Source organism: Halichoeres trimaculatus, unplaced genomic scaffold (assembly GCF_033239565.1).
Source record: "Halichoeres trimaculatus isolate MK-OKI-2021-1 unplaced genomic scaffold, fHalTri1.1 fHalTri1_scaffold_11, whole genome shotgun sequence".
In the NCBI taxonomy this organism is placed as follows: Eukaryota; Metazoa; Chordata; class Actinopteri; order Labriformes; family Labridae; genus Halichoeres; species Halichoeres trimaculatus.
In genome coordinates, this window is record NW_027437189.1 from 19701391 (window position 1) to 19754661 (window position 53271).

The 53271-nt window shown below is 39.8% G+C and overlaps 1 protein-coding gene across 2 annotated transcripts; it reads left to right on the forward strand.

Annotated features, from left to right (window-relative positions):
• Window positions 1-3104: 3104 nt before the first annotated feature.
• On the forward strand, window positions 3105-49852 carry cntn3a.2 (contactin 3a, tandem duplicate 2). 2 transcript variants are annotated; one of them, XM_074680981.1, is made up of 23 exons: window positions 3105-3635; window positions 6775-6912; window positions 7660-7795; window positions 11658-11833; window positions 14956-15051; window positions 15215-15418; window positions 16283-16385; window positions 16743-16927; window positions 20873-21009; window positions 22189-22318; window positions 23785-23935; window positions 24237-24364; window positions 26769-26938; window positions 28321-28438; window positions 36990-37148; window positions 39808-39957; window positions 40047-40168; window positions 40812-41046; window positions 41571-41680; window positions 43417-43603; window positions 44487-44599; window positions 44763-44931; window positions 48263-49852. In XM_074680981.1, the coding sequence occupies exons 2-23, from the start codon at window positions 6858-6860 to the stop codon at window positions 48358-48360; spliced, it is 3132 nt and encodes a 1043-aa protein (XP_074537082.1). In that variant the 5' UTR covers window positions 3105-3635; window positions 6775-6857; the 3' UTR covers window positions 48361-49852. The 2 variants fall into 2 exon arrangements, with proteins under 2 accessions (XP_074537082.1, XP_074537083.1); XM_074680982.1 differs by having other exon boundaries at window positions 3106-3635; window positions 40098-40168.
• Window positions 49853-53271: the final 3419 nt, after the last annotated feature.

Here is a 53271-nt window from a genome sequence, read left to right on the forward strand (position 1 = left end):
CATCTATCAACAACAGCAACCTCACCAAGCAAAACAAACATTTCAGTCTTAGCCCAAGTGCTGTCACTCTCAAAGAAGTTGCTTTAGGCCATAAAAAGCCATATCTTGCTTTTCACTTGGTCAACTCCCTTCTCTTCGCTAAACTTTACGAGCAGGCAAACTGATTTGAGCTCTTTGAAAATCTGACACGACCACGGACAGTGAGAAACAGCATTTAGAAATAACCAGTTTTGGTGCTGATAATCTCATTTTAAATTGCGTGTCATGAACAGGTAAATATCTGAGTGAGACCATTTCAAGATCACTTATAAAGTCCTCAGGCTGCCTTTAAACCTATTAACTTTAACAGACTCTAAAAACTAAAACTGCTAGCACACTTTTGGAATGTGTTGCAAAAAGATTTAGTGGTATTTAAATTTCCTTCAATTATTGCCACTTTAAACTTTGACTTTGCAGATGCATCGTCTTTCTGAGCCTTTAATCTGTAAATGGACTGCATTTCCACAACACCAGTCTGGTCTTTTGACCACTCAAACCACTTTAGACTGAGGTACACTAAAAGGCCGCCAGCCAAAAGTCCATAGTGTTTATTCATCCGTCATCTGCTGTGACTCTTCCCCAGATTTCCAGAAAATGACCATTCTAAGCTTTTTGTAATTATTTAAGAAAATTTAAATGTAGTTTGGCTGCCCTAGAAGCACAGGCTCTACCTGAGCTATGAAAAATGAATGAACACTGACCCTGAGCCCGTGTTTTGCTTTTAACTCTACAGAGCATTTTGAATTGCTCTTTGTGTATATGATGCTTTATGAATTAACTTGTCTTGACTTGCTGAGATGAGGATGCAAAGGCAGAGGAATGTTGCCAATGAATGCAAAATTCCATATGTAAACTCTGCAGTGAAATAGAAGCAGATATGTCATAAAGGCTCCAAAATACCTCGACTTTCTTTGAGTGAGCTGGATTAGCAAAGTCTAGAGTTCTAGGTAGAGAAATCTGGTTTGCTGATATTAATTTTCTATTTAAAAAAACAATTCTGCCTCAGTTTGCGTAAACATGAAGGGGACCTTCAGCGCGTCATTTGATGCTTCTTCTACACTGAAAGGAACAATGGCTGGCTGTCTGCTTCAGTCAGACTGGCATAATGAGAAATGATGATAATCATTAAAATTAAAAAAAAAAAAAAAAAAAAAAAAAAAAAACAGAAAAAGAGAAGGAGACCATGCTGATAATGTACTGCTTAAGAACAAGTTATTGCATACAAACTGGCTCTGTTTCTGCATTCAAGGAAAAAAAAAAGAGAGCCATGGTACATCTCTGTACTTGAACAATGATACACATGATTTAATGGTGCCACCAGAAACTGCAATTACATCAGAAACCTCTTCTTAGTAGAAACGCAGAATTAAACTAAGATTGTAGCCACATACAAGTCCAATTAGATCACTGATTTGATGTCATATGCAATAAATATAGACCAATCAGTTTTATTATCTGTGTTTTTACTGGAAATATAATCTTGTGCAATAATGTCATTTTTCACTGTACACATGATGGATTGAGCTGAAAGGGTTAACTTTAAATGAAGCCTACAGGAGGAAATGAGAGGAGGGAGACCACAGGGGTTAGATATTATTATTACATTATTAAGTGCTAACTAAATTAGATTCAGACTAAATTTACAGATGGGAACCCATGATGTAATAGCATACACTGTGTGCATGGCATGTCTTTGTCATGTGACATTGATTAGGTGACATCATGGTTCCAGGTACTGTCTTACTGCACCAGCTTTATAGAAGTATCAGGCGAGCCACACAGAGGACCAATATGATTTAGGGCCTGATTTGTTGACCACAGTGATCTACAGGGAGTGTTGCCTGAACCTAAGTGTTTAATAACCAATTATTGGCTTTGATAATCCTTTAGGCTCAACACACCCTCTAATCTCGCCTCATGGTGCATCCCTCAGGAGAGCTCACATCCACCAGGAGACGGTATTATGATAAGCTCACCTTTGACAATCACACATACAGAGAGAGAGAGAGAGAGAGAGAGAGAGAGAGAGTATGGATTTATATATTTTTGTCCAATTAATGACTCTTAATCATGGAAAGAGTATTTATTTTCTAATTTTCCCATTTAAGATGACAATTTCTCGTGACGACAGTCATACTCTGAAAGATGTTGTATAATTAAAACCTTAGTTAACCATCAAACAGCCCTTTTATAGAATTATAAAATGACTGGGCAGCATGGAAAAGAAGACACCTCTTCCATTTTGAGTCAGACTTTTATCACAAAAAGACAAAGAGGGATGAGGACGAATGTTCAGACTGAGAAGAAAACAAACCTCCCAGGAAGTGTTAACCTGGAGCCAGATATCATAATTTTAAACAATGCTGTGAACTGACAAGATCAGACGTAACTTTATCAAAGACTGGAGACTAAAATTTAAATTCTGTTTCTCTTCTTCTTCTTCTTCTTCTTCTTCTCCGTTTGGCCCAACCAGCCGCGGCAGATGGCTGTTCATCAATTAGTCTGTTTCTGCTCAAGGTTTCTGCAGAGGAAAGTTGTGCATCACCAGTGTTGCCAAGAGCTATCACTTTGAGGAACAGTTTTGTGTCGCTTGGAGGAAGAAAAAAAATACAAAAAAACAGTGCAGACTTGCTATGTAGGTGTTTTTTTTCATATCTATTGCAAAGGGGTGCTGGGTAGCTGGCTGCTCATAGGTTCATCCCATTTCTGTGTTCTCCCATGTTTGTTTTCTTATATCTTGAAAGGGATGTAACTGAAATGTTGTTTTGTTTTACGTATTTTACCTTTTATTTCCCAAAATGTAATAATATAAAAATAGATTTGAAGTCTGCTTTCAGTCAACATTAAGGGAATCAGTTCCTTTATGATGGTGCCCCACTGAATGCTTGTCCTGGGTCCCCTTAAAGTCTTGGATCGCCTCTGGGTTGAGGCTCACACTTTAGTTGTAATACTATCGCCTGGCGCGGGGAGGCGCGGTTCTCCGCCAGGTGCGTTTTCCCTCCCTCCCGCACCTTCCCATCCCAGCGCTGCCACTGCTGCTGCTGCTGATTCTGGCTGCTCTGACGCCTCCTCCACCGCCGTACAGCCCTCCTCCTCCCCTTCTTCTCTTTCTTCGTCTTCTTCTTCTTCTTCGCAGGAAGAGCTGACTTGGTGCGCATATTAAATCATCGCTGCATGATTCCTTCTCGAGCCAAATTTCAGCCTCGCGCGTGTTGGATTAGTGAGCGTAAACACGGGCGATAGTCGAGCGTCTGAACTGGGGAGGTTTCAAATGTGATTCAGCGCAGCAAACAACGTGGGTGTTGTGTGTGTGTGTGTGCGTGTGTGTATGTGTGTGTGTGTATGTTTTTTTTTCTTTTTTTGTCGGTGGGGAGTGGAGAAAGGGGAGAGCAGCGATATGAGACGCGTGTGTTTATGCCTCCTGCGTTTCCTGCTATATCTTAATGACCACCGGCTCATTTTTTCACCTGTATGAACGACCTTGCGATTGTGACCGAAATTTTCCTAACGAGGTTTCCATGGAGGATCAATCTGTCGCTTTTTCTGCGAGGGCTGAATTTGGTTGCTGCTGGTCTCAAGATATTTCAAGATAAGAGGTAAGACAATCAAATAATTAAAAGAAAAAATATTCAACCCACGAGCGCGCTCGGCATTTGTGAACGTGCACCCATACAGAAATCTTAATTATTTAAACATTGTTATTTATATGCTGAATTATTAACCAGGCTCACATGTCGGCCCTGTCTAGCGTACTATCAACGAATAGGCACATCCGAATGCAATATTCGATAATTATTTGTTCAATGCTGGAGCAACGTGACGTGCCCTCCCAACTGCAGCCAATTCCTCCACACCGAGTAGTCTCATTTTGGAGGGGCATGCACTCAGACACAGGCACTCTGATATTTTTTCTTTTCTTTCTTTTTTTGAACAAGAGCTTGTTTGTGGCTCAGCCTCCCCTTTCTTTGTCAAACTGCTGCAGACCTGCTGTTACATTACTCACATGGTGGTATTATAGCCCCTAATAGCTCCTATGGTTCATCCCAGGTGTGATGCACACACACTGCAGCCTGGATTCACTTCACCTCACCCTTTTAAATGTGTTGCTACAGACACACACCAGCACACAGCAGAGACAAATCAACCTGGGGTGGAGTATGCACTTGCTGATCAGATTCAAAAAAATGTGTCTTCAAGTGTTCTTCAGGATCCGAGGAGTGTTCTGGCAGTGATGGCTTTATGCCCACTGAGATACAGTAAGTGTAGGGTGCACTCACACATACACACGCGCACAATGCACACCTTTTCTACCCTGCAACATTCACCAGGTAATTGCATACAGCTATGCCACGATGTCAGCTGGAATATCTGTGATGAATGCAGCTCAGGCCTTCAAAGTAAGTACACTCCCACTCTGCCAGCTGGGCTATTTGTTCAACCAGCATGTTACTTGGATGCAGGCAGGGTGTGATGAAGGTGGGAGATATCGTGTTTATACATTACTTTTTTTTTTTTGCATGCCAGTTAAGCCAGTGGTGTGTTGTTACTGGCAGGGACCATCTTTGACTGGGAACGATTCACCCTGCAAAGCTTCCTCACCACCTTTTATCGCCATCGTCGTTAGCACCATTATCCATGGGAGAGTGTGTGTGACTCTGTGCGTGAGTGTGTGTGTGAGTGAGTGTGCATGTGGGTGGGTGCCTATGTGCTCGTACATGTGTGTGTGCTTACATGTGAGCAACTGAGTGATCTGCTCCCCGTAATATCACGGACAGATTTGTGTAACCCACTATTTTGCATTTGTAAATTATTTATTAAGTGTGCCCACAAAAAGAGGGCCATATTGCATCAGCTGTTACAATTTCCCATCCCTGACACACAAAAAGCCTCCATTACAAATGCAAACCATAACATGCAAAGTCGACAGTAGTGTAATACCCTCTGTACCTTCCCAACACCAATCCTCTGTCCTGAGGTGCCAGCAGTTTGCAACACCAGGGGCCTATCACTGAGGTATGGCATGCAGGACTCTTCCAGAGAGGAAGCATACCAATCCAATTTTGTCGACTTTAGGGAAAGAAAAAGGACCGAGGGAACATGAAAGCCAAGGGAGAAAAATCCTGGCAGAGACCCCACGTGTGTGATTTGACATCCAGGCAGCTGACAAACAATTAGACCCTCCATAAGTAGCGCTCTGAACCTGGCTCGCCCCGGGATTAGGCCACAAATGAGCTGCTCGTTGTGGCTTATGTCTTCAAAATGGAAAATGAGTGTACGTGTGTGCTTTGTGTGTAAGCATGTGGAGGCAGGGTGTTATATGTGTTGTACATGGTGCGAAAGTGAGTTTGGTGTGTAGGTGTGTGTGGGTTGTGTGACATTTAGCAGATTGGCGTTATTATCTGTCTCTGCCCTTACTATATCTTGAACACCTCTTGAAGAAATTTGTAGGGGTTTGACTGTGCAGATCTCCTTTTTTCATGCATGCAGGTTCACACTGATCAGCACAATCACGCACACACATTTGTACGTGTGTGCAGCTGCTCACTTGACTGCTGTTATTGCCAGTTCTCCGTTGTGTGTATGTTTGACATTTCGTAATTTCATCATTACTCGCTCAGGATCCTCCTGCAAGAAGTGGGTGCATGGCAATTTGCAACACATGCTAGGAGCAGACAGACACTTGCCCTTGATTATGGACCTGGGTGGAATGGCTGCCTCATCAGGCTGTCTTGATTCACCCCAGCATGTGGGGAGACACATGCTGCTGTGGGTGAATCTAATTGATTGGATGGCACCCAATTCCCAGGTCCAAGTCTCTCCTCAGGCAGCCAGAGTGAATCCGTCCAAGTGAAGGATGAGCTTAGGCGTTGGTTGCTCCCTTAATAGATTGGCATGGGCTTCCTCCCATATGCCTCTGGTATCACCCTCAGACATCTCAGAGTGCAAGTTGGCCAAACAATAGGGCACAAAGTGACACTGTCTGGATCCTCTGATTGGATTTGTGATAATGGACAGAAGGAATGAGACTTTATATTCAATTTCGTAATCAAACTACCACAGCTTGGCTCTAGCTGATAGATAATTAAAAGCATAATGTATGAGACTGTATGTAAAGATGGATGGCATGTCTACGCCTCCTCCTGTTGTACAAAAGTGAAGTTGTGAAGAAGCCTGCGCAGTGGGAATTGGCAGGTGGATTTGTGGTAATTTGTGGCTGAAACAGCAAAAAGTTGGTACAGTCCTCAAAATAACAGATTGGTTTGAAGTGGACTCTTAGAGCTCATGGAAACTGCTTTTGTTCATTTTTGTCATTATTCATCTTCAACTCTGATGAGTCAGTAAACACATCACCAGAAGAGCTTCAGTTGTCAACAGAAATGCCAGTCATGTTATCACAACCCATTTAACAGCATCAAAACAAGTGACAGAAACCAAACCTGTCAGTAATGTGTACATCTGGATATGAATCAGCATGTCAAGAGCTGGCAACAGAGACTGATTGAGGAAAAAAAAAATCTGATTTATTATTTGTTTTTTAGATTTGATCAGTGTTAAATGCAGACTTTGTGGGATACACTGCAGAGGGGAGCCCGTGTGTTGAGCTTTTGATTTTGGGGAGCTGTCATGTTGTCCATTGTTACAGCAGATGATTAAAAAGCCTAATGTGGAAGCTGGGATAAAAATGTTGGAGCTTGCTGAGTTTGGTGTTTCACAACAAAAGTCTCATCCCAACAGGTCAAGCTCCCCTCTCTCGGAGAACGCCGGTGCCATTTTAAAGCTTATTGGATGAAACTCTCATTTGCCCTTGGCTGCCAAAGATGACGTTGCCATGGAAACAGCTTCTACTGTTATCAATCATCGACTGTCTGGCAGGTAAACCACCTTTTTATATGAGTAATGATTCTTTCACGTTTGGACATTTACAGTTGCAGGGATGATGGCTGAAGAGAAGAAAATCCTGTCAGTGTCAGAGATGATAGGATGGCCCCGGTTTAAAGAAACACTCCTCAGTATTGACTTCCATTCACAACACAGAAACTATACTTTAAATCTTCCTCCTCACTGCTCTGTGACTGGACCCTGATGGAGAGACATCGGCTTTTGTTTTCTTGCCGTCTACACTATTTCCCTTGGCGCAAAATTAACATAAAATGCAAACCAAATAGTTTTAGCTTTCCAGTTTGGACAAATGTGTTTTTTTTTTTATCAGAGTAAATATGTTCACCACAGACATCAAATCTTAAACAATATACCAATGAATGATCCAGAAAGCTCCAACTATTCTCTTTTGTATCATACTCTTATTTGTAACTGCTGAAATTTCTCCTCTCGCTGTGCCAAAAAAGTCCTCCTGGCACATTCTCAGCTGTTCATTTTATCCACTTTATTCTTCCAGAGGAATCAGCACTTCTCATCACCTCCACATAAAATGAACCATATCGAGTCCTTTCCCATGTTTAGTAATGTCCCACCTCCCATTTTTGAAAGAGCCTTCCCTATTAGGCCCAAATATCCCATTTCCTCCAGAAGAATGTGAAATTATGGAGGCCAGACTCTATCAAAAAATGGCACTTTTTTCCCTGTTACTACGCTCAGGCTGTTACTGTTTTTCTCCGACAGATTGTCTGGACAGTGGATCGTACCATGGTCCAAGATGGAGGATGGAGCCAGGTGACTTGTTCATTCCTGTTGACTCTATAGAAGAAGAAGCTACTTTGACTTGTGATGCTAAGGGAATACCACCTCCTCAGTACAGGTAAGCTCACACTCAGTTTTTAGGAGCATGCTAAAATATGTGTGGAAAATGTCTGCTGGAAAACATCAACTGCTGTAAAATCAAAATGTAGCTTGACAGTTTGTATTAACGAGCATTTATCTCTTGTTTGGTTTGTTTTGTTGTCTCTTTTCAAAATATCTAGCAGCTAGTTTGTGCTTTCTCCTAACACTTGCCAGATTTGAACCACTGAAAGTCTTTTCTGGGTTGCCTGTGTCAATCTGTGATCGCAGTGTTGTGCCTTGACTTGTGTTCACACCAGAGGCTGTCCTGTTTTTCTGTTTATAAAGTGCCAACGTAGGAAGATAGAAATACTCTTCTTTCCTGGACACCTCTAGCTGGTCTGCAGTGCACAGTGTATAGCAGAAGGGCTTGTTTTAAAGATTTAACAGAAGTGTAGATTTGTCCACTGCAGGGTGAGCGGCAGTTGTTTTATGTAAAGAGGCATATTGTTAGACACTAACATGGTATTAACGTTCAATGGCACAAGTAGGGATGGGTACCTTTCACATTTGAAACGATACGGTACCGATGCCTGGTACCTGGCAATCGATACTGGTACTCAACGGTATCAATTTTCGGTGCTTTTGTGTGTTAATGTGGTAAAAATACCAATTTGTTTAATAATAAAAGATATATTTTTTTCAATTTAACATATTTATTCTTTAATATCTAAACTTGTAATGCTGTGTTCATGTCCAGCATGGAAAATTGTCTACTCTTCCACTCCCTCAAAGTAGGGCTGCACGATTATCGCAATCGCAATTGCAATCGCAATGTCAGCACATGCAATTCAGATTTTTCTCCATGATAACCAAGCAAGTCTGTAGACTCATTATGACACAGCTTTTTTTATTAAATCCCAAGCACAATCGCAATCGCAATATTGTCCACCTGATTGCAAATCGCACCTTTTCCCCAAATCGTGCAGCACTACCTCTAAGTCACAAGGATGCATTTCAGTAACTTAACATGGTACCTTTTGACTTTACATGAATTGGTACCCGGTACTTTTGTCAGAATTTGGTCGGTACCTATAAAAGTACCTGATTGGGTACCCATTCCCAGGTGCAAGTGAGCCATCTTGACTGTAAGGTGCAGAAACAAAAGCTTTGATGCCAAGGGACAAAAAGTATTCTTTTAACACCTAGGTTTTAAATTAAAGCAAAAGCTATATAGAACGACATATAGCTTAAATAGAATTGAATTGTAGGCCTTTATAGTTATTTTAAATTATACAGTATTAGTTGAATATGGATGCTTTTACCCAAAAGTGCATGACATTTAGGCATCCACATTAACAGACAATGCGTTGTCAAGCCAAAAGAAATGTAATGTGCTGTGCACATTTAGAAACTCATTTGCACCTGAAAAACATAGTTATAAGTTATTGCACAGGTAGAGAAAACTACACAATATGCTATGCAGAGACAGTTGGGAATTGTAAGGGATGTTAGTGCATCTCTAGTTCCGGTGGACTTCATTTTACACACATTTACATATATTCTTATTTTAGATTAAAATCAGCCTCAAAGCCTTCATCTATGCAAAGCCCATATGGGCTGTTTCAGTTCTGTAAATAAGGATTTATGATAATTTGAGAATATTGTAGTGCTGGCTCTTGTCTCAGTTTTCTCTGAATCCGGCTAAAATGCCATTAAAAACTTCATGAAGTGGCATCTTTAAGGAGTAGCCTGTCTTTTCTTATTTACGCTGACAAACACACCTGCCAATCTGCCTCCAGCCTCACCAGATAATATCTCATTCACACTCATGTCGCACTAAATAGCTTCTTAAACCTCCTCTTGTAACATGCCATCAGACCAACTCAGGTTCCTAGACTCAAGTTGGCACCAACTAACATTGATTACAAGAGTCTTTGGAGTTCAACAGTGGAATTACTGCAGCGCAGAAGAGCTGAACGATAGCAGTGTGAAATACGTATGCTCATTATTTCAGGCTTTTCACGTTCCCTCCCTGAGACCAGGTATTTCCACGCACTGATTAAAGGTGAGATGAGCATGTTCAACGTGGTGTCTTGTCAAGCAGGGCTGTGCTCAGCTCTGCATGCCCTCAGCACCTCTCTAGCTCCTCTCTTGAAGTGTAAATGGGCTCACACTGCACCCTCCTCCTCCTTTTTTCCCCCCTGCTCCTTTCCCCTGCCAGTCACTCACAAAGAGATGAAACCGTCATTGTATGCACACTATAGCAGCATAAAAAGCCAAGGAAGGAAACCATTTCTCATACGGAAAAGTCTCTCTCCTCCACAGCAGTTATGCGGTGACAAGTTTTTAAAAATCAAAACACAGAGTGACATGGCCAACCTTTACTTGACCTTATGGGTGAAACCTGTGGCTCTCCACCGCAGGATCATCTGACATACTTGAGATTCTCTGTGGTCAGACGGGAAGTCAACATGTGTTCACAAGACAGGACTCAAGCAGAGTAATTCAGTTTCAGAGTTGGGATTCAATCACCCGCACAATGTTCAGAGCACCACTGAACAGCGGAGGCACTTCAGAGCAGGTCAGAAAGAGGTGAAAACTGGTGACTCGGGGATAAAAAGCTGAACACATGCGAGTAGACACACAGGGGCATGTATTTCTGGTAGCAAGGTTGATCTAAATATATATTGGAACACTTGTATTAACTGTAAATGTCTAGAATGTGGCAGCAGAGCTTCAAGCCGGTGGCTCTGATTTATTTTTCAAGAAATTATTTTGAAGGCTTGGCTTGAAAGCTTTTGGAAAGTTGCCCATCATGGCCTTCATGTTTTTTTTATTTCCTCATAAGGGAGCAGAATAGAAAAATGTGGCTAAATGAAAAAATAAAAAAGTTATTTTCCACACTTTGAGAAAAACCATGAAACCTCCCTGAAAAGTGTCCTTGAACCCATCAGCACTCCGCTTTTGAATAGCATTAGAAAACGAGATAGAGAGTTGCAGTAGAATGAAAAAAAAAAAGATTTTTCTCACTTAATAGCAGGACTTGTGTAAATCACTGAATTAACCTTATGTTTTTAGGAGTTCTCTGAGGTGCTGCATTCATCTGATTCTCCATCTGAGCCGTCTGTGAATTTTTATATTATTCCCACGCCTGGTAGGTGTGGGACAGATGAAACAGAAGGTGAAAGGCTGTGAAAAATTCATCATTTGTTGCATCAGCCCACTGTTACTTCTTTAGTGCTAATGTTTTGAGCTAAGAAGTCAAAGGTGGAATAATGTCACATTATGTAAATATAATGAGACAGAGAAGATGTGATTATGGTGAAACAGATGATAATATCGGGGAAGGCTCTAAAAACCCTTCATCTTATTCTTGCTTTAAATTGCACTGGACAGGAGCTGAAGCAGCAGAAAACAGACACAGAAAGCAAGCCTAAGAAATACAATAAAGCAAAGGAAGGAAGCTTGTGTGGATTGTATCAGTAACTCATGATATGCACATTATAAAATAACAGATTAAATAAGATATAAATAAATCTTTGAAATTAGTACAATTCAAATGCAGGAGCCAAATAAATGTTCTGAAAGTTTCTGAAATGTCACACGTCAAGGATTTAGCTGTAAGAGAAAGAAAAAAATCTTAATCCAGAAACTTTGACAGCAGAGTTGAAGCTCTGCAGAAGAGAACTAATGGCAAACTCCCTGCTGTTGGTGCTTCAACCTGCAGGCCTGTGAATTCCGGTACCGCAGCGCAACCACACAGTATATTATTCTTACTCCAAGTTGAGTTACTGCAGTGAGTTGTGTTCTCCGCTCACCTCCTGTCACACCACCTTGGTTGGTAGAAAGAAATGGGTGGTGTTTTTTGCCAGGGACTGATGGTGTCTTTGCCCTCACAGATGGTCATTGAATGGGACTCTCATAAATCTGGGCCTGGATCGCCGGCGGCGTCTGTCTGGGGGCAACCTCATTATAAGCAGTCTGGACCGCTACCAGGATGTAGGGATGTACCAGTGTATGGCGTTCAACACTGTAGGAGCGATCCTCAGCAGGAGAGCCAGTCTGCAGTTTGCCTGTAAGTTGAATCAGTGTTTGTCACTTTTCGTTAACAAATGGAACGGAAGTATGGCTGCACTTAGCAAATACTGCCAACGCACACCAAACTGGGTGGGCATTATTTGCAATATTTATCAGACGCAGTGAAATTGTTTTGAAGCTACATCAAATGTTGAGGTAACACTGGAGCAGCTTGGAGTGGCAGCAGTTCTTTACTTGTGATCACACATGCAAACTAAGAATTACTACTTAGCTTTATTAGATGATCTCAAGGGAGAAGTAGTCAGCCATGCTGCTTAAGGAGCATATTAAAACTATGAATAAGGGCTGATGCCTAAGGAAAATGGTGTTTACTTCATTAAAAGAGAATGTAAGAGTAATGCCAATGAAGAAAAGAATGAGTGAAAACATCGCTTTATATTACATCTGCAGTGAGGTGATGAAAGAACTTTTTCTTTCACTTCACACATTCTTGTTGTGAAACCAGCAAAAATCTCGAGTGAATAAATAAGCCAACACTTTCTATTTATGTGCTTTTTCATTAAGGTTTCTTTTCATGCTCATCACAACAAAACGTCTTTTCACACCTTCTCCTGGTGGCATGTAGCCATGCGCATACCCTAGTTTTGTCTCTTTTTGACAAGCTTCTGAGATATGCAATGCAAGAAAAAGAACAATGACATTTCAAAAGAAAACTAACTGTAAGCTTTTGAAAAAGATAATGTCCCAGCTACATTGTGCAATACCCACACCTTGCTTAAAAGCAATTTGGTAATTTTCACTTCAAATGAAAAAAGTATTGATAAAAAAATGATGATGATGTCTGTGAATCATTTATATATGTAACAGCACAAGGTGACCTTATATTTGGATTTGACATTATAGAATAGTTATTGGCTCTGGTTTAATGTGCTAAAATAAACAAACAACTCCATCTCACTGACATCAGTTTGTCTGCTCTTTCTTTCTTCCACCTATTCCAGAGCAGAATTTTAAACTACGGTTTAAGTTGTAGCCTGTACCATTATGCCATTCTTTCGAGGCCATAGTAAGATTGTTATGACAGTAGCAGTAGAAATAGAGCAATTATACAGTTGGCTAACTAATCATAATCAAATAAAGCAATTGATGACATTGTGTGAAAATCTTCATCAGCTGATATCTACGCTCTGAGAGTCTTCAGACACTGCAGGCAGCCTCAATGTAGGGCCAATAATAACCTCCGCCAAGGAGGTTATGTTTTTAGGAGAGTTTGTCTGTTTCTCTGCAAACAACATAACTCAAAAAGTCACAAATGAATCTGCATGAAATTTTCAGGAAATGTTCAAAATGAGATAAGGAAGAAGTGATTCAATTTTGGAGGTGATCCGGATGACCGTCTGGATCCGGGTTTGTTTTAAAGGATTCTGTGAGACAGGGCCGTTTCACCATATGTGTATATAACTCCACGATAAATGGTTGGATTACTTTGCAAAACAATACAAGACAAGGTCACAATAATTTCTGACAGATGTAAAAATGATCCAGATCATGTCAATATTCTGGATACTAAGATCCTGAGTATGAAATATGAACTGGGTCATCATCATTTTCAACACTGTCAGGTAACAAATTATCGTACAAACCTGCAGCTAACACCCAATTGTAGCAGACAGTCTGCTGAAAGGGAGTATAACATTAAAGTAGGACTAAAGTGTTGTGTGACAATCACAATATGCTTGGGGGAGGTCTGTGTTCTCTGAGTGCTTTTCTAGTTCTAGTCTGTGCTTACTAATCATGAGAAACTCACATGGTTATGGAAGCCCCCCCCCCAAGCAGAATTGGACGCATACATGTTATTCCCTCTATTTTCTTGTGATGAGTTGAGATTTCAATCTGAGCATCAGATGATCATCGCTCACATCTACAGAGCTACAAAAGCACAACACAAACAAAGAAATGGGCTTAACTTACCTCATTAGTGTGGGCAACGGCAGCACGGCATGTCGTGGTCTGGCCTATCACAGTGACAAGCCTTTTGTTCTGCCTGTTGATCGCCAGAAAATTACGTGTCAGAACACAGAAACAAAGGCTTTGTTTTTTTGTTTTTTTTTGTTTTTGTGTTTGAGATAAAAGGATAAATTAATCTGCTTTAATAAAGAAACAATCTTTGTTAACCCTTAGATAGAAATAAGTTAAGATCTTTAGGAGACATCTTAAACTTTTAGGAGAACAGAGTAAATGGAATGTACAGATGCTTCCACTCAGAGCTTGTTTAGCATCAGCTGATCTGTTTTGACGTTAGATGTTAATTATTTCTGGAGTGTATTCACCAGATTTACATTCTGCTGGAAAACTGCACTAGCAGAGCAAGCTATTATAAAGCATGGGCTCGTGGCTTGTAGAACAAACAGTTAGCACCTAAGCTAATGTTGCATCAGTGTGCTAACTGCTTACAGTGCTTTGCTGCCAGGTATTTCAAGGCCAACTGTTTGATGACCTGTTGAAATAATTTAAGGTGTAGTGCATCTGCATCTTACTTTGATTCTTATTCAGATGACATGAGCTCACTGTTTAGGGGCTGCACTCAGTGAGTAAGTTTCACAGGCTGCTATGTCTTTGTGAAAGGAGTGAAGCAGGTTAGCATAAGATGACAAAGGAATGACCAAAACAGCAAAGTTAGCTGTTCAAGAGCTTGATTTTCTTCGGCTTTTTCTTGAGTTATGTTTTTTCTCAGATCTTTATGTGTACTTAAACAAGCCTCTAAACTTTGATATTATTTATTAGTCACATATTTAATCGAAATATTCAAAAGCTTTAAAAGCATCTATCCTCTTGACAATGATGCTCATGCAGATTTCTCAGACATGTACACAACCTTTTAAAACCTCTGTCAACCAGCTAATTTTACCATGTTCTAAAATAATATCATACATTTCATTTAGGTGGTGAATTTACATTTATTCTCTAAGTTTTGACACTCATAAGCTGCTCTCTCAATCTGGCTCTCTGGCTCTCTCAGGCATAGAGGAAGTGCAGTCCTCATGGCGACATGCTGATAGGCCTGTGTCAGTGTCTTGCTCAAAGCTTTTTACTCAGCTCTGCTTCATTCTGATATGTGAGATCCTGAAGTGATCTTTTTTTTTTTTTTTCCCTCGTCAGACTTGGATCATTTCAAAGTCCACACTAGAAGTGCAGTATCAGTGCGGGAAGGACAAGGAGTGGTGTTGCTTTGTGGAACACCCACTTCCTCAGGAGGTAAACTCTCTGGCCTTCATCTTTAGTGTTTCACAGGATTAAAGTATAATCTTGACAAGGATGATTAGCCTTCTTTAATCGCATTTAATTCTCTTAATCACATTAAGTATCTCGTTTTGTGGTATCCAGGCCCGGCTCATGTGCATTCTTGTTTGTCTTCCAGATCTTACTTATGCATGGGTCTTCAATGAATACCCGTACTTTGTTCAACAAGACAATCGTCGCTTCGTCTCCCAGCAGACGGGAAACCTTTATATATCCAAGGTGGAGCCCTCAGATGTCGGAAACTACACCTGTGCGGTGATGAACAGCATCACGAAGGGCAAAGTTCAGAGCTCACCTACGTCTCTGATCCTCCGGACAGATGGTGAGACACAGCCTACAGCCGCAGTGTGACAAGCATGCCTTTCAGATATGTATTAAGGACCTTTCCTTTCAAGGTGGCTTTAATCATCATACTAGCGTGAGAGCTCTTTGTCGTGTCGTGCCTTGCTGTAGTTGAGTCACTGAGTGCTAATGCCTGTAAGTAAATAAATGCTCCTCAATGTAGGCCAGCAAACAAAGCACCCAAATCTCTGCTTTGCTGACTTTGCTTCCCCATAATTCACATTCCCCTTTAAAAGCTCTCCCTGTGCGCCTTACACATGAAGTCTCGGGCTCAGGTCCTCAGCAGTCTGTTGTTCTATTCTCTGTTATGCTTTCATAGAAAGACTGAATAAAGATTGCCTCTGTAATGAATAAAACATAAGCCATACGTCATTGGACCATTACATTGAGTGTTCCGGTGGCTCAACCAGTTAGTTTCCACTCAGTGTACTGTACATGTAGCTGCATAAATTTAAATCCCATCTCATCGCTCTCTGATCCTGGTCTCAACTGTCTCCCATGAATACTGATATTAACAATAAAACAGTGGAGTTTGGGTGCTGCCCGCTCAAGCTTTGAAATAATAGATAAACAACCAGACTAGCTTGAAAAACATGATTTTGAATACACCGTACTCATTCCACCAAGAAGAGGCTTAAATTATTCCTCGTGGGCATGCTACTGCACTCTGGTGACTGCACACTTAACTGATGTACTACCATGAGGGATTGTTTGCTCACGTGTCTTTTATTCCCCCATGTAAGTTTTGCAGTGCCATTATTTGGTCATATGCAAGCCATATTCCCTTCACGTCATGAATAGTTCAAGACTGAGCAAGTTTTTTCCTGTGTCTGCCTCTTCATAGGAGTGATGGGTGAATACGAGCCGAAAATAGAAGTTAATTTCCCAGACAATGTACCCGCCGCCAAAGGATCAACAGTTACGCTGGAGTGTTTCGCCCTTGGGAAGTAAGCTGGATTCTGTCAAGCATGTTTTCAATCTTCTGCTGTCTTTCACTCCAGAAGAACAACCTCTGGATCTGTGTATTAAAGTTAATGGGGCAATTATATTTCTCAAAGTGTAGCATCAAGCTGTGATTGGTTTGAAAACCATCTGTGATTACTTTTTTTTGTAGGATTGAGTTAACTTTAAACCTTTCATCTACAAAAAAAAATAAAAAAAATAACACTACAGTGAAAAGGCTTTAAGCTCCATGGCTCACTTTATTGCAGGATTATTACAGACAACCTGTGTGACAATCTGAAAACTTCAAAGGGACGTGGATGAGAATCTCCTCCGAGGCTTACCTCTCCTTTTTCTTTCAGCCCCGTCCCAGAGATCACCTGGAAGAGAGCTAACGGCGTTCCCTTCCCCAGCAAAGTCAAAATGAAGTACTCTAATGCTGTGCTGGAGATCCCCAGCTTCCAGCAGGATGACACAGGGGGATATGAATGTGTTGCTGAGAACAAGATGGGCAAGAACACAGCCACGGGGAGACTTGCCTTCTATGGTATCAAGACTTTTTATCTGGCTTTATACAACAACACAGAAAAATACCAACAGTGGGATTAAAAGGAACTGCACAAGATCTTTGTTGTGTTGAATCAGGCCTAGTTTACTTTACAGATTTCTGGGATGATTTGTTTTCGCATCTTCAGAGAGCTGGAGGATTAATCTGGTTAAAAAACATTGTCAGTAATGATGTATGGGTTAGTTTATCTTACAAAGGTTGTGTTTAAAACTAAAGCAAAAAGCTTGAAGGCTTATTCTGCCTGTCTGTATCAGTTACTATCACACATTTGTTCTTTTATTTTTATTTTTTAATGAGTTTTTTTGCCTTTATTAGATAAAACAGCTGAAGGCTGACAGGAAATGTGAGGAATAGAGCGTTGAGGAAGACATGCAACTAAGGGTTGTGGTCAGGAGATGAACCTACATAATGAGGAGTGTGGCCTTTTTGATATTTGATATTTTAAATCTGCTAATTATGAGCAAGAATAGGGATGACTATGTTCTTTTCTCCCTCAGTGTGACATTTACTGCTTGCAGTGACAGTTTTTTTGGGCAGTGAGGCTTTTACTTCTATGATTTTGATGACACAATAGATTGTTTGGAGCTATATCATCAACCAATCAATCAATCAGTCAGTTTTTATTCATTCAGCACAAATTCACAACAAACGTTATCTCCCTTTCACAGTTTAACACAGCTTTCGTACGCTGGTTGTCACATGCGCTTTTGTTGTTTGTGGAATGAGTAAGATGTCAGTCAGAGTTTGATTGGCTATGCTCATGCTGTCTAAAGAAGCTGAAACCTTCAAATTAAACATTCTTTTATTGAGTGTTTCTGATTTAAATCTGCTCATTTTTTGATTCAGAAAACTGTCAAAAAACAGCTTTTTCCAGCCTAAACAATATTTTACAATTTGTTTAGTAAAAGCTAATGTATGATAATGAGCAGGTGAACTAGAACCCCATGTATGTTTTTCTTCTGATTCTGATCTATCTATCTATCTATCTATCTATCTATCTATCTATCTATCTATCTATCTATCTATCTATCTATCCATCTATCCATCTATCCATCTATCTATCTATCTATCTATCTATCTATCTATCTATCTATCTATCTATCTATCTATCACTATCACTATAAGCGATTAAGAGGAGCACATGTAGAGAAGAGAAACTGAAACTTAAGTATTAATCTCATCACCCAAGTATTGACCAATACTGATCCCAACCCTAGACTGTAAAACAAAAATGGACGTCTGCTTGCTCGGCTTCAAAGTGAGGTCTCCACAAAAACTGCTCCCCCTGGTGGCTGGCTGCAGTATAGGTTAAAAAATTCGGCGTTCCAGCAATTCCAGATGGGCTGTGGTCAAACTTTAAAAGATTAATACACCTCGTAGAAAAGTCTCTCACGTCCGATTGTTGTGGTGATTTGAAAATATCATTTGGCTGTCTTGTATTCAAGTCCTCTTTTTTCTGAAAAGTTTCATTTTTATTATTTATACGAGGTTAGAAATGAGGTTTAGTAATGTTTAACGATGATTGACAGCTGACGTTCTCAGTATTTTTTTGGAGGATTGTAAAATAAGTTGGGATGTAGAGTCAAGAAGTGATTACACTCTCGAAAGAAAAATATATATATTAATTTTGTCCCCCGGCTCCTCTCAGATTCTTCCAGAATCCCTCACCATCTTTACTGCGCAGACTATGGCTGCACAACTGCTCAATGGCTGCGCCTGTGACGGAGGTATTTTGGCTTCAAAACTGTACAATAGTAAATGGTGGAGCCACGCTGTCCACTCTATATACAGTCTATGATCCCAACGTTGGCATCAATATATCAATATTTTAGATTGATCGTACCCATAAATATATAGTTATATATACTTTTATGAATGGATCAAAGAGCCACACACGGGAAGGCAAAAAGCCACATGCGCCTCGGGAGCCACAGGTTGGCCACCCCTGAGTTATAGAATACAGAGCAGGTTTAATTGTCTATGAAATAATACAAAGTGTTGAGTGGAGATCCAACGTGGAAGTCTCCAAGTGAGAATGCAAATGCATTACTGCTCTTAAAAATAACAATGAATAAATGAGAGTCAACAGAGGAGTAAAGTAGCTTGGTTTTGATTAGGTTTTTACTTAATCTTAATTATACATTATTTATCTATTGCATAAAATTATTGCACAATGAGATGCTTTGCACATATCACAACCAATGAACAAACTGTTGCCTATTAGAGAAGTCAAATAAACAAACAAACAAATGATTATCATCAACTAAAGGTATAAATTTGTGAAGGTGGTACAAAAATATTAATTTATAGGTGATTTTTTTCTGATTTAAAAGAAAAATAATCTTAAGAAATAGTCTCACAAATACCACAGTTGGTAATCTGTACGGCAGTGGATTCTTATCAGCCTGTTGGTGGAATGAATTGACATAAATCTACAATCTTCATTAACTGTCAAACTAAAACTTAACATACTCATTTAATAAGTTATATTAAATAATATAATACATTTGTCATAAATCTTAAGGTTAGATAGGGTGAGCAGGACTTATAAAAGAGTATTTGCAATGACTTGTGTCCTCAGCAAGCTCCCCTTCTTACAAAAGCTTGAAACATCAAAGAGTCAAACATCACAGCTTTGAACTGTTTCCATTAATTTAATTAGCTCATTAAACAAGCTTAGAGCTAACTAAACTAAGAGGTTTTATCACCAGTTCTGCTGCTTTTACCTTGCTTGCAGAACACGATCCAGTTTAAAGATTTCCTCCATGTTGTTTAATTTGAAGATTTAGAAAGCTCGTAGAAATTTAGCCAACATGCTATCATTTTCAACCAATAAACAAACACTAAGTTGAAATTTCACCTTCAGTTCCAGGAGAGGATCGAGCCTCCTGTGTCTACTACATTGCCCCAAACCTTGTCTCAAACAGGCTTCCACCTCCTTTTCTTTTCACAGCAGTGCATCACCACAGTAGGTTTAAACCAGTTTACTCCTTGAGTGATAATCTGAGATCATCTAAGGTGGTAGGTTTTCTGCTCTCAAAAATATCCTGCAGTAAGAGATCTGCCTTTGTTTTCATATACCAGACAGTTTTTATATGCTTGATATTTCAGTGGAGAATATCTATGGAGTTTCTCCTGTGTATGTGGTAACACAGTATTTTAGTGGGTTAAAATTAAAAACTACAGTTGAGGCATTGAACTTAAATTTGATTAGATACTGTTCATATGTGGCATCAATAATTGTAAGCATGAAAAGAAAATTATTCTGCAGTGTGAACGCTGCAATATATGTATTGTCTGACAAAAATTCATTACTTTTTGCTGGGATAATAAGCACTGCTGGTTTTAATCTCACTGCAGTTATTACATTTTTAGGCTCTTGGCTTACCTCAGCTGTGAATGTTTGCGCGAGAGAAGCAAAGTGACACCTGTGAAATCGGAGGTGACAGTATGTACAGTGCCTGCGAAGAGAGCTGTGCTTAGAATAACGCTCTACCCATTGAAATTCCTGAAAAGCTGTAAATATGTAAGAGTTAAGATGCAGGGAATTGTGGGAAACAGACAGGGTGATGTTTTTATACACAGAATTATTGTGACAGGTTTTGGGGGGTGAGTGGTGGAGTCGGGTGCACCCCCCCCTACTCTGTCAGGAGAGCTTCCTGCTTTGTGGTGCAGTGTTTGGTGCTAATCTTGAGTTGCCACAGGGTGCTGACACACATAAGTGATGAAACTGAGTGATACCCTACATCCACTTTCTCTCCTCTCCAAAGACAAACCCATTCTCAAAGTGATCCCACTTATTTGAGCTGTCAATCTCTGCTTTCCTCTTTCCCTTTGAACTATTTCAGATGCAGCATATTTAATGTGATATTTCTGCTCATTCTTCTGCTCAAATTTTATTGGAGTGGGTTTCTGTTCCCTCAGCCAAGCCTCAGTGGATCCAGACCATGAAGGACACAGCTCTGGCCATAGAGGAGAGACTGCACTGGGAGTGCCGGGCCAATGGGAAGCCCAAACCCTCCTACACGTGGCTGAAGAACGGCCAACAGCTACTCTCAGAGGTAAATTACTGCCACCTCCCGATGTTTCATTTTAAAGACTTAATCTTCAGCTACAGCTCCTTTCATTTCAGCTAGCCAGGCGCCAGGCGCCAGGCACTGGGCTGCTTTTTTTTTCCAAGAGCAATTCAGAATGAGATGAGAGGAGAGTGTAAACATCTTACTGAGGTGTGCCAGTGATGAGACATGGATGTAACTGTCTCTACCTTGGCAGATTACACAGTCTTAGAGAGTGGATCAGTGTAGTCCCTGGGAGATTGCTCCATTTCATCTGAATGGAGTCAGTGGTTGTTTTTCATTATTCATGGTGCATGTTTAAGCTCCTCCAGATTTAGGGACAATGGGCTTAATCTCCTGTGAAATATACTGTATATAGCAGCACACCTCACTCTAGACCACCGGAGAATTTTACTTAATCTTGAGCGTTGTGAGATCCGTGGCTTCAAACTGACTTGACTTCAACATGTGGCTGTAGAACTTAATAACACGTAATGTGCAGCTTCTTCTTTTGAATTAGACTGAATTTAATGTTAAAAAGACATTCTGAGGCGTCCATATTTGATTTGACTGATTTATCCCAAACAGTTAATGGTGTGTTTTACCAATGAGGTGGTGTCATTATCTAAGCACGATGGTTTCAGTTTCAGATGCTCAGTGTACAGCTTAAGATAGGCCGAGTGTATGTCAATGAAAGTAAGAACTTAATCCTCTTAAGGCAAAACAGAGACATTGTAAGACTGGACTCTGTGTTATTTAAGGTTACTCAAGAAAACCATGTCATTTAATCCCCAAATCAGATCTGTTCTGTATAAAGTGAAGTTGTGAATGTTTGATGAAGGATCTTTGTGTTGTAAGGACGTTTTTGCCACCCAGACACAAACTGTGTGAGCTGAGTTTCCACTGCTGAATCGAGAGATGTAGATATAACACATACTAAGCTCTCACAACTGTCTTTACACGATGGAGAGGACAAGAATGTATTTAAAACAAACAGGTTGTTTTGCTGCGACTGATTCATCCTCCAAAACATAATCCAGATTTGATCTAAACCCGTTGACAATGCTTCAACTCAATCCAATGCTTATACTGAGCCCTTCCAGAGCGTGCTGCTTCAGCAAAGCAGAAGCAACCTTAAAGTCTTAAAAGATAATTGCTTTTTTTTCACCCTTTTTTTTCTCACAGGACAGAATCCAAGTGGAGGACGGAGTCCTGTCAGTGTCAGTGCTGACACTGTCTGACGCCGGCATGTACCAGTGTGTGGCGGAGAATAAACACGGCATTATATATTTCGCTGCTGAACTAATGGTTTTAGGTAGGCTGGCATTTATCTGTCCCTTAAATCCTCCAATCATCGTAGCCAAAGATTCTTAAAGGTCAACTTACTGTCATTCTTAAAGGTTGTCTGGATTAGCGGATAATGGGGTCAGTGTGGAGGTTTTTGTTGGGTCAAACACATTTAAAAAATATTTTTTCCTTACTGATGTACAGATTCACTTTGAGGCTAGGGTGTGCATGATGTGAATAATGAAAGTATGTCATGTTTCCTTCCTATTTTTTTTTCCATAAATTAGTGCTGTCAGGCGATTAAAAAAAATAATCTAATTAATTACAGGATTTGTAATTAATTAATCGAATTAATCGCATTTTAATCTCATATCTGCTTTAGGTCCCAAAATAAAGAATTTGAATTCCGGGACATCAAAATTACATTAAAGGACATTTGAAAAACATTTATGAATAAGTTGGGAATATATACAACACATTTTTAGGTACCCTGAGGCATAAGGAACACATGAAAAAAGTTTTATGGTTCTATCTTTACAAAATCTACACATTCCTGCATCTAAGATAAGCTGATTTGATTTTTAGGATGGTTTTTGCTTCTGTCACATTTTTACTTGATGTGGACTGAACTGTCACTGCAATATGAACTTCTATACTTCTATGAGGTCAGGAGAACCAGGGCTAAAGGCTAAAAACTGTGAGGAACTATGCACAAAACACTTAATTCAAGTCTTAGATCAAAGAAAAGTGAAGTATTTTCAGTTTTACATGCTCTGAACACACAAACTGTTGCTCATTGGTGCAGAGCAGCCCCAAGCTGAAACATGACACCAGGAAGATGGAAGCAAATTTTCAAAGAATTCTTTAGATTTAAATACAGGATAAATATCGATCATTCAGGGCTTGTTTAATGCAGTAAAGAGTGTAGAATTATCTGGGTTTTTTTTTTAGAATTGAGCTAGAGCAAACGGTTGATTTTCTGTTGATTTTCAAAAAGGACGTGTGAATAAACTAAGGTGTGGACAGCAGTCCTCCCCCCGTTTAAAGCATGTTGCTGACTTCAAATGTGATACAATCAGGGACCGTTGGAAATTTGAAAATCTGACGAGAACACCACTTTCCAAGTGGGTTTGTAACAGTTTGTAAATGCCAGACATTTGAAAATAAGAGCGTCTTTGAACGCCCCGCGGGTTTGGATCCAGATTAATCTGTGTTAATTTTTATAATGCGTTAATTTGCGGTGTAATTAATTAATCTAATTAACGCGTTAAAATGACAGCCCTACCATAAATGTTTCCGCACTGAAAAAAACTAGAAATAATCAAAAGTCTTGATTTTGTATTTATTCAAATTCCCATAACAAATGTTAAACCTGTCTGCCTCAGTTACTTTTCAGTTTCCTGTTTTTGACTGATCAAACTCTAGCAATGTTGCAAATGCCTGGTGAGATTTGCAGCAGTCTTGTACTAAAGTCAGTTTACTGTTTCCCATCAGCCTCTCCTCCAGACTTCACAGGAAACGTCCTCAGAGCTTTGCTCAAAGCCAAGGCAGGAACTACAGTGACTTTAGAGTGTAAACCCCAGGCCTATCCCATCGCCAGCATCTTATGGAAAAAAGGAAACCTGCCAATCCACACCAATGACAGGTGAGCTCTGTGTCTGACACCACCTGGAGGGAGAATATATCTGGGCTGGTGACTGTTCACAGTAGAAATGTATGCACATAATCCAGTCAGTATTTATTCTGTGTCAGAGAGTAGATGCATTTTTCATCATTTAGCACTATTTGGTCTAGACTCTAACTGATCAAAACTCTGCTCACACACTAGCTGCATGATCATGACACCAAAACAAATCTAGAGCTAGAGCTCCTCCAATGATAAATGATCCTTTGTTCTTGGGAAGTACGTTGTAAACCGCTCTCCTCTCTGTTGTTCTCTGCCATAGGATCACGCTTTCTCCAGATGGAACTCTGAGGCTTGCCAACGTGAGCAAGTTGGATGCAGGGAGCTATACATGTTTCGCCAGGAATAGATTTGGCATGTCGAGTACAACTGGAAGGCTCCTTGTAACTGGTGAGCACTGCTGTTAAATTGCAGTATGTTTGTGTCTTCTCACTTAGTAAGCAGAATTTGTTGCTCAGTATGGATTAAAGCAGGAGAGAGGTGCTGTACCGAGAGGCCTTGAGTCAATAACTGGTGGGTAGAAAACACAAACAAACTTTAGGTTTGGCTCAGAGGATGTTGTGAAAACTTGGGGAAGCTGCTCTCCTCCGAGGGCACAAAATCAGGTCTCTGCATAATTAAGTAGCATCAGAATAAGTTGGATTAATTTTTAAATTTCACTTCATCGTGATATATGTTTGACAGATTTGAAAGTTAGCAAAATCTTAACTAGGAAGTCGAATTAATCTTGTCCTCAATCTTATCTCATTGCTTTGTCTGGCTGGCTGCATTTCCCAACAGCTGCAATAATGCACTCAGAAAGTGTTTGAGAAAATACTCCATCATTGTTTTGCTCAAAGCAGTCGAAAACAACCAATTTGGTGCAACAAATGAAAGTGCCCTGAGTGGAAGCAATGAAAGTGTTACTGAGGAGGTGTTACAGATGCTGTTATCCTCAAGTGTGTGTTTTCTAGCGGAGTGATCGTCGCACGTTCTCTTGTTGGTTGGTATTAATCTGCTGACTTCTATTGTCTGTTGCAGTAGATGCAGAGGTCGGTGTTTTTTTTTTTTTAAATGACTGGTGTGTTTTCTAAAGCTGTAATGCAGTCAGCAACACAGTGCAATGAGCCAGACATTGATTATTACAAGCTCAAGAGCTGTGGGACACTATTTTACTCTTTACGTGACTTAGAAGGTAAGATGTTGAAGCAGCCCTCTTCCTTTTTAACCTTTTTGTTGGATTTTACTAATTATTCCTCCTGGCTTTGAAGCTGGGCAGACTCAGGTTAGTCTAGCATTATTATCTTAATATTAGCAAGTTGTCCTTATTCTCCTTTAGCCACACAAAGACTTTTTCACCTTTTTTACCAAATAGGGATAGGAATCGAAAACTGGCTCCTTTTGGGCGTCAATAAGAAATGTCTCAATCCATCAATATCATTAGCCTTTGTGCTCAACGATTCCCTTATCAATTCTTTACATTGTGCCGGAGCTGCCGGGCCTTAAGTCGACTAGTCTTCTGCAGCTATCTTAGCTTAGCAGTTAGATAACGTTTCCCAAGAAAACTCAGATTCAGGATTTTCTGCTTGAAATTTTCCTGAATAACTGACTTCATAAAGAAATGTACATTACTCTCTCTTAGGAGATTCATATTCAGTGCATTCGAAATGTTATAAATTACCTTATTTACCAAAATAACAAAATAGCGCAAGCGTGATGCTAACGTATATGGGAAACTGCATTGATATGCTAGCAGTTAGCATACATCAGCTTAACTTCAGCTTCAGAATAGAATTTCGACTTTCATCTCAGAAACATATCACATCAACTCTTTGTAAAAAATACTGAGAATTTCAAATGTCAAAAGCTAACAGTCAATTGAAAGGCTCATGGCTGACAACATAACTACAGAAAGCTTCCAAACAACTTAAACGATTGCTATAACCATTTTGAGACACTAGATGGCCTACTTGAATAATTAATTTATTACAACACTGTGCAACAACGTCCCATTGTGTGCAATTTTTATCTGTTTCTGTATAATTATGCCCAGAAATATCCAGACTCAGGGACCAATTAGATTTTATTCACTTACAGTATAAACTCAATTAAATGTTGTTGACACAGAAAACCTGTAAAGCTACTTTTTGTACCAAGAAAATTCACAACAGGAATTGATAAGGGAATCAATAAAGAATCAGATCGATAAGTAGAACCAATAAGGTCATGGGTATTGACAAAATCTTATCAATTCCCATCCCTATTACCAATGATCTCTAAATAAAATGTCCACAAGAGAAACCTAGTGGTTGGATATAATCACCTCAGTAAACTCGGTTTAGAGTGAGTTTAACTCACATGTTCAGATGTTTTTGGACTGTTGCATTCGTCTCGTGTCTATGTCCTCATGCATGTCGTAGTGATGTAACAGTCACCATCACTGGAAACTCCTCTTCCCCTTTCTTCATGTGAGCTGCTCTCTTTCCCAAACCAGAGTATTTTGAGCTGTGAGGGGGACATCTGACAGAGAAAATCTCTTGTCTGATTGTGTGTGTGTGAATGCCAAGTCCCTGAATAAAGGCGCCTGGATGTCCCTCAAATTTTTTACAAATGCTTAGAGTTCAGTTGTGATAGGTGCTCTCATAAGACCCTGCGCTCTGCCGATATTTCTTTGATGACTTGGTGTTTTAGTGAGCCGTTATTTTCAAATCAACAAAACATTGCTCACATTTTTTGGACGAGGCATCATATTCTGGGTGAGATTGGCAGCTGTCCCATCAGAAATGACTTCATTTTTTTTTCTGTCCTGGGCTAGATCCAACCAGAATCATTCAGGGGCCAGCGGACATGGAGATCATTGTGGGCGAGAGCATCGTGTTACCCTGTCAGGTCTCCAGTGACCCCGTCCTTGACGTTTCTTTCTCCTGGGCCTTTAACGGACAGCTCATCGCCAAGGGAGACGGTCACTTTGAGCTGGTGGGCGGGGTGAGTGACCTGCAGTCGTACTTCTTCAGAACGTGTGAATGGGCAGTTGGCACCTCTTCCCATCGTGCTTCACTTCATTCTTGCCATTAGTTAAAAGAGACAGCTTGTGGTTTGACATCATGGGATTTCTTGGATAGATTTACTGTAGCGTGTGGCGCTGCGGTGGGTGTGATAGCATTCTGATTTTGCGATCGTAAGAGTCTCCTCAGAGGCATGATAACATTCAGGATGTGAATGTCTCTTGGAGGAAGCGCTATTAGATCATTTTGCTCTTCCAAAAGTGCCAATTGTGCTTCTTTGAATTGAAACATGCCGGCTTGCTATGTCAAAATACACTCCCTACATAAAAATCACCATGTAGGTAATGTGTTAGCTGCTCAGCCATTGTGACAGGTTGTCATCTTCTTGAGCACACTTCTCCTACTCGAGCTCAGCCCTCAGAAGTAATCTATTTTTTAATACTTTGGCTGGTCCTGAATTCTTTTCAAATCCTACTTTGACATAGCCTGCTGCACAGCTCCTTGTAACAGAAAGGGGATACACATCATTAGAGGTGTCTTTTAAAGGAATGAAAGCATGGCAGAGCCCCAGATGACAAAACACTTTGAGAACACCCCTCACCCCTCTTTGGAGATTAACCATTCTTCTTGTGTGTTTGACTGACAATGTTCTTATCTGAAGAGACTCCATCCCCAGAAATCCTCAAATGTCCCCAGTCCAAAGAGATTATCAACTTAACTTTGCTGCTTCAAGGAATTTAATTTCCATAATTAAACCATGTTGGCTCCACTGCCACATTTTCCTGCCAATGCCAAGGGAAGATTTCCCCACTAATTTACCGTTTGCTGCTTACGGGTGTCCTCTCAGATGAGAATCTGAGGCGCCTTTTTTTTTTTTTTTCATCTCCAATAGAGTTAAAACCAGCTGGAGTCAATCGTGATGGCTTATTTGTTAGTTTTTCAAACAGTTCCTGAAGGTCATCATGAGGAGCCTTGCACAAAGCTTGTGAAAAAGCAGAGGCCTTGTTGGACACAAAAACTCAATTTTCTGCGTGTGGTATCTGAAAATTCTGGCCTTGATCCTCGCCATAGACAGAAGGATGTGACTCAGAGGTTCAGTCATTTTCAGATTTTTTTTTTTTTATTATTTGCGCTTTATGGCTTTGACTTCAAAAACTGTCAAAAGATATGTGTAATATCACTTCTTGGAAACAGGCTGGGTTTTCCTCTGCATAGTCCAAGCTAAATAACTGCTGGATCCGCAAACGTGTTTTGGCAGCGCTATTTACTGCACCTTATATATGCTTGACTACATTCTTTAATAAGCTGTCACAAGGTCTGTTATCTTCCATGCTACATAAAGCTTTCTCTCCTCCCTGGTAGAGAACAGCAGGAGATCTGATGATCAGGAACATTCAGCTCTACCATGCGGGCAAATATATCTGTGTGGTGGACACGGATGTGGAGAGCTTGTCAGCCGTGGCTGTATTGATCGTGAAAGGTAAGGAAACCTCACTGCTCTGCAGTCACTAATTAAAACAACCTGATTGTTTTAGGGCCCCTGGTTTTAAAAACAGATAGTCACGTAGAAATGTGGACCACAGGGACAAGAGTGCAGGACTGAGGGGCATTCATTGTCTGAAGTGAAGTGTCATATTCTTAAGTTTGTGTTCAGAAGTGTATAATCACCTTCCTTATAAAGAGCCCTCAGTCGGAGGTCTCCGTCATGAATTTCATGGTGTATGAAATGTTTTTATTGAAAAAAGACCAACCTAGCTTTCTTTAAAGGGCATTTTATTTTAAGTTTCATTACATTAAACTCATAGATTTTCTTCTCATAGAAGAAGTCTGCATCCGTTACATAGCCAGCAGGGAGCAAAGGCACATGTTAGAAACAGAAGCCTATGCTAGACAAGAAAGAGACATTATACCCAGTTGAAACATTTTCCTTTTGGGGTAATTGTCTCAATTTTTAGTTCTGAGTCTCAGTGTTAAAAGGTGGTCTGATTTGAGGTCAAATAGATCATGCAGCAAAACTAGCTTTATAGGGCATGGCAAGGGCATACCCTCAATTAACATGTGTCAAGGTTGTGTACAAACTTTTGACTGGGGTGATCCAGCTGGGGTGAATATTCATGCAGTGGTGGAATGAAGATTGTGCCCATGCATACACACACACACACACACACACACGGGTACATTATTTTTTTACCATTTCCATCTCCACTCATCACTTTTAACTGTTTTTTTAAATTTACTTCCTTGGGCATAAAAGTCTTCTAAGCTTGATCCTTTACAGTACTTGAATTTTGCAAGGGGCACTGTTAGCCCAGCAGTTTTAGCATGCTCCCCATATGCAGAGGCTATACTACACAACGCAGCAATGCCCAGACCATTTGTTGTGTATCTTACCCCATTCTCTACTCCCCCCCTGTCAGGCTTAAAATTACATTACATGTAATTACATTGCAATTACATAAATTACATTTTACAGAAAAGTTTCTCTTAAAAATTTTTGATGGCCTTTGATGGCGTGGCAAGTCATTTTTTAATAATTAGAGTACTAACTAAAAAGCACTCAAAGAGCACAGAGCTCAGCATATTGTGATTGTCCTACTTTAATGTTATACTCCCTTTCAGCAGACTGTTGTTAATTTGGTGTTAGTTGCAAGTTTGTACGATGATTAGTTACCTGACAGTGTTGATAACTATGATGACCCAGTACATATTTCATATTCCAGATCTTAGTATCCAGAATATTGTCAGGATCTGGATCGTACTTTTACATCTGTCAGAATTTATGGTGACCTTGTGTTGTATTGTTTTGCAAAGCAATCCGACTATTTATCGTTGAGTTACATACGCGATGAAACAGGCCCTATATCACAATGATAAAGAAGTTTAAAAAAAAAATCCTAGATCTAGACGGTGATCTGGATCACCTCCAAAATGTAATCACTTTTTCCTTATCGTGTTTTGAACATTTCCTGAAAATTTCATGACAATTGTAACTTTTTGAGTTATGTTGTCCCTGGCAGAGGTAAAGATAAAAGAAGTGCTACAATTAAGCAAAGAAAACCATATCAGGCACTTGCAGCCCATTCTAAATAGTCAGCATAAGCCCCACTTCTTATAGGGCAAATATCCACCCTGGCCTCCTCCTAGACGTACTCAGCAGCTACAGCACCCTTTCATCCAGGAAACAGAGATAGCAATACGAATCCAGCTTTATATCTAGATACAGATGCTACCATGGTTCCAAAAGAATGATGCCCAGCAAAATGCTTCAATACAGTTAAGCCACCAATTTGAAGCCCACAGTGGGTATGTCCACCCTGTTGTACAGTGTATGGTTCTCCTACATTCTTGACGAGGGGAGGTTAAGTAAGTGATTTTCAGTTGTTTTCTTCCTGCAGACTCACCACTTTGTCCCACTCCATCCTACCCTGCAGTTCTTTTTTACTCTTTGAGTGTAAATGGCAAATGGTCTTCACTCACATAGCCCTATTCTATGCAGACCTACAAAGCACTTTACAATTTGCCTCTTATCCTTCCATTCACACAAACACACACACAAACACACACAGCGATGACAGCTGAGCTGCAAGGCCTGCCCATTGGGAGCAACTTGGAGTTCAGTATCTTACTCAAGGACACTTTGACATACAATAGCTTTAAAGTGTGAGATAGATACAGCCACAAAATGACCCACAGTAAAGAAAAATGTCTATTCTCTGTGAGGGTTAGCAAATAAAGCTGTGTAGCAAAACATAAAAAAGTACTTTAAATATAATGAATGCCAAGGCATAATGTTCACTGAGCCTTATATAGTCAGATGGGTTTTGTTTGAGCTGGTGATTGCAGTGCAACAAAAGTGCTCATATCCACATGAAAATCTGGCTGGAAGTCATCAGAAACCAGAAAGTTTTTTATTCTCTGCTTATTTTTAGTCGCAGTCTCTTGATTACATCAAATAAGAGAAGCTGGCTGTTCTTTTAAATTGCATTCAGTGATGTTTCTGGAAGTGGAGGACTTGACACAACAGTGTGAACTACAGGAATATCAGCTATTTTCTCTTTCTTTGTCTTTCTCTTTGTGGTAATGACCAATTTTCCATATTGTGGCAATATACTTGACAGTGGAATGTTTAGATGCCTGTCTGTGCTCACTCATGCAGTATGTATTGCTCCAGAGAGACGCCATTGTCAGGAGCTGCATCAGCTCAGAGCAAAATAGAACAACGTTTGTTGTGTTTCTGTGAGTGGCAGGTTTGTATTGTGCTCAGAGCGAGAGGAGGGATGTCTCTTGCTTTGATCAATATGCCAAATAGCCCAGCAAATTGACACTACGCAAATATGCTAAATGTCAGATGAGGTGACTAATGGTTTCGGTGTCACGATTTGCAACGGTAGGATCCATATCTTTACCTCGTAAGGATACCCATGAGTGATTCAGCTTGGCATGCTGAAAATCTGTTGGGCTAATTTCATTAATAAGCGCTCCTTTCCAAATGACTGAGGACTAAGTAGAAATAAGGCTTTTTTTTCCTGCGGAAGCAATATAAAGGCCTTGGAAATTGATTGGCTCTGTATTGACTAGAGAGAAACTTGTCTATGACTCAGATTGTGCATTATTTACACTTCCTGCTCACGGCAGCTGTCATGGATGTCTCATCGCTTGGATCAAATGGCCTCAAATGTTGGGCGGTAAAGCATGAAGCTGGAAGGAAAACCAGTCAAGGAGGAAAAATAATGTTTTGTCTTCACTGTAGCTACAGATCTCACAGGAAAAAAAAATACCAGTTTTAATATTTTCCAGTCTAGCAGCTGGCCAGTCCAGAGGAGGACATTAACAATGGCTGGTGGCCAAGCAAAGTCACTCCGCTGTAATCAAATATTACTTGTCCACCACACTGTTTTTGTCCTGGGTTACTGTTACTGCAGAATTCCTCCTCTTTTGCACTCACTGCCTGATTCAGACTTCTAAATTGATCTCTTTGGATAGTGGTGCTACAAGCCGCTACTTCTGTCTGATATCATGCTATCAGCCATGCTACAAAATGTTGATGCTCCAGCTCTCAGCATTCTGTCTGCAAAATCGACATCAGCTGTAGCAGACACACTCACGAACCAGTGTATGATTATGATCTGTGCCGGCTTCTGTTGCTTTTAAAATTTTACATCCAAAAAAAAAAGGGAAAAAAAACAGCTGACCCCCCTTCAGTCACAGTAACCACTGAGGAGAGTGAACACTAGCTTTTTACCCTCTTCATATGACAAGCTAAAAGGTATCATTTTTCTTACTTACATGTCATTTACAGGGAAAGCTTGATCACTGTCTGTGATATTGTCTAAACACAGGAGATTATTAAAGGTCCCATGTTATGCAAAAATCACTTTACTTAGTCTTTTTGTGGGTCTTTGGCTTTCCTCCCAGCCCACAAAATGTGATATTTAATGACAAAAACCTGTACTTAGTAGCGCTTGTGAATGTAAAATCCTGACCTAAAATGAGCTGTTTGGATTTGGGGGATTTGCCGACATCAGCGGTTCCCTTTTATGACCAATCGGGAGTGAGTCTGACCCGAATGGTCCACCGGAGCAGATACCCCCGAACCCCCTCCCCGCCCACTCAGAATGCCAAAGTTGAAGAGCCATCACTGCTTTGTTTTTGGCTGTAAACAGCCACATAGTCCCATGCACAAGTTTCCCATCTCAGAAGAAGACAGACTAAGTGGCCAGAGTTCATTTATCAAGGAAATGTGCCAGCTACACTCAGTAAAACTGTGCATGTGTGTGCTAGTCACTTCATGGCCGACTGCTTTTCCAACTTTGGACAGTACAACAGAGGGCTAGTGAATAGACTGGTGATGTGGTCCCACTAAATCAGAGCGTTCTGAACAGAGGGGCTATGAGAGCCTGGAAACAATGCTGCTGTGCTTGATTTATTGGCTTTTTGGACCAAAACATGTTACTACCATTTCATGAAGACATCAATGATCCATATTAAACTGCAGAAAAGGAGCAGAATATGGGACCTTTAATGTTGCACAAGTAACAACAAAAACATGAAAAGTGCAGCTATACAAGTCAAACACAAAGCAAAGTTCAAAGTAGCAAGATAAGAATGCCCTTTTTCTTTCTTACCCGTCATTATGTGAGCAGTCATTCAGGCCCATTCAGAGGAAGTTTTTAAGGCAGAGGTACAGCACTTAGGATGCTTTCACACAGCTTGTTTGCTTTGTTTGATTCAGAGTTATAGATTAATGCATTTGTGCCTTGGTTTCGTTTAGCTTTAATGTATTATCACTCGGCTTTCCTACTCCTCTTCACTCTTTAAGAGTTGCTTTGTGTTAGCTATATTTTAAATATAGATTTGAAGTAATAATGCTGGAAGTCCATAGGAAATGAGATTTCCAAACCACTACATAGCATCTGTCTGTAAATTACTCAAAATGGTCTGTTCTAAAAATAGCACAAGATCCTAACTGAAATGAAACATGTTGGCGAGGTGGACTTCAAACTGCTCATAGCTCTGCCCCTGATTGGACTCTAGAGGGCTAACCAATCAGAGGGAAGAGGGTTTGTGGAGCAAAGAGCCTTAAAAAGACAGCAGCTAAACTGAAGGGATTCAGAAGGAGACTGAAAAGTTTTTTGTTTTTTTTACAAAACACCAGTGTAGGGAAAAAGGGATTGTTCTTCAACTGTAAGTCATGTAAAGCTTCTATGGGGGGTACGAGAGGGACAGTATTAAGTCTGAAGATAGCACAGATAAGGTACTTCCACCTGGATCATTTGGAGGATTTGTTCTGAAACAAGTGGTGTTTCCTTCATTTGTACAGAGTTTTTGGCAAGTAAACACAGCAATCAAACATTAGTACTAAATTAAGTCAGCCAGCTGAGACTGCCTTGAAGAGGTGGTCTCTGCTCACCTCCATTCAAACCATGAAGAAGTTTGTTTGCAGTGAGAACACAACCCAGCTAGCAGGCTAACGCTACTCACTGTCTCCATCAAAATCAGCATCAGCAGAAAAGCTTGTACCTGGTAGGAGAACATTACAAAACTCAAAGCACCTTCTCATATCTGGGTGGTTTCTTGGCCTTTGTGCAACACTGAAGCCTAAATGCTGGTTAGTCTGGTTAGCTAGCAAGCCGCAAAGTTTGGCCTGTGATGAATTGTACTTTGGCCTGCTTTCATGAACAAGTGAAATGAGCTGTAATGCAAACGTACCTTGACATGATCCCAAAATCTCTTAATCAGAGGTCAAAGTTGTGGTTCTGTTGAAAAAATGTGTGTTTATACTTATTTTTAGGTTGTTGTTGTGGAAACATCAACGTGTGAGTAACATGCAGCTGTTATAAAGCTATATGACCTTCCTAAACTCATTCAGCCTCTCTTACCCAGTTCTCTGGGAACTACGGCCACCATTGTCACGTTGCGTCTTTGACCCTTATCTGATCCAGAAAATTTAAAGGGACCATTTAAAACTCAAGTAAAAAAGCACAGAGCAGGACGTTTCTGTATGAGATAAGGATAAGGAAGTTCACTCTGCTTTTTTGGGAGATTTCCATAGTCTCATCCTTAGGGTTACTCCACCCTAGGTTTACATCACAATCCAAAACTTTAACCTTAAAACCTTAAACTGAAGAGTCTTGCATCAAATATACATAAAAAACATTATGAAACATCTGTAATCATCAGTAATTTACAGATAAATATAGTAGAATTTAAAGTGCATCCTCACTCCCTTGGATACAAAGGAGAAAAAGTAAGCAGCAAGAATACGTTTGAAAACACTCCAAGTCCAAGTACATAAAAAATTGTGCTTTAATACAATTCAGTCTAAGTACTCAGTTATTTTTCATTCCGCCATCAACAATAACATTTCTTCTTTGCAAACAAGCCCCATCCTGTCTGAATTATCGACAGCACATCCTGTTTTTATTGGAACTTCTTTCTATCCGAGCAGTTGTCTTGTGGTGTGTGTATTAAACCAAGCAATGGGGAATCTGATTCTGGAAGGAGATGTTGCTTTTGATTGTTATGTTTTTAATGCCATTTTTCAAAGCTGTGACCAAAACAACAATAAGAAAATCAATTCAATTACTGTTCACTTTTGAATAGAAGCAGAAATCTCAGACACAGTGCACACTGCTGTATAAAGCCAGAGGTAGGTGAGAAAACACAATGAAGAATTCATTACTCTGCGGCTGCTGTTACATGTGCTCAGAAATATCAAATTTTAATGCTAAGACAACTATTCCAGTGAAATAGGGATGGTTGAACTGTGAAAATGAGGTGTCAGTGTGCATAAGATGAAGCAGGGTGAGATCACTTAAAGGTATTTAGCTTTTTATTTTCATGCTTGTGCTGATACTGTAATTGCTCTTAACAGCAAGAGACACAGTTCTTCAATCATTTGAAACCAGCTATTTGCAGTTGCTGAGTATTTTTTCTCTGATTCTTTCTCTGTCCACTCCTCTCCCATCTCTGAAGGTGAACAATAATCACTGCTGACACAAAGATCACTTGGGTTGTCCTTTTTTTTACAATGACAATAGAAAATGTTTCAGATGCCACTCCACAGTGCTCCTCAGAAACACTCCACTGGGTGGTAGCAGCGACTGGAGAAGGTCATGTTTTACAGATTACATCATGGTTGTTAGCATTCAAACCACTTGGTTAGCACTTGTGCTTGTTTGACAATTGCATCACTCTGATCATTATCGTCGTCATCCTGGAAGACAGTGTGCAGGGAGACACTCAGGGACCAAAACACTGTACAGTGTGTTCCCAGAGTTTCATAAATGTTTAGTAGTGTAAATTGGAAATTTTTATGATATTGAATTAAAATCAGGATAATTTGTTAGTTAATTACCGTGTCTCCTACTTAAAAGATATCACTTTGCCCTGTGCCAACCTCACAATAAAAGCCCAGGCAGTCTGTCCATATTAATAACAGATTATTTGAGCAGCCTCAAGATACTGACAGCAACGTCCTCCCTGAGCCAATGAAATATAATTAAGAGGATAAGGAATTGATCCTTGATTGTCTGCTCCATTAATATGTATTAATGAGGCCAGTGTATTAAAGGTTTTTTTGATCAAGAGCTGCTAATGAGTTTTACAAAGATCAATACCAGCAAAGCCAGGGCCTTAAGGCCAACTGTATGTGGGCAGCACATTCAAAGCCTCAGTAAACAAGAAAAAATGTAGTTGGGGAGTTATTTATTTAGCATGCATGTGGAGCAGAGTATGATAAATATTTATATGCATGCACTCGCATATATAGCACATACATATGCCGCTTGAACCTTTTTTAAAAAAGAACCATGTTTGTCTTTGCAAAGCGTTGATTATGTATTGAAATAATCATTCAATATTTTAATAATTGGAATATTTTGCCTCAGATGAGGAACCACTTCAGAGGCGGTGAGGAGTGTGAAGCAGAGCTCGGGGCGTCATTATTCTGCGGTGTGTCTCACAGCTCTCCAGTGGTCTATTATTTCTGATGAGCTGACACATTCATTAGGAACAGGAAGCGGCAGATGAGGGTAAAGTAAAACATCACACTGCTTAATTGGTGGGATAATGAAAATAAATGATAAAACTCTGCGTCTTCGGGGCTGTGAGGTTCTTTTTCATCTTTTACCTTTTAATTCAAGCCCCTGCACCTACTTAGGTCTGCTGTTTCCTCGATCAATTACCAGGAGGAGCATGAAAGGGAAGGATTACAGGTTGGGTGAATATTGGAGGATAAATCTTGAATTAACTTTTAATTCCCTGTGAAGAGCATAACTTCTCCTCAAAGCTTAAATGCAAAGCTTTTTAAATATTTTTTTCTTCCTAACACTGATGTCAAATATGGAGGATCTTAAGTAAGCATAATGTCTTGTGGCAGTAAAGAGAAGCCGGATGCATTTTTATGCAAATGTATTTGCTTTTCATGTTTCCTCGCAGTTGCTAAACACATTCATATCCTTATTGTGTGGTTTGTCTGTTGCTCTGCATGCAGGAGTAGCTCACAGTGTCTGTTTCTGTGATTAAACCAGGCCCCCCCAGCCCTCCAGACTCGGTTACAGTGGAGGAGGTGACAGACAGTACAGCTCAGCTCGCCTGGAGCCCGGGCAGAGACAACGGCAGCCCCATCACCAATTACTTCATCCAGACCCGGACTCCTTTTACTGTGGGCTGGCAGAGGGTTAACACAGGTAGGCAGCACTTAGAGATGAATTTCATCTCACACCACATGTGATGTGATTCAGATACTTTGTGGATCCCCTCAGGGAAATTGTCTAACTGCTGGGAGGTCAGCGTGTGGGGTCAGCCACAGCAGAGGCCCTGGAGATGGTTGGGATTCAGGATTTACTCAAGAGAACTTGAGGTCAACGTTCATGCTTTTACATGATCTCATTTAAACCACTTCAGCGACCTTTACACCTGCCTTAACCAGTGAAAAAAAAATCTTTTCTTCAGCTCAAGTCAGTTTGGATGACATTTACTCCCTGCTCCCATGGAGGGTAAATGCATGGATCGTAGGTTGCTTTGAACACCCACAGATTGGGAACATGAAACAAAATGTTTTATCATCAGTATGTCTCACTGAGACTTTGCTTGTTTATAAACAAAGAATCACAAAAATTTTAATGAGTTGGAGTCATAACCCAAAAAGTTACAGTGCCTCTGTTGACCTTTTTTCACCCACTAAACAGAACCAAATTAACGACATGAACTTTTGTTTTCTGTAGACGCATTTTATTCATCCATAACTGTTTAAATTCAGAAAATACCACTTCTTCTTTTCTCATTGAATAGCTGAAGCAAGAATACTGTTAAGATGGCCACTGAGATATTGTGCGGGCATATTTTGTAGCAATGCTCAGAACTAATCCGGCTGGTGGAAATACCGTACAAGCAAGATCGCTAATGAAAGTGTTCGTTTCACTCCCTCAGTACAGTCAGCAGCAAATCTTGATTTTTATGGTTTTAGAGAGCGCTCTGACTCTTGTGTTTGAATTGGTTACCTTTTCTCGCTGTTCCTTCTCTATCTGCCAATCAAGTTAAAAATGCTGCAGGAGCCTGCATCATCACATACCTTACTTACACATAAATCAGCTCTATTAGTTCTAACTCTCATGACAGCAACCTCATTTTCTACTTTGGCCATCTGGCGCCACAGAGGACATTGCTGATGACCTGTACTGTCATTTGGGGGAAGAAAACAGTAGTGGTTAGTGTTTTCTCAAAAAGTGGCTTCACTTTTGGGAAGCTGTTGTGCTTTCCATTCATTTCTCTCTACGTATTCAGCCTGCAAGCAGAATTAGCAGTTCTTCGCTGACAGCATTACACAGTATTATTTTCACTGCTAACTGAGCAAAAATGTGACAGGAAAGGGGTCAAAAAGTTCAGTGAAACAAAATCAATACTTTCACTAACAAGGGATGAAACTTTAATGTATTCTATAAAGGGGTCACTTGGGATGATGACCCTTAAGATAATTATCAAATTATCAGCCAACTGTGTTACCCTTCAGCAATAACATTTAGGAATGGGTACTAAATTAGGTACTTTTATAGGTACCGACTGAAGTATGTTAAAAGTACTAGGTACCGACTCACGTAAAATCAAAAAGTACCATGTTTAGGTACCTAAACACAATCTTGTGACTGTGAGGCAGTGGAAGAGTAGGGGATTTTCCATGCTTGGCATGAACACAGCATTTCAAGGTTAAATATTGAAGAATAAATATGTTAAATAAAAAATTGAGATTTTGATATCAAACAAATTAATATTTTTAACCACATTAACTCAAAAAAGTACTGAAAATTGGTACCGTTGAGTACCGATACCAATTGCCAGGTACCGGGCATTGATACCATATAGTTTCAAATGTGAAAGGTACCCATCCTTTAAAACATGTTTTCATCCTTGAATTGATGTCAACATTTTCGAAGCTTCCAAAATTCAAAATTGTTTAGAATAATTGCATATGGTGGATATATGCTTGGAGGAACATCTTAGATGAACATTTTGCAGCTAAAGAACCAAAACATGTTCTTCATCAGGAACTGGTGGAGCCCAAAAACAGAGGAAAAAAAGGATAAATGTTGGACTAAATTATATCAGATGGATAATATGAATGAGTATAAATCCTAGCTGCTTCCAAGGTTGTTTGGTAATCATGTTGTGTAGAAATAAGCAAATTTTTCATGGCAGTTTCAGAATAGTCTGAAAGGGTTTAGATTTGTCTTTTAGATATGTTTATTTGTTGCAGTGGTGCAGAAAAATTAAGGTTGGGATTTGAGCACTTCTTTTGCACCCGAGATGTTACCATCAGAACGTTACTGCTGCAGACAGCAGTTCTCTCAACTCAGCCCTCTACCTTTCTTTACCCTTGTCCTCTGCATGTCACCCATGCTTAGCACAAGTAGCGTCGAGCAGCAACATTTAAGTGCCCTCTTCCCAGGTCACAGAGCTCGTAGCATTTTCACACTTGCACTTTAGTTCAAGAGTTTATTTGACGTTTTGCTGCATAGCAGAAGGTGAGAAGGGTAGAGTCTGTTTTCTGGATTTTTGGTCGACAATACAATCAGTGTATGAGTTTATGTCCTATCAGAGCTAGAGCTTGGCCTTATTTGTGCTGTAGATACTATTAAAACACTCAAAAAATTAATTTAGGGACGTAAGGAAATGTTAGGTTTGGACACCAAATAAGATTTAAAAAGGGTCTAAAATGAAAGTTTTGGTAACACAGATGTTCATGATTTCTACCATGGTTTAATACTCGGTAAATACATTCACACTTGGTATAAGTTTTGTAATCAGCAGTTCCTTCTTTTTATTTATGTGTATATTGTGTGCTTTTCCCAGTCCCTGAATTAATCGATGGAAACACTCTGACTGCCACTGTAGTGGATCTCAATGCTTGGGTGGAGTATGAGTTTCGTGTGTTGGCCAAAAACAGTGTTGGTGTTGGAGAACCCAGTCCTGTGTCAGTCAAGACCAGGACCGAGGACGCAGGTACAGTAAATTACATCTTCAGCTGGAAAAAATATCAAACCAAGATAAGCAGAAACACCACCACTGTTCTTCCTTTTTAAACTTTCTAGTGCCTGAAGTGATTGTATCACTGAGGTCTGATCAAGGTCTGTGTTGTGTAGTTCCTGATGCAGCGCCAGGTGATGTGGGAGGAGGAGGCGGAAGTAGATCTGAACTGGTCATCACATGGGAGGTAAGTCATCAGTCTTATGTTCGAGTAAGAAATTCAAAGAGCCTGTTCTTCATCTCTTACAACTTGAGCTAGACACTCAGTTGTTTCTGCTTCATTGAAGCCTCTGCTCTGTTTGCTTGTAGGTGTCATGAATTTTGGGTTAATTGAAGTCTGGTGCAGAATTTCTTAGTAATTTCTTAGTTAAAATGTCCTCATGTAATGTAGTACACACAAACAGAGCGCTTAATCCGACAGTTATTGTCATTTATGAGGCTTTGATCTGCTCTGATTTACTGTTGTTCAGCCAAATCCACTGTGCTTCTACCCAGCTCTGAAGTAAACCAGTCGGTAGCTGAAAAATAGTGTCGATATTGAAGAATTCATTAGTTTGCTACAGCTCTCTCATTATTTGAGTTTCTCATTTCATTAAATTCAGAAATAACTTTTTGTTCTAAAAGCTGCACAGACGTTCTGTAATGAGCTTAGTTTTTTCTTAATGACATTTTACTCCTCATCTCATTTCGTCAGGTGGGTCACAAAAGCAATTTGAGGGTGACACGAATCTTTTGAGCACTGGTGGTGTTCATGTCAGTCCAGCCGGGGGGTGAACGTGAGTGGTTTGTATATGTTTTAATATCACTATAGTTTTGTGTTTCACTCTCAGCCTGTCCCCGAAGAACTACAGAATGGTGAGAGCTTTGGTTACATCATTGCTTTCCGGGCCTTTGGAGATGTTAGCTGGACTCACGTGGCCACCTCTGCGCCTGGTGCAGCTCGATATGTGTACCGCAACGACAGCATCGCGCCCTTCTCTCCATTTCATGTGAAGGTTGGCACTTACAACAGCAAAGGACAGGGTCCCTTCAGCCCTGTGGTCACCATCTATTCTGCAGAGATAGGTATGAGACTGAATATGTGTGGGGTTCTTTGCAAAAAGCTACAAAGCTTTTCTGTTTTGGAAAAGGACAAAGATCATGAAAGTGGTTTTTATTGCATCTCGTAGGCTGAAAGCCCCGTATTTTATCTTCCTGCATCAAATAAAGATACATGCAGGGAAATAAATCTGTAGAAATCTTTCATATGTTAAAAAATAGAAGAAAAATTGGGGTAAAATTGCTCCAAATGTATCTAAGGAGAGGCAGATTGCCTCCAAATACCACCACTCTTTTGAACGGCTATTCCAAAGTGAGAAGCGCTTGGCATTTAGATCTATGCTACCTCTCTGCATGCTGAGAGGGGGTCAGTGTTTAGTGTAGTGCTAGTCTATTTACCAGCAGCACCTGTGTGTGATGATTCATCCATGTAGAGATCAACGAGAATGCCGCACTGTTACAAATGTAAAATGTGAGGAGATTTGTTCTGCTCGTCTCGGTGCCGTTTGAGGAAAGGCAGTAGCGCTCAGTCCCTTGTTGTCTGTTTTCAGAGCCAAGTGGGATGCCAGCAGGAGTTTGGGCCAGAAGTGTCTCAGCCTCTGAGATTGAGGTGAATTGGCAGGCTCTCTCCTTCACCCCTGAAAGGGTTCTGGGCTATGAGGTACATTTTTACCCTTTTAAATGGAAATAGAAATCACACACACAACACAATTCAAATGCTAGTCATCACCCCTGTCCTACCTCAAAGCCGACACTTCCAAACTCTGTGTTGCCATGGTAATGGCTGTTTCAGTTGGGGGGACTGTTATGGGCAAAATTATACAGTTCTTTGTCCCGACACGACAGGAAAACATGTCAGAGCGTTTTCAAGAGAACAAAAGAAAATTGCTTGTCCACATGCCTTTTCAGGTTGCTGTCAGTTTTTGGATATCATGATACAGAGCTCTATGATAGTCTACGCTGCAAAATACAGCAGACCTCATGTCAGAGTACCAACTAAAAGCTGTGATTACCCCCCCCTTCCCTTGTTTGTTTTTACAGTCTAACACTGCTGCATCCTGGGAATCGATCCTCAGCCTTGTAATTGTTCTCTAAATAGAATATGAATATTAAAGTATCACATTTGAAACCCCTTACAGTTGGTTTTATTCTATTTTTTCCCTCAAAACTGGGACAGCCTGATTACCTTACCTGCATACTTTGGGCTGAATAATGAGGGTGATCAAAGGGCTCTAAAGTAAGATGCTGTTGTTATTCTTTTGATCAATAAAAGCAAAGTTTCTTCAGTATTTCCATCTGGGAATGTACTTATAAAACATCAGGAGAACCCAAGGGATTTCAGCACCAGCTGAAACTAAATAATGATGACAGAGAAGTAGGCGCGTGGGGGATGGGCGTCTTTTTGAGACATTGTTTTGTCAGTTTTAGAGGCATAGGGAGTAATAACACAACAAAGTCAAGCTTTTGTGTGGTCCGACTCTAGATTTAAGAATAAATTTCTCGTCTCTCTGTTTCTCTACACATCTTTTTTATTTTTGCTGTTGTGATGTATTTTGAGTCATTTCTATGCCATCGTTATATGTTGTTTTTATCAATTACTGTTTTTTCTTTCTATTATTGTGAGCTCCAGCTTACCTGCTGGGGATTACAAATAAGAATTAGCCTTTTGGCTAACTCTGGCATATTTACTGGGATGATGCACTGAAATTTTCATTGATGTGCATTGTCCCTTTAGACAATAAAGATAAACTAATAAAAATAGTTATAAAAATAGTATAAAATTTTCCAAATGCATATCCTAATTAGTTGGATTTAAATTAGTAGAAAATAAATAATCTTGTCTTAGCAATGCAACATGGATTTATGTTTGTTAGTGCTGAAATGATTGGACAATAAATCTATTATTCTGGTGAAGAAGAAATCTGGACTGTTAATTTTGATAATTGATTCAATGTTTTAATCATGAGGCAAAACTGCAAAAGTGCTCTTCTCTCCTGCTTTTTGTGTTATGTTATTGTGAATAAGCACATTACAACAGTGCTTCTTTTTTTCATTCTGATGATGTCAGATACTTCATGAGGTGTTTTGTTGACTTTCAGTAAAAATAGTTGCACATTCTGTGAAGCTGCTAAAGCACATTAACAAAGGCTTTGTAATATCAGATCAAACATCCTCCTGCAAAGATAAAAGAAAACCGTGGTCTGACTTAGGAGGATATGCCCAGAGGTGATCATTTATCAACACCACATTTCTCCCAAGACATCAAACACAGCTACAAAATACCCTGTTCTGTTGGATTTGATTGAAAATGCATGCTGCTAATGTTCGTGTTTTGCTGCAGTCCAAAGCCATATGTCATGGTTTAATTCTACATGATGTGCTTTCTGTCTCAAACAGGTGGTTTATTGGGAGGATGACACTAAACCCGAGACCATGGGAAAGGTTAGGGTGCCCTGGAACCAAACGTCGGTCACAGTTAGCGGCCTGTCAGGAAACACGCAGTATTTTCTGACAGTCAGCGCCTTCAACACAGCCGGCACCGGGCCCTTCCTCCCTGCAATCAATGTCACCACGAAAAAGCCACGTAAGTTTAAGACCTTAGATGATCTGCTGTCCAATAGTTTGATTCCATAACTTCAAAACAAAACTTCTGATTGATACCAAATGAATGTTTTGCATTAATGGATTATAAAGAATGACAGGAGAGGAGAGGTACTGTTAGTGTATATACAGGCTGTGACTCAGTCAGTTAAGATTATTAGTGCCATGCTTTAGTTTAATAGCTTAACCTCTGGCTTTTGTTTCACTCTATTCCCTTTATACAACAGCTGTGCTAGCAGGATAGCAGTAGTAAATTGTAATTAAGGACAACAAGATTATTATTGTTATTATTGCTATTATTTTCTCAATCGTTCATAAGGCTTCAATTATACAATTAGCTCTGCGACTTAATTTGAACAGAGCTGATGCCGAGCAGCACAAGCGTTTTCCTGCACCCCTGTTACTTGATGTATCGCTCCCAAAAACATGGACTGCTCAACAGCCAACAGTGAAAAAGAGGCGCGCAAACAGTCCCGTGGCTCCTCTGGCCACATTACTTCTGCACATGCCTTGGTTTTGGTATTTATAAACTCACATCAAGGCAGTGCTTTGGCCTCAGTTTTCTTCACAGTGGGAGGAGATGAAGGTGTGCTGCCTATAATGATTTACAGTCACTGATGTTCTTGTGCCACCACAGACCAGGTATTTTGGATTTTATACATTAATATAAACACCTGCATTTGTCCTGTACAATGCTGGGGTGTTATGGTTGATTCTGGGTATCAGTTTGATCAAACCGGAAAGATACTATCTCCCATTGTGCTGATTAATGATGCCGTACTTCATATCAGCACTACTCAAGAGCCTCCTGTCTGATCAGATTAAAGGGTCAGGACTAACTGTATAATTCTTTTTATATCATGCAGCACCAGCTCAGCCACCACTGAATGTGGAATGGACCCTGATTGGCTCTCAGCTTTCTCTTTACTGGGAGCCAGTGGTGGCAATGGAGTCTGAGTCAGAAGTTACAGGCTACCAAGTGAGTTATATTTCCAAGTGTGATTCACAGCACTGTGTGTTTTACCTATTATGTATCAAACTGAGTGAAGCATTACCTGTTTGTTCTCCCACTCTAAGCTGTCAGAATGTAAGACTGTACGTTCAAATTTTGTCACCCACCTTGTTTCTCTCCTTCCTTTCAGCTGTCGTACAGGAGGCAGAGACACAATGAGGTAAACACACTCACAACAGCCAACTCCACAGCAGAGCTGACCCTCCCTGAGGAAGATGACGAGTACATCATCCACATCCAGACGCTGAGTGAAGGAGGGCTGGGCCCTGCCTCAGATCCCATACGAATCCACCAACTAAGTAAGCTTGTTGTTGTGGGGTTTGCAAGTTAAAGTGGTCAGAGGCAAAAAAAAAAAAAACTGTCAAGGTTTTTAGTCTAAAGCTGTTTCACTAAAATATGCTGACACAGGCAGTTGTAGGGAAACACAACAGAACAGCAACATTTGACATGCAGAATCACAGACACCTCCGGCTCTCAGAACTTTTTAATTATTTACCCTCTCTTGTAAATGAAGTCGCTTAGCACATTTTAAACCTGACAGGGACATTTTGTCCTCCGTTGACTCACCATTACCCCTGTCCCCAGCCACCCCTGTTGTGCTCTTCCCAGACTTATATTTCGCTGAAATATGCAGCACAATCCGTCTCTGTCGCAGGGGTTGACTTCCTCCTTTACTAGAAGCTGTTACTGTCCTCTGGGACTCAAGCTGGGGGTTCTTCGACTGCTCTAAATGGTAATTTGCATTGTTGATATTCGGTGTTGAACCCATAAAAACAGCACTTCAGAGAGATAGAATTCCACATCGGCTCTTCTTTTAAGTTTCTTTCGAAAAATACGCTTCAATTTCTCTTTCCCAAACAGTCTACAGATACCACTAAGAAAAAGATTCAGGTAAAAACATTAGTGGGAAAAACAGAGTGCTGTGGCTATGGAAACTATCATCAAACATCAAAAGTGGTGCAGAGAGGCTTTTTTCTCCATCTATAGTATATATTTATGACACAAGAGAGGGTTTTTAATTGGATATTATGTCTTTACGAAAAATATTTAGGTATCCATAAGAGCAATTTTACCATCTTAAATCATACATGAGAAACTCATAATGACAGCAAACTGCATCAGGCTTCTTGTCCCTGTACACCAAGCTCCTTTAATACCTTTTTTACTGATAGTCACAGCTATAAACCCAGCTGATAAGGGTTTTTATGCCATTTACAATAGCCTGGTTGTTGAAAAATGTAAGGATCTAAATGTCATTAATGTCTAAATAACCCATCAACCTTTGATTAACCTAACAGAGACTTAAGCTAAGAAATTAGCATTCCCCATGGGTGTCCTTGGCAAGACAAGTCCAGACATCCCTGAATGGCACTTGAAGTATGTAAAGGAGCACACAAATATATATATATATATATATATATATATATATATATATATATATATATATATATATATATATATATATATATAATATTAAAGGTCCCATATTCTGCTCCTTTTCTGCAGTTTAAAATAGATCATTGGTGTCTTCATAAAATGGTAGTAACATGTTTTGGTCCAAAAAGCCAATAAATCAAGCACAGCAGCATTGTTTCCAGGCTCTCATAGCCCCTCTGTTCAGAACGCTCTGATTTAGTGGGCGTGACCTTCATATGTAAATGAGCCACCGCTGATACCACCCTCCTCTTCATCGTCACTGAGAGCGGCGCCACGAGCTCCGAGTGCACAATGTTTAGAAAACAGCGAAGCTCGTTTACTGTAACATTACGGGCAAAAACAACAGGCTAACCACAGCTAAAGTTAGCATCCTGAAGCTAATGCAGAGACAGGGGGGACACTGAGGAAAAGCTCTTACATCTGCTCCACAGCACACAGCATTTAAAGTACTCACATTTCCAGGGTCTGAGGTTTGTTGGTGGATGGTTGGTAATGCGCCTGATTCAGGACCAGTCTATTCACTAGCCCTCTGTTGTACTGTCTAGAGTTGGAAAAGCAGTCAGCCATGAAGTGAGTAGACTATCTGCTCTAGTGGAACAATCAGGTCAGACTTGCTCCATATTGGTCAAAAAAGGGAATCGCTGGCATCAGCAAATCCCGGAAAATTCAAACAGCTGGTTTTAGGTCAGGGTTTTACATTCCCAAGCACTACTAAGAACAGGTTTGGTCATTAAATATCACATTTTGTGGGCTGGGAGGAAAGCCAAGGACCCACAAATTTCACTAAAAGGCTTAATAAAGTGATTTTTGCAACATATGGGACTTTTAGATATCTACATAAATATACAATGTAGATGTTACTTTCCTTTGTATGTTTTTTTTTTACTTTTTAACTTCAAAAAGTAAAAAAGTGTTTTATTATGGCCCAAAAATGCAAAAGATAATCAGACATACTTGAGCGCAAACCTCTGATCCAACCTTCACCTTGCATTTTGGGTATACTCTCCGACAACGCCAATGACATAAAAATGACCTCTTTGCTCATAATTCTGCTTTTCATGGCAAAAAAAACAAAATGCAACCACAACAAAAAACGACAGCCTCATGACTAAAACCGAAAGTGCTCAGCATGTTGCAATGCAGCGACAGTTTAAACTGTCTGTATCATGGAGGAAATTATTAAAATGCTACATATGAAAACAGATTTTATGAAAAGTGGGCTCTTGTGTTTGAATTCTTGTCAACTCTTTATTTATTCAGTTTAATACCTGATTTGATTATTTATTTTTACGCAAGTTTAACTACAGCTAAACCATGAAATGCATCAACGGGGGTTTCTAGGGACAGTTGGACTGCTACATTGTAATGTAGCAGTCTGAGAATACTGCATACTGGGAGTTTTTTTCCTGAAGTAGTGGGAAATCCCAGTATTTCTGGCATACTGCAGGTTTTGCTGTTTTTCACATACTGCATACTACATTCTACATTTTGACCAAATCAGTGTGTACTGCTAGTCGAGTAGGCAGTTTTGAAAGCAGCCATGGTCTGCCCCACATCAGCTCTGATCAGCTTTGGGCTCAAGGGGTCAGGTTGACACATGACACATGAGGAATGATGATTGGCGGGACATTGCTGTAGAAAAAATAAGTTACCCTGCCCCTTATTTCACTGCACACTTGTCCATAAAATATCTGGCCTGAGAATATAAAAAACATGTTTTTTGAGCACTGAACAGAAAATGAAAATCAATTTAATTTTAAACTTTTCTTATCATTTTTTGCCTATGAAAGAGAAAAACACATTGTTTTTATTTTTGATTCCATTGAATGTAGAATTAAAACAGTGCCTTGTTATTTCATTGTGGATACCTGTTTGTTAAAGGAAAATAGTGTGACTGTAAGATACACAGACTGAAACTGCTCTAACCCTGTGGTATCATTTGGGCATGAATTTTGCATGCCCTGAGATGCACTGAATACGAAACATTGAGACCTCTCTTATTTATAAACCCTGGTTACAGCCATAATCACAGGCATATATTCAGCTATCTTGGCCGCAGCTGGCCAATAAGATTTCAATGATTCCCCCAGTACCCTTTTGGATACTCTTCTGCTACCCAAGTATCAGCACTTCTCCAAAAATCTGCTTTCTCCAAGATTTGAGATTTTGCCTCTGTGTGTTAATGTGTTTTAGGTATGAGTGCCCGCGGCTCGAGAGCCTGGAGCGTGGACATCTCCCCCTTCTCCTTTCCCCTCGCCATCGCAATATCAACATTCAGGTCAACGTCGTGACACAATGAGAAACTGTTTTTCAACACTCTTATTGGCGTTTTTTCTTGAATTTGTGAAAGTTGCTGAGTTCTTCTTTTCTTTCTCTAATTTTGGAGGCGATCACGCGCTTTTTGACGGTGTACGTTTTTCGGGTATGTGGCAGCACACGAGTGGAGCGTGCTGTCAGACATTGGATTAACAGTAAACGCTTGAGCCCTTTTTTTTTTCTTTAGATAGGTCTGTTTTGATATGTCTGCTGGTTGGGAACAATGCTCCATTTCAACTCTTCTTTTGAATGATACAGATGCCTTACTTCCATTCATGTGCCAAAGTAGTTTCAGCCTTCTTGTTGTATTCGCTTATAGCTACATGCTTTCTTCAACATTTTATTCCTCACAGTTTCTTAATATTGAAGGTCTCAGTGAACCTGCAGAGGGTCGAACATAACAAGTTGTATTTTGTATCTTAAAATGTTTCTGTTTTTTGTCTCCACGCCTGAAATGGCGAGTCTGAACATGTTCATTCACCCGTGCCCGTGCCTTTGAAGATGCTTGTAATGCCATCACTTATAGACACTAGTCTGTGATACTCAGTGTTTCAGAAAAATACTGCAGCCAACCTCCATCTTTACGTGCTCCATTAAAGTTGGTTGTGTCCCAGATGAAACTCATAAAAAAGCTCACAGTGCCAGTGTTAGCCACTTAGCTTTTATCTTTTGATAGTGGAGAGCTGAATGTACCATGAGGGCTTCTACAGGTTTCAAGGCCTCAGACTGGTTATTGTGATAGCCCGCTTATTGATGGATCAGACTTTACACTGCTTTCACAAAGCTTTTATCAGCCTGTACACAGCAGCAGTCAGAGAGTGACAGAACTGCAAGTGTATTTCTTTCAGCACTTATTCTGAAAAGTCAGTCAGTTGTTGATGGTTGATGGTTAAGAAAATCAGCAACAATCCATCTGGTCATTTATCAAAGGAAAAAAGGCAAAGCGATGTATTTTTTGCATGTTTTTATCAAAAATCCATTCTTCTCCAAGCAATCAACTCAAAGGGTATTTTAATTTTTTATACCATGGCCACATGACAAGATACAGCTAGATGACATCAAAATGAAGAAGTCTGTTGTTCAAGCTTGTTCAAACTTACCTTTTCACAGTTCTAACATAAAAAACATAAGAACAGTCTATCTGTGCTGTTAAGCTTAACTTAACATTAACTTGGAGAAGTTATGAAAAACACCAGAGAGCATCTGTGAACTTATTTAATTGTGCTTGTGGGGTTTTTTTTGTTTGTTTTTTTTTGTCTTTTTTGAGTGTGTAAGTAGCCATCAAATATCAGTAGAGGTGCGCAGTAGATGGTCCAGCAGCTTTGGAGAACTATTTTTGCAACTCCTAAAACGACAATCAGACCATCACACCTCGATCCAGCCATGACTGATGGGCAGGTGTGTTGATGTGAGAAAGCCAACAGGGTTCAAGCTCCTGCTCTGTGTCTATTTCTTAATTTTATACCTTGCTTATGATTATTATTATGATTTTTTCTTTATATATATATATATATATATATATATATATATATATATATATATATATATATATATATATATATATATATATATATATATATATATATATATATATATATATATATTATTTTTTTTTTTTTTTTTTTTTTTTTTTTTTCATTTTATTTATTTATTTTGGTCTGTTACACAACACCTGCAGTTAGCCACTATCACTATAGCCTCTGTTAATGGGGCTTAAATGCATCCTAACTGCTGGGCCAAAGTGCCCCCCTGGGCTTTGATATCTTAATAAATCCCTGTTTATAAATACATCAACATCAAAGCAGCCTGACAGTCATCCTTATCCTGCTGTCATCAAAAATGGCCATGTTCTCATAACTATCAACTTTTCACTATAACAGATTCTCCTTGTTTGGAGCACATGCAAAAATCACGAGTCAAAACCAAGTGGATGATAGCATTTAATTCCTCAACTTTAATCCATCCTCTTACTTCTGAAATGATAGTGTCACAACATAATCCGGGCTCAGGGTCCAATTACTAGCTTTAGCAGCAGCTTTCAGCTTCATCTACATCTGTATGACTTCTTCTTTTGGATTTTCTTAACCCACGTGATATAAGTTCAACCAACCTGAAGTAGTCATAGTACATATTTCTAACAGCATACACATTACTAAGAGGGAAATTTTTGGTTAGTCTGTCAGATAACCAAATACAAAAGGGTGCATGTCAGCCAGTCAGGGTAGAGAACTCTCAGTGGCCATGGTATAATATCTTTGGGCTTGAGATCTGCAGTCAGACAACAAAAAAATATGCTAATATGTGGTTCTGAGAAATTATGGTATGCATTCCTCTCTGTTTGGATTGATTAAATGATTGGAAATTTTCACTATTTGCAGTTTTAGTCTACATCCATCTGGGCCACACACAAAGCAGAGCCAGTTAATGTGCATCATCAGCCCCTGCAGTTGAGACAAGGGGCTTAAAGTGCTGCCAATTGTGCCAGCCTGATAATTGAAATCTAGCCACCAGCTTAGACATTATTTGCTAAATGTTTGGTCAGCTGTGTTTTAATACGTTGTGAATCTGTCCTTTCTTGTCAGTTGTAATGGCTTTTTCTTATGTGGTATGTGTTGTCATTGTTTATTTACGTATTCCAGTGAAACCCCACCGCTCAGGTATTCAGACCTGCTTCGCCCTACTATTCACTAGCCCCACAGTGGCCAGAGCAGATAGACCACAAATCTGTCGATGCACAACCTTGGGGACTGTTTAACAGTCTGACCTGACGAATGGAAAGCTCGAAATGTGCCATGATTCAGCAGACATTAAAGTATCTTAGTAAATTACAACAGGCCTGAGGGGCTTCTATGGGAAAAGGGCATGGGAGTAATGGTAATAATGATGCCCACCTATGATGAATACATTAGGATTTAGGAAGGACTAAATCAGGATGTTACCACCAAAATGAGCCCTGGAAGATTTGGGTGTGCTTAAGAGTGCACACATGTAGCGTCATAGAAAACTGTCCTGTAAAGAATCATTCTACCATCCAAAGTAAAAACTAGTTAAAAGCATTTCTTATAATTGAACATGGTTCAGGGGTTTGGCTTCTATGGCTGTACAGATATTGAAAAGAGTTACACAAGGTTAAAATGAGAGGTAGATGAAACAAGTTTGAGTTGTGAATGTCTTTTTTTTCTCGATTAAATTATCATAGATTGCGAGTGCAGAGAAATCAGAGGAAAGAAGTTTCTCTACCCAAGGCCGGGTCAGGTGCACCTCGCAGGGTACAGTGTGTATCTGCCAAAAAGGTTTTCCCTCTTGATTATGTTAATAACAGTTTTGAAAGCAGTCTTTGAATCCTGTTTTTGTGGCTTTACTTGTTGTTAATCTGTATACATTTTTTCATCACAGAATGTCATTGTTAAGCTAACAAATGTTTACACAGGAAATGCATCTTTATGGCTGATTTATTGATTACATGAAAGGAAAAAGACGACATTACAACAGGCTTTATGAACTTGTGTCCTGGTAGAAGCATTGCCAACCTCTTTGTTTTGTAATGTATCAGTACTGTGGAGAATTTAAACTGATTTTGTTTTCTTTTTTAATGTTTGATATGGTTACTGATTGTTTCTTTCATTTTTCTCTGCTGCACAAAGGTCAAGTGTTGCTTTAAAACAACTTTTAAGAGCCAGTGTTGGCAAATTAAAATAGCCAGTACAGTCAGATCTCCCTTGCCTTTATACAGTATTCTGTAAATACTGTGAGCATTTTTTTTTGTGATACAAAGCAACACCTGCAACTGGGAGACCGAACCGTTGTGTCCTACTTCCCAATTGTAATTCTCAGTCAAACCCAGAATCTGAAAAATACATGAGCAGAGAGCCACATTTCTTAGCAGCTGCTATCACACACAGCCTTTTGGTGCAGTGACACAAACACTACCTGTTACAAGGTAGTCGGCCAATGCACAGTAGATTATACCAGTTGTACAGTCTACTAGTACTTTTTGTCTTTTTATACCAATACAACTTTACAACTTTCTTGCTACTTTCAAGCTAAGAAAAGGCAGAATTGATCCAAAAATGAACACAAAAACATGAAATTCTACTACAAAATGAAAATACTTATCAGGCTCTGGGTGACAACGCTTGGCCTTTCTGTTGTGACTCCTCAGTATTTTGATGTCCAGGTGATCTCCGTGAGATCGTGGCGGTAATGTTTTCACATTGAAAAGTCATCAGCTGATCTTGATACGCTGAAGCTGTGCATGTATGATATTGTTTGGTGCATTTGTGTTTTCTAAATGAGGGACTTAATAAAAACAATTCACTGAGGTTGCAAGATCTTTTGGATTTTTTTGAATTATGTGTAGCATGGTGTCATTTTCAGCATCAGCAGCTTTAGTATCTTACTGCTGAAAGAATTTGAGCAGCACCTTGGGGCACCATCAAAGCTATAAAATGCACAACATTATAAAATAGCATATAAATGAGTATAAAGGCAGCATAAATTTACTGTCCTGTGGATACAGAACAAACACACCAGTGTTTTGCTGCACAAACTAATTGGTCTATCAGGCCAACTGTCACTGAATACTGACTCCTATACATAAAATACATCAAAGGACACAATCTAACATACATCAAGGTAAAATAATACACTGCATTTCTTTGGGTTTCTCCCAGAGCATGCGTGCATGTTCAGGTACCTTCCTCTAAAACAAGAGAATGACATGGAAAGCCACTATGAGATATTGATTGAGGCAGTGTTGCAGAGATGCTTTTAAGATAATAAGAGGGAGAGGACCCTGTGAAGAGATCAATAGAAAGGGGAAGTGAAGAAAAGAGAGGTTTCTCCCCACACACCACAGATCATCCATAATGAGCTGTTGTGTCAAT

Coding starts and splice junctions, on each gene's coding strand:
- cntn3a.2 (XM_074680981.1), top strand. CDS start 6,858: ATGACGTTGCCATGGAAACAGCTTCTACTGTTATCAATCATCGACTGT. Junction 21,010..22,188: donor GCCAACAGCTACTCTCAGAG/GTAAATTACTGC, acceptor TTTTTCTCACAG/GACAGAATCCAAGTGGAGGA. Junction 24,365..26,768: donor TGGAAGGCTCCTTGTAACTG/GTGAGCACTGCT, acceptor GTCCTGGGCTAG/ATCCAACCAGAATCATTCAG.